Source organism: Neofelis nebulosa, chromosome 6 (assembly GCF_028018385.1).
Source record: "Neofelis nebulosa isolate mNeoNeb1 chromosome 6, mNeoNeb1.pri, whole genome shotgun sequence".
Classification (NCBI taxonomy): domain Eukaryota; kingdom Metazoa; phylum Chordata; class Mammalia; order Carnivora; family Felidae; genus Neofelis; species Neofelis nebulosa.
Window position 1 is genome coordinate 107406588 of NC_080787.1, and position 72089 is coordinate 107478676.

The following is a 72089-nucleotide window of genomic DNA, read 5'->3' on the forward strand; positions in this document are numbered from 1 at the left end:
GGGTGCAACAAACCATGCCTATATAAGACAATGAACTTAATTGATAAATGTATGTATTCAGATGGCTCTACCAACCAGCTGGTCCCTCATCTCTGCCCCTTGCCTCAGGCCTCCCTATTCCCTGAGACACAACAATATTAAAATTAGGGCAATTAAGAACCCTTACAATGGCTTCTCAGTGTTAAAGTGGAAGGAAGAATCATATATCTCTCACTTTAAATTAAGGCTAGAAATGATTAAACTTAGTGGTGAAGGCATGTCAAAAGCCTAGATAGACTGAAAGCTGGGCCACTGCACAAGTTAGACAAGTTGGGAATTCAGAGGAAAAATTCTTTTCCTTTTTAAAAAGTTTATTTATTTATTGAGGGGGGAGAGAGAGAGTAGGGGTGGGGAGCAGAGAGAAGGAGACAGAGAATCCCGGGCAGGTTCTATGCTGTCAGCACACACCCAAATGCAGGGTTTTAACTCACACACCATGAGAGCATGACCTGAGTTGAAATCAAGTCAGTCACTTAACTGAGTGAGCCACCTAGGCACCCCAGGAAAAATTTTTGAAGGAAATCAAAAGTGCTACTCCAGTGAACACATGAATGATAAGAAAGTCAAATAGCCTATTGTTGATATGAAGAAACTTTTGGTGATCTGGAGAGATCAAACCAGCCACAACATTCCCTTCGGCCACAGCCTAATCTACAGCAAGGCTCTAACTCTCTTCAATTCTATGAAGCCTAAAAGAAGTGAGGAAGATACAGAAGAAAAGTTTGAAGCTAGAAGAGGTTGGTTCATGAGATTTGAGGGAAGAAGCCATCTTTATAACATTAGAGGGCAAGATGAAGTATTAAGTGCTGATGTAGAAACTGCAGAAAGTTATCCAAAGATCTAACCAAGATCATTAACGAAGGTGACTACATAAACAGTAGATTTTCAGTGTAGATAGAATAGCCTTATATTGTAAGAAAATGGCATATAAGACTTGCCATTACACTAGAGAGAATTCAACGCCTGGCTTCAGAGCTTCAGAGGACAGGCTGACTTTCTTTTTAAAGGTTAACATAGCTGGTGACTTTAAATTAAAGCCAGTGCTCACTTACCAGTCTGAAAATCCTAAAGTCCTTAAGAATTATACTAAATCTACTCTGCCTGAGTTCTCCAAATGGAACAACAAAGCCTGGATGACACCTGATTACAGCATGGTTCACTGAATATTTTAAGCCCACTGTTATGAACTACTGGTAAGACAAAAAGTTTCCTTCCAAAATATTACTGTTCATTGACAAGGTACCTGGTAGCCCAAGAGGTAAGCTGGAGATGTAAAATAGTAATGTTTTCATTGCTGCTAACCCATGGATCAAGGAATCATTTCAATGCTGAAGTCCTATTACTTAAGAAATACATTTTGAAAAGCTCTAGCTGCCATAGATAGTGGTTCCTTTAATGGATTTGGGCAAAGTAAATGGAAAACCTTCTGGAAAGGGTTCACCATTCTAGATGCCATCAAGAATATTCATGATTCATGGGGAGAGGTCAAAATATCAACATGTACAGGAGTTTGGAAGATGTTGATTCCAACCCTCATGGATGACTGTGAGGGGTTCCGGACTTTGTTGGAGGAAGTAACTGCAGACATGGATGAAATAACAAGAGATCTAGATAGAGTCAGAAGTAGAGTCTGAATATGGGACTGAATTGCTGCACTCTCATGAGAAAACTTGAGCAGATGAGGAGTTGCTTCCTATGGATGAGCAAAGACAGTGGTTTCTTGAGATGGATTCTACTTTGGTGAAGTTGCTGTGAAGATTGTTGAAATGACAGTGAAGGATTTAAACTATCCCATAAACTTAACTGACAAAGCAGTGTCAGGGTTTAAAGAAACTGACTCAAATTTTGAAAAAAAAAATTACTGTAGGTAAAATACTATCAAACAGCATCACATGCTACAGAGAAATCATCTGAGGAAAAGTCAATCAATGTGGCAAACTTCATTGTCATTTTTTTTGACATTAGTCATCAGATATATGCAAATTAAAACCACAAGATATGACTACATCCCCACTTGAATGGATTCAGCTAAAGAGGATGTGAACACAGATATTAAGCAATATGTGGAGAAACAGGAACTCTCCTATATTGTTGGAGAACTACTTAGCAAAACATTCTGACAGTTTCTTGTATCACTAAATACATACATACTCTACAAGTATATGATCCATTCCTAGGTAATTACCCAAGAGAAATAAAAGCATATATGCCCAAAGAAAGTTTCATAACAATATTGACAGCATATTTATTCATAAGTGCTGAAACTGGAAACATCCTATGGGTCTATCAAACACACTGCTGTATATTCATTTAATAGCAAGAAAAAGAAATGAACTACTAATACATGAAATGACACGGATAAATCTAAAAAATATATTCTTTGAAAGTAGCCTCTAAAAGAGAGTTCATAATGTAAATTACACTTCATATGATTCTAAAAGAGGCAAAACCAATATGAAGTGGAGAACATCAGAATACTGACTGTCTTTAGGGAGTGATTGGGAAGTGGTAAGAAGGAACTTTCTGTGTTTGACAGCAATGCTCTGAATCTTAATAAGGATTCTGTTTGCAAATCCTTAAGCCTTTGTCACAACTCAATGTACAGTATACTTAAAATACTTCTGCGTTTCATTTTATGTAAATTTTATCCCCCAAAATAAAAGAACCATAAATAGACATTGGATCCTTTAATTATATGAGTATTTGGTGGAAGGTATTGATACCTACAATTACTAAGCAAAGCATCAAAAATAGATTAGATCAGGGGCGCCTGGGTGGCGCAGTCGGTTAAGCGTCCGACTTCAGCCAGGTCACGATCTCACAGTCTGTGAGTTCGAGCCCCGCGTCAGGCTCTGGGCTGATGGCTCGGAGCCTGGAGCCTGTTTCCGATTCTGTGTCTCCCTCTCTCTCTGCTCCTCCCCGTTCATGCTCTGTCTCTCTCTGTCCCAAAAATAAATAAAAAACGTTGAAAAAAAAAATTAAAAAAAAAATAGATTAGATCAATGGATGGGTAGAGGGCTGGATAGATGAATAGATGTGGTAATGCAAATGTAGTAAAAATTAGTTGAATAATAATAATAATAATAATAATAATTAACAATGTGTGGGGCGCCTGGGTGGCTCAGTTGGTTAAGTGACTGACTTCAGCTCAGGTCATGATCTCGCAGTTTGTGAGTTCAAGCCCCGTGTCATGTCGGGCTCTGTGCTGACAGCTCAGAGCCTGGAGCCTGCTTTGGATTGTGTCTCCCCCTCTCCCTGCCCCCTCCCCTGCTCACACTCTGTGTCTATCTTTCAATAATAAATAAATGTTAAAAAAAAAAAAAAAACCCAATGTGTTAGTGGTGATTGTATGGATTTTCACTGCACATTCTTTCAGTTTTAGGACCTGGGTGGTTTAGGACCTGAACCTGGGTGGTTCAGTCAGTTAAGCTTCTGACTCTTAATTTCAGCTCAGGTCATGAATTCACAGTCGTGGAGTCTGAGCCCCACATCAGGATCCATGCTGACAGTGCAGAGCCTGCTTGGGATTTTCTCTCTCTCCCTCTCTGCCCCTCCATCATGCGCTCATTCTCTCTCAAAAAGAAATAAATAAACATTTTAAAAAATCTTTCAATTTTTTTGTATATTTAAAGCTAATCTTAATAAGATGTAGGGGGAAATACACATCTGGCATGTCTAATATGAATGAACCTGACAAAAATAAACAAATAAAAACTCATTCTCTCATAGTCCCTCTTTTTTCCAGGATTTTGAGGGACTGGTTTACTATGATCTTCACAGCTCACCTCTCATTTGCTCACCAATTCATTACACTTTGTCTCTCTTCCCACATAATTTCAATGAAACTGCTTGCTCTAAAACCCTCCTTGTTTAATGCAAGAGTCACGGATTATACTTAAACTATTTGATATATTTACTAAATAAATCTACTTCCTCTAGGCTCCCATGACATTACACTCATTGGGATTCCCCTAACTTGTTTTATCTCTACTCCTCAGGAAGTTCCTATACATCTTTTGTCTCCAGAGTTTTCATATGCTCTTTTCTCTGTCTGGCACACCCTCCTTTATTCTTATGTCCATCGTTTCCATAGATATTTTTATCGATATTTAAAGTCTTATTATTGTAATAGGCTATTCGCAGCAGAGTTAATCTATCTGCCCTCTGATACCCGGACTTTCCCCCCATCAAAGTGCTTGTCACATAATATTAAATTTTTCCATATTCCTGCCAGTCTTTCTCACTAGCCTGAGGCTACTTCAGGCAGAGATTGTATTTCATTTATTATTTTATCTCTTTCATCAATCATAATTCCTGGAATCTGGAAGGCCCTCAGTAAATATTTTTGAGTGAATGAATAAAAGTTATTACAAAGCAAATAAATTAACTCTTTTAGAATTTGGTATTTGATAAATATTATACATGTCCTGAGATTACTAAAGTCAATCATTTTAACAAAATGGAAAATAAGAGGAGACTATATATGATGTCTTTTGATTTCTCTAATTATCTGGTAATCTTTAGTCCTGTTATATCCATCTCAAGATTGTTGTTGCTCATAGTTACCATGTTCTTAGTTATTGGGTTTTCATGGATTTTAAGTTTAGCTATTTCACCATCCCTAATATTATCATTTCAAGTCTGTGTCAGCTGAGAGATTCTTTTGCCTTTCCCAGACCTAGCTATTTGTATTTTTGTCTATAAAAGAATGTTCTGGAATTTTATAATTTAACCTCCTCAGTCTCCCAACCACAACTGCCTACATACCAGTCAAAGGCAAAATCCCATTAAGAGAAGTGACATACTGAAAGACAGTAGCTTGGAATGAGTCTGGATAGAAAGGTATATATTTTGGGGCACTAATATTTTCTACGTTAGCTGCAATGGACTCTAACATCATGAAGCCCTCAAATAAATCAGACACAGGGCAAAGTGGGTAAAGTAACTGGAGATATTATTACGTTTGGCATTTGTGTTTGTGTGTTTGAGTTTAAAGTGACCTTTGAAGTTAGTCTCCATTACTTCTAAAAGAAAGAGCTAGAGTGTGGGACAGTAAATGCAACAGTTCACAGTGCCTCATAGCTCCGAGCTGCATTCATATGAGTCCAACAATTGTCATAAGATAATATTGAGTCTATCAGAAATGATGGTCAGAAATCAGGGCACCTGGGTGGCTCAGTTGGTTAAGCATCTGACTTGGACTCAGGAGCCCGCTTCTGATTCTGTGTCTACCCTCTTTCTTTGCCCCTCCCACATTTGTGCTCTGCCTCTCTGTCTCTGTCTCTGTCTCTCTCTCACAAATAAATAAACATTAAAAAATTTAAAAGAAAATGATTGTCAGAAATGTTGGGCAGGGACTTCAGTGATTGGTTTATGTCCAGATGTGTCATATATGCCCAAGTCAGGACTTCAGATGGTTCTAGGAGTCACATCTGTAATATAGATAGAATTTAATATGCATATGTAAGTTTTAGGGGAAGGGAATTCACAGCTTTCATTAAGATCTCATAGGAGGCAATGGCTGAAAAAGGCTAAGACCTACTGCGTTTAAACCACTTTGTAAAATATATACCCCTAAGCTTATCGATGGATTCACAATACACCAATGTAGTTAAAGTACTATCAAATATAAACGTTTATAATAATCTCTAACATAATTAATAACTCATAGTCATTCTCTATGAATGCTAAACAAAACAAATACTATGTAGAATTTCCTAGGTTTCCTTTTTCTTTTTATTGTCTTTATTCCACATTATGATAATTAATAACCTAATTGTATCCTGAAATCTAAAACAATGTCCTTGCTCCACCTTTTGCCAAGTAATGTATCTTTGCAATGATTTTCAAAGCTAAAGAAGGGTTTAAGAAAATGAATTTGTTGTTACTTTGGTAAAAATTTCACTGAGGCTTTGACCTCTAATTTAGGGACTCTGTGCCTTCAGGCATCATAAATCTTCCCCACAATGGCCTTCAGAAAGCAGACTTCATTTGCTGCTTTCACAAGCCACATGAAACAAAAGTTTCCTTATCAGTGACAACCATATAGAAACAGAAAACTTTTAACCCTTTGGATGTTCTCTATTCCAATATATAGCAAAATAAAATGGAATATATATGAAAGAAAATGGATTAAAAGTAGGGTTTTATATTTTAGCAATTACAAAAACAAAGTCTCTACAGAAACTGAGAGTCCTAATTATTGAACACAAGCTATTTCTTAGCAATAATCAATGAACCAACTTAAAGGTAAAAGGCTGATGTATAAAAACTATACTGTGAAGTCAAAAAAATATGGGTTGAGAAGCAGTCTAAGTGAATCTGACTGGATCATATTGCTAATTTGTTGTGAAACCAAGCTAATGAAATGTGCAAACTTATAATCAGAAAGCCTTGATTAGAGATCCATCTCTGGAACTTTTCATGTACATGAATTTTGGCAAATAAAATAACATCTCTAATGCTTCATTTAGTTAGTGTGATATAGTATGTCTACTCCACAGCTTCTATTTATGAGATTTAAATTAGAGAATTTATATTATAACACCTTATAAATATAAATATATAAGATCCTTCCAATGTTGCCTCCATTTACTTTAGAAAGAACTCTCTTCCTTCATGCTTATATATATATATATGTAAAATATATATTATACATATAATATAATATATAATATATATTGTATATAATGCATGAATAATGAATATGTATATATGTATATTATATATACATATAATATATATGTATATTATATATATATATGTATCTATATATCTATATCTATATCTATATCTATATATATATATATATATATATATATATATATATATATTTTATTTTTTTAGAGAGACAGAGCACGCACATGACCGGGGGAGGGGCAGAGGGAGAGGGAGAGAGTATCCCAAGCAGGTTCCATGCTCAGAGCAGAGCCCCACACAGGGCTCAATCCCACAACCCTGGGATCATGACCCCAGCTGAAACCAAGAGTCAGACACTCAAACAACTAAGCCACACAGGCATTCCTCATGTTTATATTTTTAAGCTTTTGAATTGTACTTTAACTGTCTCCTCACTATTTTATAAACTCTTTAGTGTTGTTCATATATTTATTGTACCCAACATAATGCTTAGCACACAGAAAAAGCTTAAATAATTTATGTGCCTTAATAACAATATAAACACACCTACTAAACTATTACTCATTAATTTGCCATTAGCAATGGTGGTATTTCTCTAATTAGACATGGTAACAGTGATTTTCAGTTAACTTTATGTTGGGGAAAGTTGCCTTTTGTGGGGAGAGGGAGATACTTTAAAACTTGAATGTACATAAACAGAATTTAAGAAAGTGTGACCTTGCTCCTCTCTGACAACATGTCGCCTAACAAATACTTCAATTCCAAGCTAAAAATAAAGAAATTTCCTCATTGAAAGGGTGAAGATAACCTAAAATTCTACAAATATCTCCTTTCACCTCTTCATTGTGGATAGCATTATGATCATACTCATAGTTGCTACTATTTATTGATTGCATAACAGGTTCTGACACCTGTACTGATCTTTTAAGCATCATATCACTGAATCTTCATAAAAACCCAGGGAGAATTATAATGATTCTTATTGCCAAAAATGAGGAAACAGGACCGAGAGAAGTCAATTTGTTTATTTTAACAGAAAATAATGATAAAGCAAGAATTTGTGTCTAAACATGATGAGCACACATGTTCACAGTTTAATGAGTAATTCAGAATTATTTTTGTAAAGGATTTTCAGTCTGTTAAAACAGAAGTTCTAGAAATATCGAGACAAGTCACCAGATTGGTCTCCCAGCCATACTCAGATTTCTATTTTTTTTAAGGTTTGTTTATTTTTTAGACAGAGAGAGAGAGAAAGAGAGAGAGAGTGCAAGCACAAGTGAGGGAGGGGCAGAGAAAGAGGGAGACAGAGAATCCCAAGCAGGCTTTGCACTGTCAGTGCAGAGCCTGACACAGGGCTTGAACTCACAAACTGGGAGATCATGTAAAAGTAAATACTATACTATAAATTGTACTATGAATTGTAAAAGTACATGCCTGCAGAACCAAGAAGTCTTGCCCAAAGATGTGGAATAAGATAATGTTGCTGTAGTTGGAAGTCTGTCATCACTGTTATCTACACTAACCTGGCCAGTGAGGACCAGATTGAAGACAATTAGATACTATTTATGAAATATCAGTCAAGGAAACTATTATGCAGAAAAGTTTGCACAGACAGAAACTATAAAGCTATAGAATGTCCTGGAGTTGGGGTGGAGTAGAGGACATAAATAAGGATTGGCTTTAAAGAAGAAATACAATGAGTTATTTAAGTAAACATGAACATTGAAAGTGTGTCTATTTCTGTTTGCTTTTCAAGTAGTTTTCTTGGTTCCTAAGACGAATTCCAAGAAAATGGTGGCATCTTGAGGATACATCCGATTCACACTTCCTCACTGCTCAAAGAAACCACCTAGAAAATGTAGTTTGGAGAGTAACATCTTTTAAATTGGAAGGCTGAGACGAGAGCAAGCCAGAAACTCTGAGGGATTTGGCAGTTTAAATGCAGATGAAATCAGACTAAACAGGAGAACAGAATTCTGGCAAGCAGGATTCTCTTACAAGTAAGACCAGGACTTGGAGAAAGAAAGGGCAAACACTAGTCCAAGAAAACCCAAGATGAAGTGAATGAACAAAGTCTTATGAGGACTTAACACCTACAAAAAAATCTCCATTGAGTCCTTTTATTTCCTATGAAGTCAACAGAGTTTAAGAATACCTGTGGATGGATGCCTGGGTGACTCAGTCGGTTAAGTGTCTGACTTCAGCTCAAGTCGTGATCTCACAGTTTGTGGTTTCAAGCCCCACATCAGGCTCTGTGCTGACAGCTCAGATCCTGGAGCATGTTTCAGATTCTGTGTCTCCTTCTGTCTCTGCCCCTCCCCCTCCAACTCAAAAATAAATAAATGTAAAAAAATTAAAAAAAAAAAGAATACCTGTGGCATCACAAAGCAGGGCTCAGGTGACTACAATGATTATGGTTATGATACAAAAGATTATGGCAGAGATAGCTGTCAAAGCAAACACTGTGCCCGGTGACCTTAAACAGGCAGGGAAGACATTTTACTCAAGACTATTGCAATAGGGTAGGGAGGCCAGTCTGAGCTCCTGTTGAAACAAAAAGCAGGAGAGTTTGTAAGAACTGGGTTGGTGGAAATATAAGGCCATCTGTGTTCATTAATTGGCCTTACCCAAAGGAAAAAATAAACTTCCTCCTGTCTTCATGACAGGAGGTATCTGTACAACTTAGAACAAGGCATCCACTGAAGTTAGGGTTCTTATCCTCCCACAGAGGCCAGGAAATAAGAAGTGTTGTCTTGCCTAATGACTACATTCCAAAGCACTGGGCTCCTGGTCTTGGTGAAAGAAATTCCTGGGTTATAAAACTGGAGGGAGACTTTTAAAAAGATTTACATCTCAAAGGAGTAAATAATTTACAATTTTACGTTTTCTAAAATAAATGCTCTACAAAAAGGCTTACAGTCTGGAAGTAGCTTGGCTAACGGTTAGTCAAACTGAGGGAATTAAGTCACAGGTTAAGTCACAGTTTAAAGAATCATTAAAAAAAATAAGATTTATAATATAAAAACAAGAATCCTTCTTTAGTCTAATATGTCAGGTTTTCCTCTTCCACATTTTCCCCAATGTCGTTTTTCAGTACTCAGCCTTAAGATCGTTTTTCATTTTTTTCTCTGTACAATTTCTTAAGTTGTTATCATCACCCTCCATGACTTTAATTACTGTTTAATGCTGACATTTCCAAACTATGATTTTTATACTCTCAAAAGAAATGCATTTTACTGATTCAAATGGGTACATGCACCCTGATGTTTATAGCAGTGCTATGGACAATAGCCAAATTATGGAAAGAGCCCAAATGTGCATCAACTGGTGAATGGATTATATATATGGGTATATAATGAGCTATTACTCAACCATCAAAAAGAATGAATTCTTGCCATTTGCAAGGATCTGGATGGAGCTGGAGTGTATTATGCTAAGTGAAATAAGTCAATCAGAGAGAGACAAATGCCATATGATTTCACTTATATGTGGAATTTAAAAGACAAAACAGATAAATGTAGGAGAAAGAAAAGAAAAACAGAGTGGGAAGCAAACCATAAGAGAGACTCTTTTTTACTTTTTAAAATTTTACTTTATTTATTTTGAGAAAGAGAGAGAGAGAGTACAAGCAAGGGAAGAGCAGAGAGAGAGGGAGAGAGAGAATCCCAAGCAGGCTCTGCATGTCAGCACAGAGGCCAACTCAGGGCTCCATCTCATGAACCATGAGATCATGACCTGAGATGAAATCAAGAGTCAGATGCTTAACTGACTGAGCCACCCAGGTACCCTGAGAAACACTTAACCATAGAGAACACACTAGCTGGGAGGCAGGCAGGGGGATGAGATAATGGGTGATGATGGGTATTAAGGAGGGCATTTGTTGTGATGACCAGTGGGTCCTGTATGTAACTGATGAATTCTTAAACTCTAATCCTGAAACTATTATGACACTATATGTTAGCTAACTGTAATTTAAATAAAAAACTTTAAACATAAAAAATGCATTTGATTCAAACTTCTATATTTAGTGTCCTTTTTGTCTATTAAAAAAATAAAGAGATATAAAGGGTACTCAAGAATGTAAACAAATGAACAAATAAAAACAAGAATTAAAATAACAAAGGAACCAAGGGTTGCATTAGAAAACTACTCTAAATATAATTGTAGGAGAATATTAAGATGCCATTGTTTCTTAAAAGAGATTTATTATAGAAATTAATTTAAAAAAGTAAACTAGATATAAATTTCCATATTATTCTAATAAAACTGGGTAGAAAGAAAATAATTAGAGAAGATAAAGGAAATATTATGTGCCTAAATTATACTCAGTAGAATTGGTTTTGTAATTAGAGAAGATTTTTAGAGAAAAGAATATATGTATTTTCTTCATTCATATACAAAGACTAGCATGCTGTATATATTTTTATTTATATTTCTTTTTCCTAACAATATATTCTGAATATCTTTCTATATGACTCTGTAAAGAGACATAAAACGATAAAATAAAAAGACATTAAATGATAAAATGGAAGTGCTGATAACTGCATTGACATCTAATTCATTAAAGAGGTAATCAAGAGTTCAATAAAACATGACATGAATTATAAAAATGGGTAATAGCTAGAGCTATATTAGAATGTTTTTAAATAATAGAACATATATAATTATTTGCAGTTGAATTTAAATGTCTCCATTAAATATATGCTGTTTTAGGAAAACATAAATGATCAAATTGACTGAAGGAGAAATAGAAACCTGAACAGTACAATAAAATCTGAAGAATTTCCTTCAAGTATAAATTGATAAAACTCTTTCAAAGACAACATTGCAATAGCCTTTAAAATTTTTAATTTGTATATGCATTGGTCTACTACTAGCAACCTTTCTTATATATTTGCAGAGGCATTCAAATATATATTTCAATGATATATCATTGCAACATTTTAAATTAAAAAATACTTCAAAAGTGTGTGAATACTTGCCTTAAAAATCATTACAAATATTAGAATATAAGCTCCATGTGAGTGTGAATCTTTGGTTTTCTGTCATTTTTCATTATGGCTTTATCAATAGGAGCTGTGTTTGCACATAGCTGGCCCACAACAATATTAAATGCACAAATAAGATGAATACTATTCTAGTCATTAGGAATAATAAAATAGATGTTTCAGCATGTTTTAGGTGAGAAGCATGTATTTATTTTTTCCCATAATTATTATTTTTTTTTAATTTATGTTTATTCCTAGAGAGAGAGAGAGAGCATGAGCAGGGGAGGGGCAGAGAAAGGGAGACACAGAATCTGAAGAAGATTCCAGGCTCTGAGCTGTTAGCACAGAGCCCAAGATCATGACCTGAGCTGAAGTCGGACACTTAACCAACTGAGTCATCCAGTTGCCCTGCCACAATTATTGTTTTTTTTTTTTTAATGTTTATTAACTTTTGAGACAGAGAGAGAGAGAGAGAGAGAGAGAGAGAAAGTTGGGGAGGGGCAGAGAGCGAGGGAGACACAGAATCCTAAGCAGGTTCCAGGCTCCAAGCTATTAGCCCAGTGCCCAACACAGGTCTTGAACTCACCGAGGGCAAGATCATGACCTGAGCCAAAGTCGGATGCTTAACTGACTGAGCCACATAGACACCCTCACAATTATTGTTTTAAAGGTCATTCTAATACACCAGAGGCAAAAGCTATAAACTAAAACAGTCATCGGGGCACCTGGGTGGCTCAGTCAGTTAAGTTCCAACTCTTGATTTCGGCTCAGGTCATGATCTCACGGATCAAGCCCCCCATTGGGTTCTATGCTGACAGCACAGAGCCTGTTTGGGATTCTGTCTCTCCTCTCTCTCTCTCTGTCCCTTCCTCGCTTATGCATGCACACACGTGTTCTCCTTCCCTCGCTCTCTATCAAAATAAATAAACACGAAAAAGAAAAAGAGATCTAAATGGCAAACAAAATAAATAAATAAATAAATAAATAGGAAACGATCTTGTGTAAAAACCTTCCTATTTATTAATAATCAAATAAATGCTATTCAATAAATTGACATTATAGATTTGTGAATTAAGGGATCAGAGGGAATATGTGAATTCTGGCTCTATCACTTACTACTTAGGCACGTTTATTAACTTATTTATTCCTTCTCTGTATTTTGTTGTAAAGTAAGGCAATGCTACTTATCTCAGAGTGATGTTAATTAAAGATCAAATGTCAAAAGCAATAATATACCAAAGTTCTACTTTTACTTCAATAAGTAGTGTAGGCCTTCGAATATCTAAATAATGTAGCAACCAGTGGAATGAAATTTCTTGGCTTTGAAGACCTCAAGCAGTATCAGTGATCTTTGATTGGTTTTTACCTTATTTAATTAGTATAACAACATAGGTAATGAAGCAAGACTTCCCTTGCATTATTTGCTAATAGCATATGTAAGCATTTTATAGATTTCATTATGTGTTTTTGTTAAAATTCTAAAGTTGGCTAAAGTTAAATCCTACACTTACTATTATAAATAAAATACTATAGTAAATAATGATTTTTGTAATATGTATAAACTTCATCAAAAAAATAAAGTTAAGAATCTTAGAAAAAATGCTTTTAGTCCAATGTCAAAAAAAGAACATTAAAAATTCTTTACAAATGTATATAATATTGCAAGATAGCACAATAGAAAATTAGATTTTATTATAATATTAAACATTTATAATAGGCACATTAACATTCTTACTCCTAAAAAGTTAACCTTTATGAATTCTGTTTCATTTTTATTTCTCAAATTTCATTTAGATTATGAGTCTTCCAACAAGTCTTGTATAAGGATTCTTTACATCTTTTGCAGATAAATTAAAAACAGGTTACCAACTCTGCCATGTTAAAATTTCGTTAAATCTCTAATGTCACATGCAACAATAACTAATTGTCTATATCCAGACACAATAGAGAAAAGAGAAGAAAATCCTGTAAAAGAAAATACTCCTATTTTGTGCTAATGAAATGTTAAAACAGGAGACTTTACAAATGGCTCCAAGACATCTCCTTACAGTTTGGCATTATAGTAACTAAGAATTTATTTTTTATTGTTTTAATGTGTGGATTCCAAGAGATGGCGTTGGTCATTCCACGGTGGGTAAACTGTCTATAACTTTTCTGGGTCACATCAGATTTAGGCTTTTTGGCTTACTGCTCACTACTCAGTGCACTTTTATTCACAAGCTTAAAGTGTCATGTCTGCAAAAATTGATAATGTAGATTCCTTTTTCATATGTCTGGTTGAAGGCTTTGTAGCAGTAAAGTATGATACAATTATGGAAAATGTGCATGCTTAGAGCATACGAAAGGAAAAGTAAGTAAATGAGTGAGAACAACCTGATTATTTATAAAATAATCAGAGCACATGCATGTATATATACAAATGGATACATTCATTTATTCAAGATAAGTTTTCATGATAAATTGTATTTATTTGTAAGAGTTCAATATTTTAAGAAATTTGGGGTGTTTCCTTTTTCTTAAAACTAGTTTTCTTACTGTTTAAGATGAACAAAATGTAATTATCAATTGCTACACAGTAAATTAAGCAAATAATTATTTTAAGATTTAAAAATAATCTGATCCTTGCTCTATCTCCTTCAGGGAATTTTTTTTTTATAATGTTTATTTATCTTTTGACAGACAGGGCACCAGTGGGGGAGGAGCAGAGAGAAAGGGAGACACAGAATATGAAGCAGGCTCCAGGCTCTGAGCTGTCAGCACAGAGCCTGATGTGGAGCTTGAACCCATGAACTAAGAGAGCATGACTTGAGCTAAAGTTGTTGGATGCTTAACCGACTGAGCCACCCAGGCACCCCCGGGGAATCATTAAAATTCAAACTGAAATTGTGGTACCTTTTTAGATAGAAGCATATTAAGATATGACTCTGAGATTTAGGAAACAAATCAAAGTGTCCCTGCATTAAAAGTTTCTGTATTATACCATTTTGTTTAATTATTTGAAATAAAAAGAATTCAGTGTAGCAGTCAAGTTCATGGGGTGTATAGTCAGATTACTCCAATATAAAATATTATATGACCTTGAGCACGTTACTCTTTGTGCTTCAGTTTTCTGACATATTAATTGAAAATAATAATAATATCTCTCATTTTAGGTGTTTACACATGTTAAATAAGTAAATATATCCATGGAGCATCTGGGTGGCTCAGTCAGTTGACCATGCAACTCATGATTTTGGCTCAGGTTATGATCTCATGGTTCCTGGGATCAAGCCCATATCAATTCTCTCTCACTGTCTCTCTCTCAATAAATAAATAAAACATTTCAAAAAATGAGTACACATCTCTAAAGCACTAAGAACAGTGGCACAATGAAATGCTATAGGCCACTATCTACCTCGAAGTGCCATGTTGCATTAATTTTTACTTTTTACATGAAAACAAGAGGGAAAAGGGTGGGGGTTTTTTTAGCGTACCTAATTGGAATATGAATTTAATGAGGTTTGATTATCATTTACATCAACAATCCCTTCAAAAAGTAATCAAAATTTAATACTAAGCGACTCAATTCATGATAGAAAAAAAGTTAAATTGTAATTAAGAAAAAGTACTTCTTATTAATGGAATGGAATACAGCTGTTTGCTTTCATGGAAAATAATTATTTTCCCCTTATTGCTTTTAGTGAGTGAGTGTATTTCTTAACACACCAAAGATTTGTTTGGTTTTTATTAGGAAAATAAACCATTTTCACAATTTTACCTCATTTATAAGCTTATCATTCATAATTTTGCCATTTTTTCGGTCTGATTTGTGATAAGAGTTATATAAGCAGGGAAGTTTTGCTGCTATTATCACTAATACAAAAGTTAGACTCCACATCGGGCTCTGTGCTGACAGCTCAGAGCCTGGAGCCTGCTTTGGATTCTGTGTCTCCCTCTCTCTGACCGTCCCCCATTCATGCTCTGTCTCTCTCTGACTCAAAAACATATAAACATTAAAAAAATTTTTTTAAAAATAAGGGGTGCCTGGGTGGCTCAGTCGGTTGAGCCTCGGACTTTGGCTCAGGTCATTACCTCACGGTCTGTGAGTTCAAGCCCCACGTTGGGCTCTGTGCTGGCAGCTTAAAGCCTGGAGCCTGCTTAGGATTCTGTGTCTCCCTCTCTCTCTGACCCTCCCCCGTTCATGCTCTGTCTCTCTCTGTCTCAAAAATAAATAAACATTACAAAAAAATTTTACAAAGAAAACAAAAACAAAAGTTAAGTTACATAAACATTAAGAACCATACACTAAGTAATAGTTAACTTCAAGTAAAAATAAGACTAGAATTTTGATTCTCTGACTGGCATTTCTAGAAATGATTTTATAATATGACTTTCTCATTGCTTTCAGGCCTATAGAGTAGTATTAATAAACACATTTTTTATTATATGATAAAAATTACTAGGGATCTCCATACCACCAGCTCTATAGGTAATTACTAGAGCTTTCAAGAAGTCAAACCCACCATTCATTTTGAATATTGTATAACTACATAAAATGGATATAAACCCCATCTGTTAATCAGGATGAGGACAGTGCTTCTAAGAGAAAAATAACCATTCTTTTAGAAAGTAGCTTAATATTTAACCTGTGATACTTTGGTTTTTTCTATCTTTTGAAAGGACTGTGAAGATTATAAAAGACTTTACAACTCTTATTTTTAGTCTATATTGCACACAACCTTTCTTTAAAAAACTATTAAGGTAGTTTTCATAATATTTAAGGATTATGAAAATGCTTCCAGATATTGATAGGTAAGACAGCAGATTTATACCAATGAAACATTGTTAGGCATATACAATTGTAAGCTTTATAAAAGATACAAATATGGTTAAACATATGGAAATCATACAAAAATAACTACTATCTGAACATACACAAATTATACCTATAACCATATTTTAACAGTAGCGATTTTTTTCCTGGTGATCCATGGTTAAATTATATAGTTCAGCTATAGACATTAAATTTCTGTGCGTAAGTCCATCCTTACATGTTGAAAAATTACTCAAATTCAATTATCTGGACAATAAGTGTTGGATTGTTTAAGCCAGTATAAAAAATTAACAAGTAAAGCTTTTGTAAGTTTCAAGACAGTTGAAAATATTATGGTTTTAATAATATAAGAATATAATTTATGCTAAATGGGTGCTAAGATTATGATTGGGATTCTAAAATAATGGGATGCATATCCCTATATTGTCTTTAGCTATGGCAACAGAGATAGAGAATCAAAGGTAAAACACAGCATGTTGCTTCCTAGAATTGTAATTTTATTCCAAGAGTTAGAGGAACAAATACATTATTTTATATAAAAATAAACATGAATATATTACTCAGTAAAATTCAAAAATTAGCATTAAATTTTAGAATAAAAATTTTTTGCAACTTTATTGTATAACTGGCCAGTTCTGGCCATATTTCTGATTTTCAGGAGACTATTTTTGCTCTTTTTTTTTTTTAACTTTAGAGTGAGAGAGAGAGAGAGTAAGCATGGGATAGGGGCAGAAGGAAAGACAGAATCTTAAGCAGGCTCCAGGCTCAGTTTGAAGCCCAATGTAAGGCTCCATCTAATGACCGTGGGATCATGACCTCAGCCAAAATCAAGAGTCTAACATTCAACCAAACTGAGCCACCCAGGCGTCTCTGTTGCTTAATATTAAACTATCTGGTGAAACCATTTAAGAAGTATTAGATTAATTACTTCTGTCTCAGTTCTTGACAGAATACTTGCATGTTTTTATCAGGCCATCATTCTTTCTGGATGATTTTATGACTAAACTTTTATTAGTGTACTTCTTTAATAAATACACATATGCTGTCATTAACCAGATTAGGAAGTCAGTAATGAAAAAGACCCACTTCTTGTCCCCAAGGTGGCTCATAATCAAGAAATCAAATCTACAAAAATTATCAGCTACAATGCTACAACATGGATGAAGCTTGAGGACGTTATACTAAGTAAAATAAGCTAGTCACGCACACACACACACACACACACACACACACACACAAATACTGTATGATTCTACTTACATGACACAAATAAAGTCAAAATCATAAAGACAGAAAGTAGAATGGTGGCTGCCAAAAGCTGGGGGAGGGGAAAATAGGGAGTTAGGGTTTAAGGAATAGAGAATTTCAGTTTTATAAGATGAAAAGAATGATGGAGATGGATGGTGGTGATGGTTCCACAACAATATGAATGCATTTAATACCACTAACCTGTGCACTTAAGCACGGCTCATATGGTAAATGTTGTGTTTTGTATTTAACAACACACACACACAAATTAAGCTATTATCTACTTTAAAATTGTATCTTCTTTTAACGGCTTAGCTTATAAATTCGAGTGAAAACACATCTAAAGAAGATAAATTATTTAACAGATTGTATTAAATGATTCACTTATAAATATTCATAATACAATTTGCACAATATTTGGGATTTTCTGTCACATGGTATAGTAGATGGAGATTTTGCGCTGCGAAAAGTGCAAATTTTAATCACAGAATTTTAATCACCACTCTGAGCGCTCTGAGATTCTACTATTAACTTCTATGTTCTTAATTATAAGAAAACTTTTTAAAGGATTTCTTCAATACCTGAAAAATAAATGAATATTGTGGCATTAGTTAGAATGAGATACATGAAAGTTTGCTGCCCTCTGTTATAGGTTTTCTCTTAGTAGATAAGTGTTCTTAGAGTCTGTAAGTTTTATTTCACCATATACATCCTCTTGAGCCTAGAATTTGATATTCTCTGAAAGTGTATTTTTCTTATTCAAGAATTTCTGGCATTTTCTAAAAAAAAAAAAAAAAAAAAAAAAAGAATTTCTAGCATTTTCTGATCAGGATTTTAGTGACTTTCTACCAGAAATTTAATTAACTCAATGTATTTTCTCCAGTGTGTCATCAATACTACAACTAAATAAGTAGAGATTTACCAGGCAATTATCTTTTCTGTTCTTAAAAAAATAGCTTCCATGTAAATAAGTGTTCTGGGTTTCTGCTAATTCCACATAAATATAAAAATTCTCTACCTTGAGAATAATTAGTTGAATTAAATTATATAACCATGGCCAAATATGTTATTGTTTAAATTGCAAAACAATTCTCTTTGATTCACAATCAGACTTAATAGATTTTTTAAAGTAAATCTTAAGTGTAATCACATATCTTAAAAATAGCAACTTTTACAGATGAAAGAGTGGAGACTTTCACTTCTGGAGAGATGGATTAGTCATACTGCTGCTTATTCCTCCAGCTAAATACAACAAAAATTCCTGCACATGACTACAGAACACGCACAAGACTCTGAATGGGAGATAAAATAAGTCCCACAAGCTAGGAAACTCAGAATTCAAATAACAACATGGTGGTGATTCCCCTGGGATTCTTTTTTTCTTTTTTTGCCTCATGGCCTAGAGCTAAAGAAGCTGAAAATCAAAAAACATCAATGGGCACAGACAAAAACAAACAAACAAACAAACAAACACTCCAACAAAAAGTCTGCTTTTTCTAACCATAGAACCAAGAATAGGCAGTATAATAAGAGAGAAAAATTTTAATCACCACTCTACTCCAGCCAAACACGAGAAAAACTGCTCCACCCACCCATCCATGCCAAATGAGCTGGGAGCCTAGACTTCCATGCTACCAAGTTATAAGGAGGCAAGCCTATCCTCACACTATGATGGTGTCAGAGATGGAACCACAACTTTTAATCCCAGAAGGCAATAAAGAAGCCTCACTCAAAGCACAGTGACAGTGGAGACCACATGAGCAGTCAGGACTTCTACCTTTACCTGGAAGTAACAAGATGCTCTTCTTCATTAAAAAGATGTTAAAACAGGCCTGGTGGAGAGTCATAGTTTTTACCACCAGCAACAAAAATGAGGCTACTTCTTGCCTTTTGGCCCCCATGGCATCAGATAAGACCACCTGGGGAGAAATTATTAGCTATTTCTTTTTCTATTAGCCAAGGAAGTATTAGTGGAGTTCTAAGGGAAAGCCAAAAATTGCACCTCCACCCAATGGTAACAAGAAGCCCCCCACTCCCTTCAGGTGTCAACAGAAATTGATGGGGGAATCTGGATCTTCCACTCCTGCCTGGCAGTGACTAGAAAGTCCTTTTCTTTCTGTGCTGGAGTGGTGTTGGAGGAAGTGAGCTCAAATGCAAGGTACAAATAACATCCAGAGCCTTAGAGCATAATACTTAAAATGTCTAGCTTTCAATAGAAAATCGCATTGTGTCAAAAACCCGGAAAATCTCAAACTGAATGAAAAAAGAAGCAATGAATAGATGCCAATGAGGAGAAGACAGAGATGCTCAAACAAATATAGAATGAAAGTATGAGTAGATAAATAAAGGGATGGATAAATAAATGACTGCCAAGATAATTTAACCTTCTGACAGTGTAAAAGCCAATCATACGGGCACTATGTAGTCTTCTAGCTAAAGAGAATATGAAGAATTTCCTGCCGTATCTACTTGCCCTAAAATTTTAAGCTTGTGTGCCACTGAACCCCTTGTATCCAGGGGAAATGACTGTTAGGAAAGTAAACTTGGTTTCTCTTTTTATCAGAAGCTATTTTCAGGATGGAAAACTAGGCAGCGTTTTATAGACTCAGAGTTAATAACATCTTCTTTTGGTTCTCAAGTGCAAAATTGTCCTTCAGATAAATTGATTAGGTTTTTGGATGGAACAGAAAATATAACTAGCTCTGAAATATGGGATGCTAAACATAGGAAACAATGGCATCACTTGAGGATTCAATAGGAAATTTTCCAGATATTAGAAAGTTCTAAAATATAGACCTATAGAGTTTTCTCAAATGCCAACTGCTGACTGCTGGCAGTGTCTGAATCCATGCTGCTGATTGCTTCATTACTGAGATCTCACATTGCTGAGTTTCCTCTTTACTAGATCCTGAGACCACCCTCTTTTTAGAGTGGTGGTTCTCAAACCCAGCCAAAGAATCACTTGGAGATTTGTTAAAAGACAGATCCTGTTCTGATATGCCCCGATTCGAGAGACCCCCGAAAACAAACCACCAGAGTCCAGAGTCAAAGCCAAGCGGCAAGGGTCGTTTATTGCAGGTTCGAACCCGGTCCTCCGCGCACTCGTTGTCAGTGATGCTAAGAGGCCCCGAGCGAGGATCTTACAGCTTCTTTTATAGACAGGCACAAACAAGTTAGGGATTTTTTTTTTGCAGTTACAGAGCTGTTATTGGTTGACATTTAAATTTGAACACTCAGCAGAACTTGATTGGTTCCTGCCTTTTTTTCAAACCACTCAGCAGAACTTGATTGGTTCCCACCTTTAGGTCAGACCACAACCGGGCACGCCCTGGCTGGTTCCTGAACCGCGGCGGGGGGGGGGGGGGGGGGGGGGGGGGGGGGGGATTCTTTTCTTTGCAGTTGTGAGTACACCTGGTAATTTTTCTCTTAGTCTCTCAGTGCCTTACCTCCGGAATTTCTGATTCAGTAAGCTTGGGGTGGGGCCCAAGTTCTGCATTTCTAAGTTTCCCCATGATGTTGATGTTGCCGGTCCAGGAACCACACTTTTATTAGCTCTGCTTTACAGTAGCATTTCCTAAGTATGAAACCATATTTATTCAAGATTGAGCAAATATTCTACACCATATCTCATAAAACCTATTAAAAGAAGGATTTATGAAAATTCTGTTAGACATAACTTTGTCTATTATTAGGAGAAGCTCTATCTTTTTAAAATGTGCCACAGCTATAAAAACCAGGGAATTGAAAATCACCAGACTCAAATACCCTTGGTTTCAAATTGCCCACAGAAGCAGCATTTCTTGACGTTTTTGGTGTGATTGTCGCTGGTCTATAGACTATGTTGTATTGTTCTTAGTAATATGTATTTATTACTAAGTATATATATGTGTGTGTATATATATATATATATATATATATATACATATATGTATATATGTAATTTGATTATATTATTTTTCATTTTTGTTTCTTACAAAACAAGAAGTTCTATGAAATCAAATTTTGATCATTTTATGGCAGTAAGTCTGCCGGTTCATTCCCCCACCCCCACCAGTTATTTCAAGTTACTATTATTAGAGCCTAAAAGTTCTGGTGGATGTGTCATCCATACATTATGAATTACAATACACTTCATTATCATACAATCATATGATAAAATACTCAAAAGCATTTTACCCAATACTACTCAGTAATATACTCTTTGATAAAGGTGGGTTAATCCAATACACTTATTAGAATATATTTTCAAGATGAGCAACTTGAAAATTCATCAGATTGGTTCTCACAGAAATTCTACTCCTGAAACGAATACTATGTGGTATGTTAATGAACTTGGCTTTAAATAAAATTTTTAAAAAAGACATTTTATTTTTATTCACTAAGAACACTTTCTTTAAAAAGTATAATCCATAAGTGTGTAATGCAGTTAGGTAGCCTTCATTTGGACACAGGCATTTGTCTTTGCCTGCAAGGTATATTTTATTTTGTTTTGTCCAACAAGAATTCCTGTGTAGTCGCTCACTTGTAAACCCAGATATGGCAACGTTCCAAAAGCTTTTAAAGTGTCTTTCTAAAATATTGGCAGGAGCCAATTGGCAGGATTTTGGTGGTTTTATTTTGATTTCTTGTTGCATTTTTCCATCACTCTTTTGTTTCCTTTTTTCTCTTTGGAGAATACAAGACTTTGCAAACAATTCTGGGGCTTGCCTGGAGTGCTGCGACAGGGAATTACATCCTGTTTTAAAGGGAATTGTTTATGATGAGGTATTTACACTGGATGCAGATCAGGAGGGGAGAGCCAGACCCACAATTAGTAGGAGAGACATTTATCTCCCAGTGCACGGTCCTCCCCATGGGCAGAGCCAGGAAGCCAGGCAAAAGTGGATGTAAATAGCCTTGTGCAAATCAGCAAAGGTGGAGTCTGGGTTGGTTTGAGGCCCACTGATTGTTGCCAGAACAGTTGGCCCAGGATAAGCTAGAAAAAGCACATCTGTGCATAGCTGTCTTCTTTCTTTCATTTAAGTAGTTTGCCTCAAAACCTCTACACATATTTTCTTTCTATATGTGAACAAGCCCTATCATTTTACATAGTTTGAAATCATTTAAGAGTATAGGCAATCCCATGGGGCACCTGGATGGCTCAGTCCATTAAGTACTAGACTCTTGATCTGTTTAAGATTTAATCTCTCCCTCTCCCTTTCCCCTTCTGAGCTCATGCTCTTTCTCTCTCTCTCTTTCTCTCTCTCTCTCTCTCTCTCTCTCTCTCTCTCTCTCTCTCACGCACACACACACACACACACACACACACGCACAAATATGGACCGTTCTTGATTTATGATAGTGCAACTTTTAACTTTTTGACTCTACAATGGCAGGAAGCAATATGTATTTAGTAGAGACTATACTTCAGATTTTGAATTTTGCTTTTTTCCTGGGCTAACAATTTGGGGAACAGTCCTCTCTGGTGATGCTGGACAACAGTAGTGAGCCACAGCTCCCCATCAGCCAGGAGATCATGGGGGCCAACAACGGATATACTTACAAGCATTCTGTAGCCATACAACCATCCTGTTTTTCACTTTCAGTACAGTATTCAATAAATTACATCAGATAGTCAACACTTGATAATAAAACAGACTGTGTTAAATGATTTTGTCCAACTGTGGGTGAGTGTCAAGAGTACGTTTAAGATCAGCTAGGCTAAACTATGATATTTGGTAGCTTAGATGTATTGAATACATTTTTGATTTATGGTATTTTCAATTTACAATGGGTTTACCAGACTGTAACCCAATAGTAAGATCTGTATAACAATTTTCCATATACACAGTATATTTTTCAAGTTAGCAGAACAAGATCATCTGGCAAAAGGTGTTTAGCCTATGGTTTCTCATTGTCATCCCAAATTATGTATAAAAGACAGTTTACCTGTTTGATAGAAATTGCCTATCATTACAATTATATGTTGATGATATTTTTGTAGCATGAAATTGCAACGGTTGGCTCTGGAAAACAATTACAGAGCCTGGAGTGGGGGAGAGTAGAGAAGACGTAAGGAACCAAGAATGAAGGAGGAAGATAAATGAGAAGCTGATTTCTCTGGTGAATCAAAAAGCACCCGGGCAATGCAGATAGAGAAGGCTGCATACAGAAAAATGTAAAGTGTCAGAGCAACAGTTGCACTACACAAAGTTAAACAGGCAAGGGAGATTTTATTCAAGTTATTACAATAAGGGAGGGAGACCAAAACTAAATTAGAACTGAACTCCAGTGGAACAAAGAATGAGAGTATTTTGAAAGTCTGGGATAAACTAGTGGAAAAGTGTGGGATGACACCAGGGGGAGATTAATCAATGGGGTATGATGAGCACATGGACATATTCCTGAGTTTGCAGGATTAGGCCATTTTGTGATTAGGCCATCTGTGTTTGCTAACTGGTGTCCATTGACGTTAGGCTCCTACCCTCCTGGGACATAGGGATGCTATCTTCCTTGATGATGATATGTTGAAGGGGTGGTTTTCAGGTCCTTGAGAAAGGCATTTCTGGACTACAAAACTGGCAATAGGTTTTTTAAAAGATTCACATATATCCCAAAGGGGGGGGGAAGGGGAGAAAGGATTTGCAAGCATGAGTTTTCTAAAGAAAATGTCATAAGAAAAGGGAAGTCAAGGAAGGGCCTAGAGTCAGGAAGAGATTTGTCCAAAGTTTCAAGTGCTTACGGGCCCTCTAGCCTGTGGCAGTTGCCACCATTCTCTGTCTCAGTCTCACTTTAGCCAGATTCACACATACAAATCAGATCCCTGGGTCCTTTAATCATTTAAATTAAGGTTTCCTGCTCTGGCAGTTAGAGTGGGAAACTATCCCTAATTCTCTCATGAAGAATACATTCAATATAATAACTCTTGCAAAAATGCCTCAAGCTGTGCCTGGCACAATTTGTGGTCTTCAGTGAATACTAATAATTGTTCTTTGTTACCTTCCTTTTTTTTTTTTTCTAGTAAGGATGGGACACAGGTTGGAAAGTGCTGTGGATATAGGACAGTGAGTGACGTGGATATTGTAAGGGAATGTGCTAATGGCTCTGATTATTCTCCTTTTAGGGTTTTGCTCCCCCAAGGTATATGTGGACAGGTATTTTTCTTGAAATGGTAAATGTAGAGTCCTCAATATACACAACTATGTTTCCAACCATGATCATCCACAACATATTCAAACAAGTACCACAGCAAGAATAGACACCCGCCAAAGATTTCTAACTAGAGAAATCAATAAATGTAGTTGCCATCAGAGTTTCTGGCTTGGCAGAAAAAAACCCACCTGAGTTATGTGTCTTCATCCTTCAACTGACATTAGAATAAACTAATTGTTATAGAGTGAGATATCATCTCACATGCACACTCACACACATCATCACACATCCATAAGGAGATACATATATCCATTAATATCCATTTTAATTTTATTCCTTTGATTTATTTTCAAATAGAATATGGCAATTCTATTTTCCTAAAAGAGTCACAGCAATATTTCTAGTCCCACATGCTTTTTCAAGAACTTGTCATTCCCTATCATGTGTTGGAATCTATCTCTCCTTCCCTTGAAACTGTGCAGGTCTTTGTGACTTTGTGATAAAGAGAATGGGGCCAATAACACTGTATGTTAACTGTATTGGAGTTAAAATAAAAAAGCTTAATTTAAAAAAAGAGGGAGAGAGAGAGAGAACAGAGCCCAAGAGATGCTGTATAACTCTGAGTACAAGTCTGAAAGGCTATATGGCAAATGCCTGGATTTCTCTATCTGTCCCTGTCTCTTTTTTCTCTCTTTTGCGTGTGCTCATACCTTTGGATAATTTCACCCCCTAACATTGGAGTCTTGCAGTTAAGACCTCAGTCCTCTGGAGCAGAAAAAGAAGCCATCCTTGTACCCAGTCCAAGTTCTCGACATGCAAAGTCCATGATTATAATAAATGGTAATTTTATACCACTAAGTTTGGGAGTTATCTGTTTTACAGTTAAGTAATCATAGCAGAGACAATGGGAGTTGTGACTTGTATATGTTTCAATTATTTGTATGCTTTAACCTCTGAAAAAAAGGTGGTTTGTTTTTTTTATGTTGGCAAATGTAATACTCTGAAAAGAAAGGCAACAGTCTAAATGGCCACAGATGGTGACTCTATGGTTGAACTCATGGCAGCCTAAGGACCTAAGAGACCATAAAAATCACTTAGCCTAAAACCTTCTTGTTCACATGTTCTGGTAAAATTGCCTTGATGTGTGTTGACCTAGGCTCCAAGTAATGTCAGACATGAGAAATGTTCTCTGGTTGATTTTCAAAAATAGCTTGCTGTGCAGTTGACACAAAGTTCAAACAAAACTTTATTCTATAGTGAGAGGTTTATTTGGGGTTTTTATATTTATTTTTAATTTAATTTTTAAATGTTTCTTTATATTTGAGAGACAGAGAGAAAATCTGAGACAGGCTCCAGGCTCCGAGCGGTCAGCACAGACCCCGACGAGGGGCTCGAACTCACAGGCTGTGAGATCATGACCTGAGCTGAAGTCGGACGCTTAACTGACTGAGCCACCCAGGTGCCCCTGATTTTATTTTAAATTCCAGTAGAGTCAACACACACTTTTATATTAGTTTCAGGTGCACAATATAGTGATTCAACACTTACATTCGACACCCAGCGCTCATCATGACAAGTGCCCTCCTTAGTCTCCATCACCTATTTCGCCCACCTCCAACCCACCTCCCCTCTGATACCTATCAGTTTGTTCTCTATAGTTAAGAGTCTGTTTCTTGGTCTCTCTCTCTCTCTCTCTCTCTCTCTCTCTCTCTGCCTCTCTCTCTCACTCTCTCTCCATCTGAAAGGGTTTATTTGAGCCTGAGAAAATTTTCAGCCAAATTCCATATCCTGAAGCATTGTCTCTCAGTGCCTTGCAGAGTTGATAAGTGGATTACGAGAACATAGGCTATTTTTCTAAAAAATGTGTGTCCTTGTTATGGCATTCACTCAGCTTGCCTAGCCCCCTTGCACATCCTAATCTTTTTCATTATTTAAAGTCTAAACTTTCATAAGGTCAATAAGTGGGCATAAATGACAGATATCATTCTACATGTGTCAGTGTCTATATCCTGGGCTCATATTGTCTGAGAACACCTTCTATTACTCAGTTTTTCAGTGACTGGAAAGAGAGCATGAATACATGGCAATGTCTTTGTCCTTGAATTTAATAAGGAAATTTTACTGCATAACCATTGCTGGTCTAATGAGGTCACTTTATAAATTCCTCTTTCTAGATCTCACTCTTAAATAGACCCAAATATCTTATTAAATTGTTATTAAATAAAAAACTTTCTTCAGAATCCTTTTAATCATTTTATTTTGATGAAAAATTTATCCTTGATAAAGCATTCTTCATTAACTTACTAGCATAAAAAGTATCTTATTACTTCCTTCTATTTAAATCAGAATAAAAAGTAAAGTGTTTCAGGGTTGCGAAACTAGAAAAGTAATGATGCCATTGTAATAAATAGGAAATTTGGAAGCTTGATATCTGTATGGAGTCATGCTGGAAAACTTCCATCTAAACAAAAAACGTCCAGGATAGAGCCATAGAGTTTTGAGATTTGTCTGTACAGACATAATAGCTACAATCATTAAAATGAGATAGCTCTCTGAGTGAGTGTAAAGAAATAAGAATACCACTTATGTATTAATTCATGATATATTTCCAATTGTCTTCAATTCATTTAAAATATTACTTTTGTCTGTTTATACACATCAACCTGCTACTAATATTTAAAGCAGCCCGGGGGCACCTGGATGGCTTAGTCGGTTAAGCATCCAACTTCAGCTCAAGTCATGATCTCACAGTTGGGGGATTCAAGCCCCATGTCGGGCTCTGTGCTGACAGCTCAGAGCCTGGAGCCTGCTTTCTATTCTATGTGTGTGTGTCTCTCTCTGCCCCTGCCTTGCTCACACTCTGTCTGTCTCTCTCTCAAAAATAAAAACAAACATTAAAGCAGCCTGAAGTTTCAGACATGGTAGAAATTTAATATTCTTTACAAAATATTTGTTACAAGACAAAATCCACTGAGAAGCTAAGAAAACTTTCAAAGCACCCTCAGTCTTTCTCACTATTTTGAACTTCTGCTAAAAATGCCCAAAGGAAAAAAGAACACATATTCTGTGCAAGGCACTATCCCAGGCAATGGTGATACAATAAAGAATGAAACAGATTAAAAACCCTGCTCTCATGAAACTTATATTTTATTAGTGATGGAGATGAATACAGACAATATAGTCAACAAACAAGCTACTTATACAGCATCGGATACTGCTGTGTGCTTTGAAGCAATGTGAACAAAGTGAATTGTGAAGGAGGATAAGGGAATGCTGGGCTGGAAGTTAAGAGTTATAATTTAAATAAGGGGCACAATGCAAGTTGCACCGAGACATGGCAACTGCAAGCCATGAAGGATATGTGACATTCCTAGGGGAGAGCATGCCAGCAGAAATAAAAAAAAAAAAGGGCAAGGCCCTGGCACGGTGGATGAGTGGCATGTTGGAAGAACAACAAGGATGGTAACATAGGTAGAGGGAAGTGAGCCAGGGATAGGTAGCAAGAGAAGTCAGAGGGAGATGGGAAAGGGGTAATTCCATAGACCTTCAAGGACTTTGTAAGGACATTGATTTTTTTCATTTTTATAAGATGGAAGCCTTTAGAAGAATATTAGCAGAGGAGGGACATGAACTACCTTACATTCTAAAATGGTATTTCTGGCTGCTGTGTTAAGACTAAATTCATGGGGGTAAAAGTGGAGACAGAGAGGCTATTGTAATAATCCAGGCATGATTAACGGTAATTAGGGCAGGGTTATTTGTCAAGAGGAGGTGAAAGAATAACTAAAGGGATTTCATGATAGGTGTTAAGAGAAGGATTGATAGAGAACTCAATGAATGGAAAGGAATATTAAGGTTTTCAAGGATGTATTTCATACAAAACTAGAACCACGGCACCTGGGTGGCTCAGTCCATTAAGTGTTGGACTTCAGCTCAGGTCATGATCTTGCAGTCCGTGAGTTTGAGCCCCGCATCAGGCTCTGTGCTGACAGCTCAGAGCACGGAGCCTGCTTTGGATTCTGTGTCTCCCTCTCTCTCTCCCCTTCCCCACTTGTGCTCTGTCTCTCTCTCTCTCTGAAAAATCAATAAATGTTAAAAAAAATTAAAAAAAAAAAAAAACTAGAACCAGTGGCCCATAGTATAAATTGTGGTCCTTTCATAAACGTGGGTTAGAATACTGCCTATGTCTGAACTAGATCATGAGTATATTGAGTTTATAACGAATGCTCTATAAATATTTATGTATTTGAATTTGATTTTGAAGTTACAGCATTAACATGTGGATCCACCAGTCTTGTTGGCCAATTGTTCATTTCCATACTGCCCTATAATTATTAAAGCTTTATTTAATATTTTTAAAACACATGTAAGTAGAACTTCTCATGAAAATGCTATTTGACATAAACTCTCAGTAACAATTAGAATTTATAGAAGTATAAATACACTGAATCCACCATAAACTGGATATGGTTAGTATGAAATACTATGGATGAAGATTTCTTTTTTGTTCCACTCTATCATGAAATACTTTCGGGTAAAACTGTTAGAAAAAAAGTATTTGGAGTTGGGTCAGTAATACGGATCATTAGTATTTATCAAACACTTTAGTAAAATATGTTCAGAAAATACGTTGGGCATGTCTACCCTGAAGAGCTATAATTTTAAATATAGAGAGAGGGAGAGGGTGAAGGAGAGAAAGAGACTGAGAGGAAGGGAGGGAGGGGAGAAGAGAGAGAAAAAGAGAGAGTGATTTTTCCAGACTGACCATGTCCTAATGTCCCTGGGCCAAGATGATTTTTGGATTACCCACTGCTTTGGATACTTTCTGTCATTCATAATCTCCATTGATGTCAGTAATGATATGATTTTAGGAATATACCCGTCTAAAACTTGAACAATACCTTGAGGTACATGCAACTCAGGAATTAGCAAACTTTCCATGTCTATTTACCTGCATACGATAAGACTGTGGCAAATGAAGGGAGCGTAGTGCACATAAAGAAAGGGATCTGGACCATATGGAAGATTCTCCAATCAAGAAGATCTCCCTCATGTTGCTCACTATAGAAATACACTGTGAACCACCAGGTATCTCTTTTTAAATGCAAATAACCCCTGAGAAGACTAAGTACTGGCTTTGGGATCAAATATATCTGTTGTTGAATCCTGGCTCTCCCATTTACTACTCATGTGACCTTGGGAAAGTAGCTATTATTTATCTATTGATTTTTTACAGAGACTTGCTTCCTTTGGTATAGTAGAAAATACCTGCTGTTGTTGATTAACTGCAGATAACCTCTCCCTCTATGTATTCTTCTTGAAACACTGACACTCATTCCTCCTCTCTCCCCCTCCCACCCTCTCCTCTCGCCACCACCTACCCCCTTCACACACAGTGGTAGGCTTTCCTGGGAGATTTATATAACTTTATTCACTTATTTCCAGATAGAAATGTTTCTTTCATTCCTTTATCTATTCATTCAATCAGCTAAAATTTATTGAGCATGCCAGTAAGTATTATGTACCCTTAGGTATACAAAACAGTGGTGCCTGTCTTCACAGAGCTTACCTTTTAGTAGGGGATGTAGATGATAAACACATATATAATAAAGCATCTCTGTCTATAGAATTTTGAAAGATGATAAATGCTTTGAAAAAATGAAGTGGAATACAGTATTTGAAGGGTATTAATCATAAGTTAATTGGTTATAAGAAGTCTCCTTGAGAATGTGACATTTGAATAGACGTGTATAAAGAAAAGGAACTTAAGGAACAGTCAAGAGGCCAGTGTAGCTAGGAAAGGAGAAAGATGGAGATAGGAACAGGCTGAGTTAGACCTGGCAGGGCCAGGTTGATGAGGGCATGACCAGTCACACACAGGGCCTTGAGCTTGGGGCTGAATGTTACATGGCCACCTTCTTGGAATTATTAATAATTTGTCTTTAAATTTGTTTTTTGTAGATGTGTGCTTATGGGACAATGCCATACTTTCCAGACCTTGGAGGCTCAGTACATGAGCGATCCCACCTTCCAGTGCTTTGTTGACTAACCCTCCTGTTGCCCACACCCCCACCCTGAAGGCCTGATGGGATCTGGGTGAGGACTGGAAGGGGCCTAGGTTAGTGCCTTAAAACACAGCATGGTGGTGGCCCTCTGGTTCAGGACTAGCAGTACTATGTGCATTCTGTGGTTGAGTCAGTGGGGGAAGCCTCACCCATCCCAGATCCAGGTGTCTGTGGCATCTTGTTAGAGTTTGCAATGCCCTTGGCAGTTGTTCATCAACTGTATGTTGGGGCAATGGGCCTGTGGGAAGTGGATATACTTAGTTGGACTTCCTTCTCCCAGCAAGGGCACAGCCTCTGAGTCTTGCAGTTTGTGGGGAGGAAGGAAAGGAAGTCCAGGGGCCAGTGAGTGCCCCACCTTATTCAGTAGTGAAGCAACGCCCCTGGGCATCAGGGAGGGCCCTTCCTTTCCCAAGGGAGAGCCTGACAGGTTAAGAGAGACCATGAAAGGAAGAAAAACAACCCTATATTTTAGTACTTTTAATGGGACTTAGAAAAGCAGAAAAAGGGAACCTGCATTTTTATTTTGATCTGAGCCCTGCAAAACAAGTAGCCAGTCCTACAGATAGATAACGGAAAGAAGGCAGATTCTTTAGGAATGTATAAGCTCTTCATTTCAAGGACAGCCCCTGAAGATTTTTGAAAAGAGTATGGACATGGCATAATCTGCTTTATGTTTGTAAAAATCTCTGCTGTTGTTTTGAGAGAGCCTAAAAATGGGTTAGAACATCATTTCCAACCCAAGGGAGAGATGATGGAAGCACAGACCAGGTGAGACTGGAGGTGACGAGAAGTTGCGACAATCAGAGTAAGATTTGAAGGTGGGGTTGAGATAATTTACTGATGGATTGTGCAGGTCTCTGGGCTACACAGGTATATACAATTTCCCAGACTCAGTGAGCTGTACACTTATGATCTGTGTATTTTACTATATGCAAATTACACCCCAATAGAAGTAAAAATAAAAACAAAAGTATTGTGCAGACCAATTTTCATGGTATGCCCTCTTGCCCCACCGCCGTGTGAAGAAAACAAGGAAGGGCTTTCTTCTTTAGACAAATATCCTTCTACATATGAAATAATAATTTCTGGGAGGTTACACAAGATACATTAGCAATATTAACCTGTTCAAGATCTAGGTCAGGAAATAAGCAGAGAAAGATAATCATTCTCTAAAGACTTTTTATAATTTCTGGATTTTTTTAACCATATAAAATATTACCTAATAAACTGCTAAATAAATATATTTTACATTATGCATTTGGGACACATTTTAAAAGTTTCCACCATCCAGTGTCAAGGAAATAAAATATTCCCAAGCACTTTCAATACCAATAAAAGAATCTGTGGTTTGGGCTAGCATGAGGTATTAGCAATAGTTTTCTTGGTGTGCTGAATCCATGAAATTCATAATTTCTAGTCATGACAAGAACAAAGCATATTTCTACATGTCACTGTTGAAAAAGGACACAAAGGGGCTTTAATCAAGTATCATAAGGCAGGGGAATCAGAAAGTTGCATTCTGTCTTTGGCAAAATCCAAACAGGGCAGATAAAGGAGTAATTTTCTAAAACTAATAGAAAATGGGCACAAAGAAGTATAATAGAGAACAATCACCACCCATGGAAGAAAATATCTGACCTGAGTTAACAACAACAAGCGGCGTGTTCTAGGGCAGAGAACAATAGCACTATCTGCTTTGCCTGGATTCACCATTTCTCTCTTCACTCAGCCAACTGTGCTCATCTCCCTGTCGTCCTGCCCCACTCCTGCTTGCTGTGCCTAACTGCACCACCACACCAGAGAAACATTTTTAAACTATAAAGCCAATCATTTCATTCTCTTACTTAAATCCCTTCCAGTGTGTTAACAGGATCAACAATGGTCTGCACCATGCCTGTATCCATCTCCAACTGTCGTTACCTTCTTTTTCATCTCCTCAGCACATTGGCCCTATTCATCTCTTTCTTGCCTCGGGATCTTTGCATGTGCTCTTCCCTCGGTATCTAGTGCTCTCTTTCCTACAATGCTTTGCCTGGCCAACTCCCAATCACTCTTCAGGCCTCAATAAGTGGTATTTCCTCAGAGAGGTCTTCCATAACTTTTTGATCTAAGGTAGTACTCTTTGTTAAACCTTAACCCCTTGTTAAATATACATGAGACAGATTAACAGGAGAAAATCAAATTTAATGGCATATATAGGGAGAATCCACATAGACATGGAGATCCCAAAGACAGTCAGGCAAAATGAGTATATATATGTCATCATAAACTAAGGAGAAGGGAGTAGGGGTCTGGGACTTCAAAGGGAAGGAATGTAATTTGCAGGGTAATAGAAGAACAAATGTTTGGTAAGTAAATAGATATTTTTCCTGCCATAGAGACAGGTCACTCAGACAAACTTTATCTCTGGTATTAACCCTTATTCTGGAAAGGACCATCAGTTTAGATTCTTCTATGTAGTTAATAGAACAGCAGAACAGCAGTTTCTCTTGAACCGGCAGGGTCCCCGTTGCCTTCAGCTGAAAATAATCATACCAAAGTGATCCATCTTGAGGTGGCCTGTCCCTGTTCCCTAGAATATCATCTACCCAATGCTCTCTCTTTATAGCCAAAAAATATGAAGATGTCTATGAAGGCAAAAGACTTGTCCAAGATACTCAGGACCATGAAGAAGGGTACTGATGGGCCTAGAACCCAGACCACATTAATCCCACTCCAAGCCCCTGTCCAACCTACCAGAAAATACAAGGATATTGAAGGGAACAACTGAAATTTTGGAATAAGAAATAGAAGACAATAAAAATGAAGAGATTGGGATTATATAGTGTATATTCCTTGTTTATGTGGGTGATTTTTCACCATGACAGATGAAGTGGACATATTTAAGACCCATTAATATTAATGGGCCCCTAATATTAATGTTTTAATGGCCCATATTTATTTATTTTATTTTATTTTATTTTATTTTATCTTATTTTATTTTATTTTATTTTTTTATAGTTCATTTATTTATTTATTTATTTATTTTAATTTTTTTTTCAACGTTTTTTATTTATTTTTGGGACAGAGAGAGACAGAGCATGAACGGGGGAGGGGCAGAGAGAGAGGGAGACACAGAATCGGAAACAGGCTCCAGACTCCGAGCCATCAGCCCAGAGCCTGACGCGGGGCTGGAACTCACGGACCACGAGATCGTGACCTGGCTGAAGTCGGACGCTTAACCGACTGCGCCACCCAGGCGCCCCTAGTTCATTTATTTTGAGAAACAGAGCATGGCAGTGTGAGAGGGGAAAAGGCAGAGAGAGAGGGAGAGAGAGAATCCCAAACAGGCTCTATACTGTCAGTCCAGAGCCCATCATAGGGCTTGATCTCACAAATGGTGAGATCATGACCTGAGCTGAAATTAAGAGTGAACACTTGACTGACTGAGTGACCTAGGAGACCCAACCCATATTTATTTTAAATAATGTAAAGTGATAGTAAAGTATTTTAAGAATTTTGGGGAAATTTTCAAAATGTTGACAATTATACAATAATACCTCATATTTGCATGATGCTTAGCTCACTTAGATCACAATATTTGCAATCCTATTAATAATATTTCAATGTTCTGAATGTAACATATTCTTTATTGGGTTTTTTGGGCAGAATTCTTCCAATTTGCTGCATCGACCTTACTGCTCTTTCTGAAGGGATTGTGAGAGTACAATAAGCATAATAAGAATATGCCAAGATACTATATAAACATTATATGAAATACACTAATCTCTAATTTCCTTGAACATCTGGATTAATAACAACATATCATGCCCTATTTGCAAAAGAGGATCCTGCCTCCATAAGTTGGTAAAATTCATATTGATCTAAAAATTCCTTTATAATAACAATATTATATATATGTCATATATATATATATATATATATATATATATATATATATATGTATGTATATATATGTATATATGTGTGTGTGTGTGTGTGTGTATGTATACCCAAGTAGAATAAAAACAATTTTTCAATGTATAATTTCTATACCTTTAAGACTTCCAAATTCCATAACTTAGTATACAACATTTTAAAAAATTCCTGTTGTGCTTTGGTATCCAAAGTTTCTAAATGACTGCATCTTCATAACCTAAAATAATAATTCAATCTGGAAGTGTCCAAGCAATACATTCTTTGATATTATTTCTTTAAGAGCTACTAAACAACCTTCAGAGTTTCATGGGTTAGTAATATTTTTTCCTTATTTCTATTCATACAAAAACTTGAGGAAAAAAATCTTCATTTACATTTACTATAAATCATACTCCTTGTTCATCTGGGAGGCATGCAATATAACAGAACATATGTTCAGAATTTCACAGGAATAAGGAAATTGTAAAAATGGCAATCAAACTGTAAAAATGTAGCTAAAAAAACCCTTTTCTGAATTATAGTTTCACAGAGAGACTGGTTATTTGGGTGATGGTAAGGAAGCCATTTTATTTTGTATTTAAAAAAAATACTTTTTTGTTCTAAGTACTTGTTCTAAGTAACTGTTTTCCTTTTCCTCTACATAACTAAAAAAATCAAGAAATGAGTTTCTTTTTGTAGTGAATATATTTCCAAATTTTTGTGATAAAAAGTATGTTGGATGTATATACATATTCATTGTCTCAGGTAAACAAGCAGTAGGTTGACTTAGATAAAGAAATGTTGGACAAGGAAAGCTACAGTCTAATTAACATCCTGAACTCAAGAGACAACTTTGCTTGGCCCACACCCACCAGGCAGAGATTTTCTGGGCCCTATCGGACCACTGTAGAGTATGGTTCCTCTCATTTATTTGAAACACATAATCAAAGGCACATGGCTTTCCAACCACCGCAACATGATGTTGTCCTTCTTGGCTTGAGCTTTTTTCCCATACACTTTCACAATAAGTTGAAATGTTTATTAAGTGAAGTCAAACTTCGCATATTTATTGTCCTCCATCTGGCCCCATAAACTAACAAAGCTGTCACATTAAATCACTGATTTTTTTTTTTTTTTTTTTTTTGTCCTTAAAACTTCCCATTCTTTCCCATTCCCTTACATCCTTTCCATGCAAGATCATTGAAGATACTCATTGTTTTCCAGTTAGAGCATGGACAAGGCAACCTCTTAAATGGTGTACCAGTCTTCAGACTCACCAGCATCCATCCATTCTCTCTGAGAGTTACATTCCCATAATGTGAATTAAGGCCAAATCTCTCCTGCTTGAAATTCTTCACTTTCTCCCTTCTTTGTAAATAAAAATTTGACTCTTTTGTGTGGCATTCAAGTTTTTTCAGAAATCCCACCTCCCAGATTATTTCTCCTGCATTCTTGTCACTTCTGAACTTTCTCCAATTCTAAAGCCCAGCAAATCTAATTAGAAGTCCTCTAAAGTGTCGCTCTTTCATTTTTTTCCCTTTTGGCTTCCCCTGCTTGCCTTCTTTTTAGCTTGGCTACCTCAATCTAAATGAAATCATCTTGCTTCTCTGAACCTCAATTTGAGCTGACATCCTCAAAGTCCCAAAGGACTCTGTGATTTACTCATATCTGGTTACTCTTTAGGTATTAAATTGTCTATTTTAGGGACAAAGCATGAGCTGCTCCAAAATGCACCCCTTTGGAAGGCAGATTATTTTAAGCTGAAAATAATCAAGGCCCCAAAACTGAAGAAGAAACTTTGATCCCTTCCCCTCAAAACTGCATTAAAAATTTTAGATAGAGGACCTGCTTCAGAAAGAGCCATCACCGTAGTTAACTACATTATAATATGAACCAGGTATAGTAGACAGGGAGGAACCTAGCAAGGGCTGTTTGATCAAAGAGTTCTCTATGTCCCATTGTTTCTGAATGGCCTAATTAACATTTCTTTACCAAACATTTACAAGTATTCATCTTCTTGTGAATTGTATTCCTTCCCTTTGAAGTCCCTTCTAATCTCATGCTTGGGTTACAACACTGAAGCCCACTAAGTTTTTGTTTCACTGAATTTAAGACTAAAACTCTTGACTTTCAAGTCCTGCAAAAAGCTCTTATGCCCAAACTAAATGACCTTATTTATTATAGGTTATATCTTAGTGTCATCTCCAATTTCTTTGTCTTCCATGGCCTTAATTTAAAAAAAAAAAATTAAAAAAAGGCATGCTGAAGTTATCTTGAGATTTTGAAATAAACGTACAGCTGTAAAAATTATAGTTCAAAATAGATAAAGATTAGAAACAATAGAAGAGTCATCATTGCTTGTCATCTCCTTAGTATAACTCAGGGTGTGTGTGTGTGTGTGTGTGTGTGTGTTAAATGAGGCCCAGGTAGCCCTGCCACAGGCTGTCTGGAGGGTGCAGTGGCTGTTTCTCGTCTGGCTCCAGTGAGAAGCAAGGCCATAGATGCCCTGTGCACCTTCTCATTTAGGTTCTTCCAGGATTCTGGTGAGGTCCCAGATTCTTAGGGGTGAGAAGTGCCATTCGTGTCACAGAAGAGCTGAGTAATGGGCTGACAGCAAGGAACCAGACTTGTTCTTCAGCCTGGCTGGTGTGTTAGCACTGTCCCAGTTGGCCTGAGGCCAAAGGCTACACTTATCTGCTAGTCCAAACCGCCCTCCTTAAAGTCCATTTAACTCAGTGGGTTCTTAAAGCGTGGTCCCCAAACCAGCAGAATCAATTGCGAATTTTTAGAAATGCAAATTTTGGGTGCTATCCCAGATTAGTGAATCAGAACTTTGGTTCCAGCAATTTGTGTCTTACAAATCCCTTTGGATGAATCCACTTGCTAAAATTTAAGAACTGTTGATATAACTTTAATACTCCTAAAATTAGGTCTGAGACTAAATAAAGCAAGAACTAGCATAGAACTATTTTACTGAAGAGTCATCATTGCTTGTAGAAATTTTCCTCTTACTCCAGTTCCTTGCAGTTTTCCAATCCCCATGCTTTTGATGTGCAAAACAGACATTTTGAAGCTTTAATGTAGGTTTTTGTTCTTCTAAAGCTTGTGATGCATTTCTGTCCATGTTTCTTAGAAATAATGGAGATTTTGACTAAACTAACCTGTGATATGAGACTGTAATTTGGGTACTTAAACTCTTTAATTTTGACATTAAAGTGGGTGAGTGAAGACTTTGTAAACCCTGGACAATGCAAATTTCTCAAAAGGCTAATCCAGGCTCCTTAGAGGGTTGTTCTTAGTCAACAAGCCCTAAGGATTGGAATCACTTGAGACAATTGGTGAGAATATTGATTTCTTTACTTCACAAGAAATCTACTGAATCAAAATTTGAAGGTGAAGCTACCAAATCTTTATTGTGAACACACTCTTGTTCTAATTCTCATGCCCACTGAAGTTGGAGATTGTTTGACCAGAGGGGGATAATTGGGAATTTAGAGAGTTGTGGCCAACCTACAAAGCAACATTCTCAGAATAGTTTGGTGCAAAAACTGACAAATTAATTTGTATAATTGTCTCACACAGAAAATATTTGCACTTTCATGTGACTTAAATATCTTTTTCTTTTCTTATCCCAAGATTTCACCTTCAAAGAAATGGTATGCAGTGTCTCATTAGAGTCAGTCAAGTGTTAAAAAAAGTGAAAAGCATGACTCAAAATTACAAAGATGTAGGAGTTCAAACAACTGCTACCTAGATTCTTCTATTCACAGGTACATCATGTGCATACACGGATACATTAAAAGACCTCAAAATATAACTGTTTCTGACATGCTCAGGGACAAGTTCTTTATAGATTTGTACCTGTGAAAGTTGAGGTTAGGTGCTCAGAGCCTTACTTAATGATATGCAAGAATTTAATTAAGGAATAGAAAGGAAATAACAAAAAAATGTGTGTTGTTTGGAGATTTTGAAAACTATAATTTCTTGATATTTAACCTAATTATATTCAGTGCTAGAGCAAAAAATAAATAATTATTTGTGAAGAGCTATATAAATATAAGCGTTTTTCTTTTATATTGCTAACAAATTCTTGGCCAGCCAGCCCATTCAAAGCACGTTAGTCTAAATACCTTGGTTTTATAAATGTCTCAACATAAAAATTTTAAAAATAAAATATTTTTGATATAATATTTCCAAAATCCATTAACAAATATTCTATCACATTTAACAGATAATTCTGAATGTAGATATGTACACACATATTTTCTTTTGCTTATTGACTTAACAATCACCATGAATACAATGGTGTTATGCAGAGAGGAACAGTGTGGTCCATTCAGGATCTTCTGAAGAAGAAAGGACTATCTGTCTCTAAAACCACATGGTTCTACCTTGCTGAGATTCCTGTTCTACTGCTCAACTGTGGTATAACTCAATATGTAGAAACGCAGTAATTGTAGTCTTGAGTGTTTTACTAATAAAACTGCTGATAATCTTGGTATTAAATCTACAATTTCTCTTCTTTCTTTCTATGGGTGTGTACGCATAATTGTATTTGTGTGACTCTGTGTGTGTGTGTGTGTGTGTGTGTGTGTGTGTGAGAAGAGTAGGAGTAGGACTAGTGGTAGTTGTAGTTATTTCTCCTGCATTCTGAATTGCTATTTCTCCTGGCAGGAACCTTGTCTTGCAGAAATTCTCCACTCTAAAAAGCCTTATTAGAATTACATGTAAGGTAGAACAATGGTTGTCTCATAGTCCTGACTTTGACATGTTTGAAGACATAAAGAATATCAATAACTGACATTTATGCAGAGCTTTCTATGTGCCTGGCATAGCTTTATAGTCTTTGTGGATGGTATTCTATTTAAACCATACACAAGTATCCTACAATCTTATAAACCCTTTTATACAGATGAAAAAATTGAAGGTTTTTTTTTTTTTTTTATTTTTTTTATTTATTTTTGGGACAGAGAGAGACAGAGCATGAACGGGGGAGGGGCAGAGAGAGAGGGAGACACAGAATCGGAAACAGGCTCCAGGCTCCGAGCCATCAGCCCAGAGCCTGACGCGGGGCTCGAACTCACGGACCGCGAGATCGTGACCTGGCTGAAGTCGGACGCTTAACCGACTGCGCCACCCAGGCGCCCCAAAAAATTGAAGTTTTAAGAGCTAATTAACATAGATTTGGATTGTGAGCCTGGGCTGTCTGATGCAGGCATTGGGTTTCTCCCCTCTAAGCTTTACTACTTCTCTTTCAGCAGAAGCCTGGAGTTTGGCCTCTGATAATTTCACATGTAAAGGATTCTGATAATCATCAAGTTTTGACAACAAGTAAAAGGATTTTAAGTAAGGTCTTGAAAGGGTTTCCTTGACTCAAAAACATGCACTTTAGTGCATTTTAAAAAGTAGACATTTGTTTTGTTTTGTTTTGTTTTGTTTTGTTTTGTTTTGTTTTCCTGCTTGTGCCCAAAGAGATTTAGTTATGAAACAGCAACCTGTAGTCTAGAAACTTGTTCAAAAGTCTGAGAAACTGGAAAATTAGAGAAAGTGAAGAGGCCATAAAGAATATCTGGTTATGCTTTCTGCAAGAACAGTCTCCCAAATAGCATTCACATAATTGTATTCTGTCAGAAAACACATGATAGAATTAAATAGAACCTCCAAACCGATGAGCTGATTGGAAGAAATTAACATATATTATGTACTTACAATGTATCAGGAAATGTATGTTATATTGCTCTGATGAACATTATTTAAATCTCTCATCACTAAAGTTTACTCATTTATAAACTGATAACATTTTCCACCTTTAAAAACTGTTGTCAAGAGTAAATCTACCATAAGGTCCCACTGTACTCTACATGAGTTATTTGTCAGTAGTACACTTGAGTATAGATTTTAAAAACATCTTCTCTATTCATAATCTTTTCATGGGCTATTGATACTCATACCACATTGTTCAAAAGAAAGAAAAGGTATAAAATGATTTGAAACTGGGCTGACTTCAAAATAAATTTATTTTGGCATGTTTTATGCATTCTATATCAAATCAAGATAAAGCAAGATCTAGGCATAACAGACTCTTCATTCTGATTCTCTCCATTTCAGCATTTGGTCAGGTAACTGTTAACATCATAAAAAGCAATTGTAATTCAAAAGCAGCTAGTGACAATCCATTGTACATCTTCCATCAACTTACAGTGGGCCATTTATCATGATGATTAGCAGTTTCAGGTACTTTCAGGAACTATAATACTTGTCTGAGCCTTCATTCAGAATTTGAGCTCATTTCTACCATCTAATACCACTAAATGTCACTGAATAAAAAGAAACATTATGTACAGCTATTGCATGAAAAGCAAGAAAAATGATAAATGTTTCTATAGCTACAGGTTTGAAAGAAACATGACATGCTGAGATATAAACCAGAATAAAAGTGGTGCACAAGTACATTGGGCACCCTGGATTCTTTTCTCTAAAAGCAAATAGATTAAAACACAAATACCTAATAGGTACGATGAAGTTTTGGGGTGATGGTGGGGTGGTCTGGAGCCAACGGCTAAGAAAGAATTCTTAAAGACACCTTTGGTGCAAAAAGGTGATTTTATTAAAACACGGGGACAGGACCAGTGGGCAAGAAGAGCTGCAGTGATGTCATCATGGGTAATTGATTATATACCCTCACGTTGGGAGGGGGTTAGAGATAGAGTAAGTCTCTAAGGAATTTTGGAAGCAAGGTTTCCAAGACCTTGAGGGGTTAGCTGTTGCTAGGGAAATGCCATTTATTACAGTTTAGTAAAACCTCAGTCGTGAGACCCTTCAGATGCATATCGGGGGCCATAAGCTTGAAGTATGATTGCCAGTATGTATCTTGGGGGAGCTGAGATAAAGGAAGTTCCCAAAGGAATTTTTATATGTTAAAGTAGACTTACAAGATCCTTGACATCAGGATAATGTCAAGCTAAGATTCTCTTTTGCCCACAGCAAAGTGTCATCATCCAGGCATCTGAGCTCCTAGAGGGAAGTCATTCTACCGATTTCAAGGACTTGTCAATGGGTTAGGCAGTAAAGGAATTTAATTTTTCATTTGCCTTAGTTTCCCACATTACCATGGCAAGAACTTAAACCCTTTCCTTTGTTCTTGGGTAGCCAGGAGTATCAAGGAATATCACACATATTCCACCTGGATCGGCATGGGGTGGGGAGGGTGCTGTTAGCCTGTATTTTGCCCTCAGCTTGACTCACGCTCCCTCATTCGGTAGTCAGGACACCATTTTCTTAACAAATGGATTCAAGAAAGTGTACAGGAGATAGGCATCAAGGGGTAAAAGATTGTGTGTGTGTGTGCATACACGCACATACACACACTATCAAAATCATGTTTGCACAAATAAAATTATCAGAAAATAACTACCAAAGGAATAACTACAAGAAATAACTACAAATAACTACAAGAAAATAGACCACCCCAAAGGGGAGAATTTAGAGTTTTGCCCACTTTATCTTGATTGTTGCTGTTTTGAGGGGACTGACTGGCAGTACGGGGCCACAATTAACATGAGTATCCTCTCCTGAGCACCAGCTACCAGATCACCTTTGCTCTCTACTTGGCAGAGTCTGTTTTTTTAGATTCCAGCACTCACCTGCCAAGAGCTCATCAAAGAGGACAGTGTGCCACTATGGGATGGTTTTGCTAACAGGATGCCATGTAGTACCTCATATAGCCCCATAATGCATAAGGATAGTGGCCATGTCAGCTGTTTGGACTATTAGGATGCACTGAAGGCAGGCTTAGAGAGAGTTTAACTTAATTTGCCTCTCTCTGGTAGTGTAACTATTGCAAGAAATGTTGGTTTTTTTCTTAGAAATCTTTTACTGTTCTTTTCCATTTAGATATAATTAAGGATACTTCATGATTAATTTATGCATCTTTTTTATTTTTTTAACTATTCAACATGGTTTGCCTATTTCAAGGTCAGTGAGCGCTGGTGGAATTTGCAAAACAAGGCATGTTTCTACTATCCTACCATTTAGGTTTTTATTTTTTCTCACCAATCCCAACTTCTGAAGAAAATCTACATAAGAAAATAATAAAGCAATAAACAAGTGCCTTGAAAAATGCAATTGCTACTTTGAAGTGATAGAAGATATAATACAGCTATAAAACAAGTACAGGGAATTAAGAAACAAGAACAAGTATTTAGGAAAAAGAAGCAATAAGAGTGCATTTGTTGTGATGAGCGCCAGATGATGTATGGAAATGTCAAGTTAGCATATTAGCTTGAAACTACTATAACACTATATATTAACTAACTGGAATTGAGAAAAAACTTAAAAGAAAGGCAAAAAATTTTTAAAAAATAAAATGAAAAATGTAGATATAAAAATATAACTGCTAACATAAATTTTCAATAGAGGCCTCTGTCTGTAAATATTTTAGGCTTTATGTTTAGATAAGTTATTGTGATTCAGAACAACAGAAATACTGGATAATACTTGTAAAATATTTTTAAAAACATGGCTGATCAATTAGATAGTAAAAAACACAATTCAAAACCAAAATTCAGACAACCCAGATACATGGGCATCAGCAAACCGCGGAGTTAGAATTTGATTTGGTAATCAGTGTTTACCTAGAGCTTGGGTTTTAGCTAAACACTCAAATCTGGGTAACAGGAGGTTTTAACAAGATTAAAGAAAATCAGCGACATATGGAATAAAAACAGAAGCTTCAAACTACTTTGATTTTTTGGCAACTTGGGGGAGAAATGTCTTAAAGGGAAGGGTTTTTTATGCTAACTTGTTTCAGCCATGTCACTAGGTAGAAAGGGAAAAAAACCTGTTAAAAATTTAATTACAAAATTCAATTACAAATTTAATTACAAAGTGAGAATTGAAAACAAACAAACAAAGAAACAAAAATAAAACATTGTCTGGAGTTTCTCATGCTCATATATATGGGAAAGAAAATGGAACTTTTCTCTGGGGTTATGCCCTTAAACACATGGCTCAAATATATGCTATGGAAATGAGTACACACACAAATATTCACACACAGACATGAACACACACACACAAGAGGAAAAAAGCCACATTAAGAAAAAAAAGCCTTAAGAAGCAATAAAATCCTAAATTTTATTTGGACTAAAACAGACTAAAAACAGCAAAGTCATCTGGTAAACAACAAGTCTTATAAGCAGCAATATACGATATACATGTTATGTTTAAGGTTGGAAAAAATATTAAATGTATGTTGAAAGATAAAGACTGACTTTTAGAATTTAAATAGAACTTCTTGGGGCACCTGGGTGGTTCAGTTGGGTGGGCGTCCAACTTTGGCCCTGATCATGATCTCACTGTTTGTGGGTCCGAGACCCGTGTTGGGCTCTGTGCTGACAGTTCAGATCCTGGAACCTGATTCAGATTCTGTGTCTCCCTTCTCCCTCTGTCCCTCCCCTGCTAATACTCTGTCTTTCTCCCTCTCAAAAATAAATAAACATTAAAAAATTTAAAATAATTCAAATAGATCTTCTAGATATATAAAATGTGATCATGAACAATTCAATAAGCATACTTAAAGAGCAGAACTGTAAGAAAGATGTATTTGAGGAAATACTCAGAATGCAGAGCAGATAGATAGTGTAATGAAAGTGATATTACAAGCCATGAAGCACACAGGAGAAAAGCTATTATATCCAAGATCAGAATGTCAGAAGAAGACACTAGGACATGGAGAAGAGACAATATTTGAAAAAGACACTTTATAAGATTGATAAAAGACAACAAGCCGAATGGATATCAATACAACAAATAAAAAGAGATTCGTGCCTAGATACATATCAGAATGATTTTGAAATCTGCCAGAATGTACAGGCAACTGCAAGTGGACTATAATGAAACTAACAGCTGACTTCTCAGCAGTAGCAAAGGAAACCAGAGAGAGAAGACTAAAATTCTGAAAGTACCAACAACAAATAAGTGTTGACAAAACTGTGTGCCCCCCAAAATATTTTTGAAGAGAAACTGCTGATAGAAACTTTACAGGTAAGTAAAATTAATACTTTACCCAAACCAACTTCTATTAAAGGGACTTGTAAGGTATATGCATCCATATATCAAAATGAGGGAAAATCTCCACACATGGAAAATCTGAGATCCAATAATGTAATGGTGAGCAAAATAAAGATGAAAATATTTGTTAGATCTAAAAAGTCCTTATAAAAGAATAACAATTTTTTATGATATTTAAAATAAGCCATAATATCAAACAGTAATAATGTTGCTAAATGTTGATCTAAGACAAAATATTCTAAAGTCCTTGCATTGTATGTGGATGTGAGTAGATTGGTTAGGATGTTGTTGATTCACTGATTGTAGTCTTAAGTATTCATTTTACAGTTTCAAGGGTAAACACTAACTAACTGAACACACATGAATGTGTAATTTCTATACCAATAAATGGAGGACAAATGAGAACAGAAAACGAATGTGTGAATTCAAAATATAAAAGTAAAGTCAGGGAAAAAAGTGAAAAAAGGATGGAAAAAGTGAGATATGTCCCAAAGTACAATATAAGATAGTCATGGGGCACCTGGGTGGCTCAGTTAGTTAAGATTCCAACTCTTGATTTCAGCTCAGGTCATGACCGCACAGTTCATGAGCTTGAGCCCCACATTGGGCTCCGTGCTGTTAGCACCAAGCCTGCTTGGGATTCTCTCTCTCTCTTTTTCTCTGCCCTTCACCTGCTCACGCTTTCCCTCTCTTGCAAAATAAATAAATAAACATTAAGAAAATGTTTTTAAAATAATCATAACAAGGGTAAATAAACTAAGCTTACTAGTTAAAGACAGATATTGTCCAAAAGGACTTTTAATCCAGCTGTAGTTGTTTTCAAGGGTCATTCATGAACAATAAAGGCATAAAGGGCTGAAAGGAGAAAGAGGGGAAAAATATACAGTCAAAAACTGACTGAAATAAAGCCAGTTATAAAACTTAATAACAAATAAATATGGCTTTAAGATAAAAGCAACACCAAAAAAAAAAATAGTATTAGTACCTAAAGAGAAAAAGTTTAACTTAATTTACTAAGAAGGTAAACACATTTAAACTTCTAATCATCTAATGTCACCAACTATATTTTATAAAACTGATAGATATATGGAGATAAGTTTATAAATCCTACATCATATGGAAGCTCTCAAAATATCCTTTCAATTTTATAGGTGAGGTAAGCCCAAACCAGTTTAAATATAGAGGAATTGACAACACAACTAATAACTCAATATTATTTATTTATTTATATGTGTATTTATTAAACTTCTTCTATGTGTCAGGTATTATTTTAGTTGGTGCTTCTTAATCATATTTACAACATATTCTAGAACTAGAGTAATGTTAACATATTGAAAAGAGGTGACATCATAAGCAGAGATGAGTACAATAAGTACAATTGATAATAATACACAATTGGAAATTATAGTAGTTCCAAATAATGTAAATATTGAAAAAACAAAAAAAGTAGCATACAATGCAAAATTTCAAATACTTAGAATCTAGAGCTGTATGATAATAAAATGACATAGCAAAGGTAAAAGTTGGTTCTTTGAGATGACTAGTAAAATAGGCAAACTTCTACTGGGAGATGAATCGAGGAGAAAACAAAAGAACATTAAATTATACCAAGAATGAAATAGGTAGGTATTTATACATGAAGAGTAAATAAGATAAGATATATTACATATAACTTTCAGAGAGCCTGAAGCATCTTCAAACAATAAAGAAGTTGAATCAGTATTTTAAAATTTTCTGAGAAAAAAATCAACATAAATAGTTATGAGCTAGAAGTTATCAAATTTAAAGGCAGAACTACTTTTCAGTCCTGTACAAACCCTTCCTGACAGAAAAAGGAGGGGAAATATGCCCAACTTATTCCAGGAAACCAGCATAAACTTAAAGTGAACAAACAAAAACATACAAAGGCAGCATAATAAGGGGAAATTATAGGCTAACTTCATTAACGAAAAATAAAAGCAAAAGTACTAAATACAATATTCATGAAGTAAATGCACAAGTGCATTTGAAACAATCAATCATTACCAGACTACTTATCACTTTATCATATTAAAGGAATAATGTGATTATAATACTTGCAGAAACATTTTAAAAAATTAAAAATCTATTTATTATAAAAAATTGGCACACTTGGACAAGAAGGCTATTTTCTGATGATGGTAAAGTTTAGATACTGAAGAAATACAGCAAAAGTCATTCTTAATGCTAAAATATGAAATGTATTTGCTTTAAGTTAGTAACAAAATGAAAATACCCACTTTTTTTAAAATAGGGTTTTTTTAAAAAAAAAAATTTTAAATGTTGATTTATTTTTGAGAGAGAGACAGAGTGCAAGCAGAGGAGGGGCAGAGAGAGAGGGAGACACAGAATCCGAAGCAGGCTCCAGGCTCCGAGCTGTCAGCGCAGATCCCGATGTGGGGCTCAAACCCAGGAACTGTGAGATCATGACCTGAGCCGAAGTCAGATGCTTAACCTACTGAACCACCCAGGCACCCCGAAGGTGCCCACTTTTATTGTTTCTGTTTAATATTTACAAGTCCTAGACTAAACTGCAAGACAAAAAAATATCAATTGATTGATTGATTCAGGAATAAGGAACATGAAAGAAAGGCAAAATTTGTCTTTGCATGTGATATGGTATTCAAAAAAAATATAAAAATATCTATAGATTTTTAAATATAATTAGAAAAATTTTGTATGACTATTTATAGGAGTAAGTCTGCTTAGAAAACTCTGTAAAGAACAATTAGAGTTTAAATTTCTAAAACATACCATCTATTCCATTTCTTTAAGACACAAAAAAAGGAGAATTTAATCTGTGCTGTTAGAAGTCAGAAAGGTGATTTTATTTGGGGAAGTTTATTACTAGAAAGAATATGAGAAGGAGTTTTCAGGTGATGTTAGAGTTCTGTTTCTTAATCTGGGGCTAATATAGACATGTACAGTTTGTAAAAATTCATTCATCTCTACAGTCAAGATACTTACATTTTAATGGAAGATTATACCTTAAACAAACGTAAACAAGTAACTCAGGAATTATTTTAAAAATAAATTAAATTATTTAAAATGTAAACGAATTAAAAAATTTATTGAAATAATTTGAGAAATAAACAAGAGATATACCACATTTTTGGATGAGATTTTTAATATAGAAAAATATCACCATGGTGACCTATGTATTAAGCACATATTGAACAAACTTGGAATTCTTCAAGTTGAAAGTAAGTTACTTGGAAAAGCAGATAGCCACATACATAGCAAGGTGCTCCTAAAGAATCAGCATACTTTTATAAAATGTAAAATAAATGGGGCTCACATATGCCAAGTCAATTTCATATAGATTAAGAAAATACTTGACTGAGACAAGCTCACTTCAAACTTAGAAAAAATGCAAGGGCATCCAGATGGTCCCAGATTTATGATGATTCAACCTACAATTTTCTAACCTCGTAAAGATGTGAAAGCTATATGCATTCATTAGAAGTCATACTTTGAATTTTGAATTTAGATCTTTTCCTGGGCTAGTAATACGCGGAACCACCCTCTCTTACGATGCAGGGCACTAGCAGTGAGTCAAAGATCACAGTCAGCCACACCACCACCAGGTTAAACAACCAATGCACTCACAAGCATTCTACACCCATACAACCATTCTGATTTTCACTTTCAGTACAGTATTCCAATAAATTACAGGTCATAGTCAACACTTTATTTTTTTTATTTTTATTTTTTTATATTTATTTATTTTTGAGAGAGAGAGAGAGAGAGAGAGAGAGAGAGAGAGAAAGAGAGAGAGAGAAAGGGGAGGGGCAGAGAAAGAGGGAGTCACAGAATCTGAAGCAGGCATGACCTGAGCTGAAGTCGAACACTTAACCGACTGAGCCACCCAGACACCCCCATAGTCAACACTTTATAATAAAATAGGCTTTGTGACATTGTGTATCCAGACAATAAAACAATTCCCATAAAAAAATAGGAAGGACAACAAGCAACCCCACGGAATGTTGGGCAAAGACTAGAAAGATGTGTTCCAGAAGATTAAAAGACAAAAGTGCTATATACTTCTGAAAAGTGCAATTGCTTTGATAATGAGGTAGCTCAAAATAAAATACAAAATACTGTATCTCACAGGTACACACACACACACACACACAAGCACAACTTAAGTAATTGATATAGCTAAATGTCCTTTAATATATTAGAATAAACAATAAATACTAGTGTTTTTTAATCAAAATAAAGAGTGAATAAAGAAGCAATCCCAGGAGAATGCATATATTATTTTTATATTTATCTGAAGTACAAAAATAAATACAACTATATATGTGTGGAAGGTATAATTATTTGTGAATAATCAAGAGGAGTCCAAAGATACTATCAGTGTATTCTTTATGTGGAATTTTAAATGTATCAAGAATTCAGTTTATAAGTTTTAAAATTGTAAATACTTGTAGATATTCTGTAGTGCAATATACTACAAAATAAAAACACACAACTAATGTGAGTAGAGAGTATATTGATATAGCTGGAGAACAGATTAGTGAGCTGAAAAATTGAATTAAGAAAATCTTCCAGAAGATAGCGCAAAAACATAATAAAACCAAACATATGAAAGGAATTTTAAGGGTCATATAACATTGATACAGAAACCCCAATACCCATTTACTTAGAGTTTCAGAAAGAAAAAATAAACAGACTAGAAATATGTAGTGTTTTAAATAAATATTTAATAAATTATCCTAGAAATACATAAAGAACAGGTCATACAGATAGAATGTCTGATGTCAGACAGAGTATACTAGAATAAAAACCCAGATGTAGGCACATAACATATCTTTTGTGAACATGAGGGTTAAAGATAAAATTCTCAAGGCTAGCAAGGAGAAAGGACATATTACTTTCAATAAATGAAGCTGCCAAATTACTTACAATTAATTGCAATTGCATTATTTGCAAGAAAACAGCAGTACAGTTTCTCACAAGTAGTAGGGTAGCATAAATTTGAATCTAAAGCTTTATGAAAAATACATATTATCCAAATGTTAGTGTTGAAATCAAGACATCTCTGGATATATGGAAAATGAAAATTTCTCACAGACAATGTTTTAAAGCACAAATAGAAGTTGTTCTCCAGAGAAAAAAAGGAAATTAATCCATAAAGAAGTACTGGGAAGCAATAAGCTATAAAAACATACTTGTGTATTAAATATATAAGTAAAAACTAATATTGCAAAAAGACATTTAAGTTATATGCCATTTTGTAGTGCAGGCTGGCCTTACAAATCTAATAATGGACATTATTATTATCAAGGGAATATTGATTATATTAATAGAGACTTTCTTAGACAATGACTTAACTAATAGTGGGCAATCATAAATGCAATTCAAGAAAAATCTCAGATGTGTATAGGAGGAGGGTTCTATGGCTTTCTTTTCTTTCTTTCTTTCTTTCTTTCTTTCTTTCTTTCTTTCTTTCTTTCTTTCTTTCTTTCTTTCTTTCCTTCTTTCTTTCTCTCTCTCTTCTTTCTTTCTTTCTTTCTTTCTTTCTTTCTTTCTTTCTTTCTTTCTTCATTCATTCACTATTTACTTATTTGGTTGGCTTTGGTGTGTTTGTATTTTCAACCAAAGTGTATTTCAATAGCTTCATTTTTGTCTTTTTTATATTTGGTACTGTTTGAGGAGACTATTTTCTTTAATTAGTTAACACAGGCTATGATACATACCCAGATTTCTTGTTAATCTAAACAACAGTGTCATGGAAGGACCCATTCTAAAGAATTATATTTCATCAAACCTTGCAAATTTGGCAAGCAAATCAACCAACAAAAATATGGAGAATATAGCAGATATGATATTTTATTGGATCTAGAAATACTAGGCCAGATGAATACCAAAAAAGGCAAAATGTCTATCATGATATTTCAGAATATTTATAATTGGAGCTCACAAATTGCTATTGCCACATACTTTACTACAGTAGACTACAACCTCTTGGAGGGGAGGAATACTATAATTTTTTTTATTCCTAATTCCAGGACCATCACAGCACCCAATCTTTGAAATTAAAATGTTAATAAAATGGTAGAAGTTTGCTTGTTTGTTTGTTTTGGTCTTTCTGGTTTTTTTTTTAACACCAGTGATAGCATTATGAGGAAAAATCCTAGTAATTAGTGAAGGTGCTTCGTCTGTAACACTTCAGCCTTGCCCTGCTAGTGCACACCAGCCTTACTTCCAATTCCTATATCTCTTTTCCTGAGAGATTCCATTAGTGGCCAGAGCCAGTTGTGCCTGAATATGGGAACCAGAAGTAATGGTGGAATAAATGCTGCCAGGAGCAGTGTCCAACCAAGAAGACTCAGGAATAACTCTGATGTGTTCTCACCACTGCATCTCTGAGTTTCCCAGTGGAAAAACTTGCTTGAGAATTCTTTGTTGGTTGACTTTTATCATTTTCGGTGGACCTTCCCACTCCCCTACTTGTGCTTCTGGAGATGACCTCACAAATAAACAATCTGCGTCTAATCCTTGTCTCAGGTTCTGTGCTCTTAACTTCAATTCACACAACTAAAGAACATTCCCTTTATGTGATTTTGTTTATTTCTTGTCAATTCCCTCCCCAACCTATTGTGGAAATTTTCTTGCAGTGAAAATGCTTAATGCTGCTTGATGAAGACCAGACCTTAATTCAACCAATGGAGTATTCCCTTCTTCCTGTTATATTAAGTGTTGTTTTCAGGATTGCTACAATACATGAGTTCCCTCACAGATGCTTCAGAAGGAGCTACATATGGGTTTTCTTTTCTTTATGGTTGTCATCAACTCCATCTCTGCTGACCCTCCATCAATCTTTCCTACCTATCAACTTGGTCATAGTCCCTATGTACCTCCTCTCCATCTTAAAAATGGTTGAGATGAACTATTTTTAAGAAAGAAAACTGGGCTCAATGAATAGTACTGTCAGATATCTTTATTTCTATATATTTGCATTCGAGAAAACACAGAATGACTGACTCATAGTGTTTTATTTACTAATTTGTCCTTTCACAAGGTTAGTGGACAATTCCATGAAATAGACTTCAAAAATTAGGGAGGAGTAAGGGGAGATGGAGTAGTTTTTGCTCCTCATATTTGACAATAGTGTAATGTCTTGGTAGATTTTTCAATTACCATCACCAACAAGGGGTGCAGGGAGAAGAACAGGGATAGTACAATCAAATATAATTTGTAAATATGGCAGACACTGCTAGTCCTCAGATCCATTATTTCTTTTAATAACAAACCCCCTGAATTTCAGAGGAGAACATGCCATTCAGAGTCAAGACTGGATTTCTCACTCAACATGCCTTCAGCCAGGTATGACCAGGTAGCTCAGTTCTGACTGATAGAATGGGAACAGAAGAGATCTGTTGCCTCAATCTTTCTCTTCTTACCTTTCTGGAAATGGGTATGTGGACATAAGGGTGGGAACAGGAGCATCCGGAACTGTAAACTAAAAGATCCCTTTTAGTATTTCAGCAAGATAGAGGGAATTTTTGCATCCAACATGAATAAGTCACTATAGTAGCCCTGAGTCACATACACATACCCCGGGGAAAATGTACTTTTACCTTGATTAAGCCACTGTTGTTTAGGTTCACTTTGCTATAGCAACTTAACTTGCAACCTAATTATTATAGCATCCTTACAAGACTAATGTGGATTTCTCAACATTTGACACTACTTCTAGAAAGCAAATTCAAAATAAATTAAATTATGGATAAATTAAAATATATAGTATTAAACATTTTGTTTGCTGAAACTATATTTTATTTTATCTAAATAATATATGTATTATTTATAAAATAATATGCTTGAATTGACTTCTACAACTAAGTGAAAATTATATGCATCTTATAATGATATCAAAGGTAGAGTCTACTGCTATCTTTAAGTAATGACATAAAATAAAAGCGGAAAACAAATCAACAAATGACTACTTTCAATCTAGAAATGTAAATATATTCTAGCTATCATTTTCCAAGTATTCTTCTTTGCTACAAGTGTGCTTTAGATCAATTCTGCTCCATTAAATATATATATTCATAAATAACTCTATGACAAATAGCCTTTTAATCATAATCTTATTATAGAAAAATTGTTATGAATATATATTTTCATATATATATGAAATATATGAAATATGAATATTTCATATATATATGAAAATATATATATTCATAAATAACTCTATGACGAATAGTCTTTTACTCATAATCTTATTATAGAAAATTTGTTATGTATGTTAGTGAAAGTGGAAGGGAAACCTATCTCAAATCATTTAACATATAAGGCATAAATATCCAATTGCTTGTCTAAATTTAATGCTTTGCAAAAAATGTATTAAATCTCATTCAGTTAATATCCAATCATTATATCAAAAGTACACATCAGAAAAAAAAAAAAAAAAAGGTACACATCAGTTTTTTCTAAACTTTATCAAAATTATTAAATTGTTTTGCTCTAATTTTTGTTTTATATATTCCTACAGAATACATAGAAAAAGTTTTGACCAACTCATATCAGCATTTGTTAATCTAAATTCCTGGTTACATACATCTGCTGATCACACCCAGGCTTTAGGAATAAACATGTAATTGATAGGAATAATAAGAAATCTCACTGCTTGTTTGTAATATATTATAATATATACATAATAAATACATAATATATTAGTTTCAGAGCAATTAACCAAAAGAGAGAGAGAAATGGCACTTCAAACTCCCTTCCAAATAATTTTTGTCAATTCAATTTATTTTAGAATAGGTAGTGCATCTGGCACAAAATGCAAAAGGTACAAAGTATCTTATAAACATCTTCATTCTCCCCTTCACCAGCCATCCACTTCTGTCTAGAGGCTACTGTTGTTACTACTTTCATGTGTTCTTAAGTCCGTTTATATTCTTGTTTTCATAGTAATAGTACAGATCTTATCATACCTAGCCTTTGTACCTTGTTTTAGTTTTTATTTTTTGAGTCAGAATATCTTGGGGGATATGTATCTATTAGTGCTCACGGAACAACTGCATAGTATTCAATTATATGTACGCACCAAGAATTATTTTTAATCAATTTCCAATATTTATGGGTACTTAAGATGTTTTTAAACTGTTATAAAAATATTGCAATTAATAGTACCTATTATATATGTCTGTTTTCATATCCTATCTGTAATATTAATATCTAGAATTAGAATGGTTGAGTCAAAAGATATATCCATGTTTAACTTGAATAAATAATGTAACACTTTTATTCATAGATATTTCAGTAATTTACTTTCCCACTAGCATTAGATAAAAATTCCTTACCCACTACCTTTCTCTTACAATCAGTACATTGTCAAACATTCTCACCTTTGCCAGCCTGATAGTCAAAAATTGGGTTCTCCATGTAGTTAGTTACACTTCTCTTACTATGAATATTATTCTTAACATGCTAAGAGCCATTTTTACTTATTTTTCTTTTTTTATACACCTTATCCAAGCTTTGGGTCTAGTACTATCTGATTTCTAAGAAGTCTTTCTACATTAAGGGAATTCTCTCTCTTTCTGTAATATGAGTTACAAGTAATTTACCTATCAGTCATTTGTGCTTTGATTTTTGTTAACAGTATTTTCTCTTACATTTTACCAATTTTAAAAATTTCATGCAGTAATATTTATGAGAGTATTTTTATAACTCTTTGATTTTATGTCCCATCTAAAAGTCCTTTTGAACTTTGAGATTATATAAGATACTGTATTTATTTTCATAGAATATTTTTAGCTTTAAATTATAGAAATATTAGAAATGTATTATCTTACTAACAATGAAATAGGAAATTATTAGGGGCAGTTATTAATATTTTTAATTCCCTTTAAAGACATAAGCTAGAATTATATTTCCCTGCTTCTTTAAATACAGATGTAGTCATATGACTTGCTTTGTCAAGAAAAAAAAAAGTGCAAAGTGTCATGTGTCCCTTCCAGGTTGAAACTTAAGCTAATGTACGATTCATTTTTTTTCCACTAAGATTGTTTTTATTTATCCACAGATAGCAGCTGTTTGCATAGCTTGGATCCTAAAAGTGAGAGTGAGTATACCACAAGGCAGAGAGCTCCATTCAAACCACAGTGAAACTTGTGGCATGAATAGGTGCTTTTTACTGAAACTTTATAGTTTTCCTCTTCCAAGCACATGTAAAGTTATATTTTCTTATTATCCACCTTGCAAGCAAGTGCATATGCACCTTACTTTGGCTAAAGACATGAAAATCAAAGTCATGTGTTTGTCACTTTGTTTAGAATCTTAAAGAACTTTTTTCTGCAGTTTTCCAGCAGAAGCTTCAAGAAGGAACCCCATTCAGCTGAGTGCCTGAATATGATTCAGAGCAGTGTCCCCATCTTACCTAAAATGCACATGTAGCGTAAAAAAGAAATCTTCCTTTTGATTTTTTTTTTAAGTCATTGATATATGGGGATTGCTGAACACTGCAGCATATCTTAACTCTTCCTAACTTGTTTTCTTATTGATGGCAGAAGGGTTCAATACTACTTACTGAATAATCTACTTTTTCCTCTTTTGTTTATTACATACTACATCCCTGAAAATATCTGGTCTTGTTTCTGAGTTTTCTGTTCTATTGCATTAATCTGTATGTTCTTCATTGAGAACTACATTATTTTAAATTATTGTAGCTCTGTGTTGGGGCGCCTGGGTGGCGCAGTCGGTTAAGCGTCCGACTTCAGCCAGGTCACGATCTCGCGGTCTGTGAGTTCGAGCCCCGCGTCAGGCTCTGGGCTGATGGCTCGGAGCCTGGAGCCTGTTTCCAATTCTGTGTGTCTCCCTCTCTCTCTGCCCCTTCCCCGTTCATGCTCTGTCTCTCTCTGTCCCAAAAATAAATAAAAAACGTTGAAAAAAAAAAATTATTGTAGCTCTGTGAATTTTAATATCTAAAATAAAAGCCTACCATCATTACTCTTTGTTTTCAAAATTTGCCTGGTTTTTCTTGCTTTTTTTCCACATGAAGTTTACAGTTTGTTTTAATTAAAAACAAAAGCCTTATGTGTATTTTTGTTGGACTGTACATTAATTGATGAGTTTATTACCATTCTGATATTATCATTTCTGTTTTGTGATTTCTAATAGTTAAGTGCAAAGTTTAAACTATTATATAGATTGTTCCAGGTATTTTTTTTATTATTTCAGAGAGAGAAGGAGAGAGTGGGGGGGAGGGGCAGAGGGAGAGAGAGAGAATCTTAAGCAAACTCCACACTCAGCATGGAGCCCAACTCAACATGGAGCTCAGTCCCACGACGTGAGCTGAAATCAAGGGTTGGGTGCTCAACCAACTGAGCCACCTCTATTTCAGTTATATTAAAGATGATTCATATATACACAGGGTATATATAACAACTCTTTCCAAAAGAATAAATGATTAAGATGGTCACTATGATTTAATCATTACAGGTTTTTTTATTAAAAATCATGCCATTTTCCATACAGCATGCATAAAATTCTCATTCTATGGGAGTCCCAACATACAACAGAATATAATGAATCAAGAGGGAAAAACTTATCCTTAGACACATTTACAAAAAGACACTCACTTCTTAGTTTAATGGTCAAGAGAGAAGACTGCAGAGCTAGACTACCTGGATTCTAATCTAGATATTGTTACTTACTACCTTGTAACTTTGGGCGAGTTATTGAATTTACCTGTGTCTCAATCTCTTCATATATAGATAGTACTACTTCTGGGGGACAAAAAAAGATCTACATAACTCACAACAATGTATAGCCTTATAAAAACTTAGTCCATCAGAATTAAAGAAAAATAAAAACAAAATCTTTTAGAAAGGAAAAAAGAAACACAGATCACATAGAAATGATTAAGCATCAGGGGCGTCAGAGTGGCCAGTCAGTTAAGCATCCAGCCTTTGGTTTTCGCTCAGATCATGATCTCACAGTTCGTGGGATCGAGCCCCATGTTGGAGCCTTCTTAGGATTCTCTCTCACCCTCTCTCTGCCCCTTCCCCACTCACATGCACTTGTTCTTTCTCTCAAAATAAATAAATCAACATTAAAAAAATGATTAGGCATCAAGCAGCTTTGAGCTTTTCAATACCAACACTGGAAACTGGATGCAAATGAAATAATGCCTTAAAAATTCTGAGGAAAATAATTTTCCAACTGGAATTCTACATTGGACTAAGCATTAACTACATAGGAGAGAAAAACAAAGACATTATCAGGTGCAAGGAGTCAAGAATTTTACACCTATGTACTTTCTTCCAGGAAGATATGGGAAGATTTAGTTCATCAAAATGAGGCTATAAAATAAGACAGAGGAAGGAATGAAATTTAGTGAAGAAGGGATTTACTTTGGAAAAGAACCAAAGAAAATCTCTAGAAAGGTGAAAAAAAAACCCAAAGGAAGTCATTCTTCTGCTTGCCTATCAGACAATTCAGATTGGTGCAAAATATCAGGGGCCATAGGAAGGATATACTTTGGGGAGAAAGTGGACCAGATAGGTCATCTGGTGTGTTTGGTTCCATTGAGAAAGCCTTTCAGTTCTGTCAGACCGTTTGTGGATTAGCAATAGTTACAACAAAACATCAACAACTGAAAAATCAAGGCCATTAGGACTCCCAGAGAGAAGAAGTTGTACAAGAAAAGAAACAATATAGGAATATAAGATGTGACTGAGTTAAAAGTTGATTTGCAGTAGAAATGAATATAGATTTAAAAATTATGAAATCAATACATTGAAAAGATAGAAAAGAGCTATTTGTGTGTGCATATGTGTGTGTAAATACTTATATTCTTTAAGTAGGAAGTCAATAAAGCATGTCAAAATAGAAAAAGCAACAAATGTCCAAATATACATTTATTTTGAAAAATAACAGTAACTTCAGGGTAAAAATAGCTGAAATTGAGCTGAAATCTCTTGCTTCATAGAAGATATTAGGGAAAAGAAGACGAGATAAGAGACTACTCTTTTGTTCTTAAAAACCTTTGTATTTGACCTTCAATAATGTATATGTGTTATTTTAATAAAAATTCCAATTGAAATGACCAAACTAAAACCAAAATGGTTTTCAAAAGAGAGAAAAATATGTAAATTTGACACTAATTGTGCAGTTTCAAAGGTATTTTATTAGTTAGAGAAGTGACTATATTTACAGGTAAAATAAAAAGTCCTATCAGAAAAAGTAACTTATAGAAAGAAAACCTATGTCATAAAATAAGTATATGAATAAGCCATCTTAAAGAGTCACAGAATATACACAGTGATACTGTAAGGGCCAAACAGGAAACAAAGCACAGAAAAACAACTGAAATTTATTAATTTAAAATTTGTATATTGGTCCCATATAAATGTGTATATATTACCTTTTGTTTTACTTCACACCAGGAACAAGGATATAATTTTGCTTTAAAATAGCTGAAAGAGATTGTGTTTGTGAAATACAAGTAAAATTTGAAATCCTAAGACTTTTGAAATGTAAATTCAGCTTCAGCAATAAAACAACTGCCATTCTGTTTGACATTTAAGAAGAGAACAGTTTATTTCTAATGGTTTTCTATTACTATGACATTATTCACTGCCCTAAATGAATTCTATGTGAAAGTAAATACAATGCTGCTTATCCCTTAAAAATCAGGACATTTTTAGATATTACTTTGTCCACAATTCTCTTTTCAAGCCCATAATTTATTAAACTGATGCATGCAGCCTTCATAAGCGGTCATTATCCTATTAGCACTGTGTTTTCTGAACAGGAAAAAATAATCCTTTATGCTTCTGTTTGCATTTTTGTTCCTTAAACTAATTACTGATTTGGGATGCTACAGTCCTAAGGATAAAAAGTTAAATGTGCAAATTATCGTATCAAATCCTATCTATTCATATAAACACAATTGTTGAGACTAACCATTTATGAATAATGACGATTTAAGAACATATATAAGCATACATTTAAGCTAACTTTTATTTTTATAGCTACAAATAGATGTATATACAGATCTAGTTTATTTTAATATTGTACTAAGCACATTACTCCTGAGCATATTTATTTACACGTTGGATTTTTGTTTCTTATTTAAGTAAGATAATTCTTGCTCCTTTTACATTATGGCAAATAAAATGGAATGAACTCTGATATGCAAGAAAAATAAAGACAAGAACATGTATAATAGCCGTGGTGAAACTGCTTCACCCCTGTGCCTTGGAAGATTTGGAGAACAACAAATGAGGCAACTGAATTATCTAGATAGAATCTTAAAAAGTAAACTTGAGTTCATGACCAGAAAAAAAAAGATAAACCTAACAACTCTTACTAATTTCACCATGCAGGACATGGAAAATTGCCTCAGAGTGTCTGTATGCAATGAGCATAATATAGGCACAAAGATTGACTTTTGGAATATACTAGTCAACTCAAGCAATAAAATCCAAACAATCAACTGTGAGATTACCTGTTATTACCTGAAAGATTTTATGGGATGCGTTTGAACAGAATATGTCTATTTCCCTGAGTAAGCAAAACAACCAGGAAAGAGTAAATTGCTTAATTACATCACTATTCCAAACATAATAGTTCTCTTCATGTCTCCTTTCTCTCACATAACTACATTGCTGAATTCCAACTAAGTTTGTTTTTAAGTATTCTCTTAACTGAGGAATACTTTTAGTTTCTTTTTAAAATGAAGGGGGAGAAAAAAATGTGAAATCAAATTTTAGAAAAACGATTCCATTTCTTTATTGCTCATCTCACATCAGCAGTTGACCGCCAACCATTAATGACATGGACCATGGCTATAAAAATCCCAAAGAATATTAGGTGTCCTGTGAGAAGAAAGCTTTAATTTGGAAATCTACTTCATTCATTAAAACCTGTAGTTGTTCAGATGTTCCCATTGGTATCTGGTGTCTGATCCTTTATGGATACAGAATGAATGAAGGACTCCTCACATGTGCAAAATATGAGGAGCCACACAAGCCACAGGGGATGGGAGTTGCTGTCTCACCATTATAGAGAAGCAAGCCTAGAAAGAATAAGTGAATTTACACGGTTACACTATAGCAGTCTTCACCTGACTCAGGAAATGCTTAAAACCACCGGTTGAGTCCAGGGATAATAATTCCTATTAGGCCTTAAGTGCATTTAGAGCAGTTGTTCTTGACCTTGGATGCACATTGGAATCATATGCACCATAGTGAGGCCAATCAGAATCTCTGGGGGTTAAGCCCTAGGACCTGTTTTGTTTTTTAACTCCTTAGATTAAAATCTTATATATCCAGATTGAGAATGCTGATTAAGAAAATATGTTATGTTAGAAATATTTTACCAACAATAAAATAACTTACCTTTGCAAGATTTGCCTTCAAAAAGCAGAGACAAGATTGAATTTTTAGAAGGTCTGCCTCAATTGCACTATGAGGTATTTACTCAAAAGACAGAAAAATGCTGATTCAAAGCAGCACATGCACCCCATTCTTTATAGCAGCATTATTAACAATAGCAAAATTATGGAAAGAACCCAAATGTCCATGCACTGATGAATGGATAAAGAAGATGTGGTACACACACACACACACACACACACATACACACACACACACAGGAATATTACTCAGGCATTAAAAAGAATGAAATCTTGCCATTTGCAGTGATGTGGATGGACCTAAAGTGTATTATGCTAAACAAAATAAGTCATTCAAAGAAAGACAGATACCATATGATTTCACTCATATGTGGACTTTAAGAAAACAGATGATCATAGAGGAAGGGGGGGACAAACCATAAGAGGCTCTTAACTATAGAATGAACTGAGGGTTGATGGAGGGGTGGTGGGCAGGGGATGGGCTAAATGGGTGATGGGTATTAAAGAGGGCACCTGTTGTGTTGAGCACTGGATTTTGTATGTAAATAACTCAATCACTAAATTCAACTTCCAAAACCAATATTACACTATATGTTAACTAACTAGAATTTAAATAAAAATTTAAAGTAACAACAAAACAAAAACAAACAAAAACAAGCTATGCCTAATCTACCTATCACTCTGGAAGGCTAGCTTTTTCTACGGTAACAAATAATTCAATTCAAAACAACAACGTTTATTTCTTGCCCAGGCTACAATGTCTCTTGTTGGTTGGCAAGGCACTGTGTTCACTGAGTCACACAGTGACCCAGGTGGACAGAAGATTCATTGAGACAAGCTTCCCAAATCACAGAAGTCAAGAGAAGTTGCGGCTACATAGTGGCTCTTAAATTACATCCAGAGAGTGGATGTAACTACATATCACTTCTCCTTACATTTCCTCTTTGTAAGCAAGTTACATGGCTGAAGCTAGTTTCAAGCTAGAACTGAAGTCCTACCATGTTTTTAGAACAAGAGAGCTGGCATTTATGAACGGTCCTGACCACTACTATGCTTGTCTAACTAGTTCTACACCCTCCAGGGGGAAGTTACCAGATATTTGGAGCACAGTTGCCAGAGAAAATAGCATTCCACACATACTTGCTAACCACTAACATGCACTGGGCATGAAGATAAAAATGTCTGGGAGCTGAGGGGATATCAAACAGTAGGTGTGGTATATGTAAAAGCCCCTGAGAGATGTATATTGAAGAGCAGCCTGAGCTCCAGGAAAAAAAAAAAAAAATCAAGATGGAGAAGCAGTCAAGGCCCCGAGGCTTTGTAAGTACCTTTAGAGACTTCTATTTCACCATGATTACCATAGCTCTCATAACCTCAGGAGACACCAGGTGCCAGACACTTTTCTTAGGTATTTTAGGTGTTAAGTTATTTGATTCTCACAACGACCCTATGAGGTACATGCTAGTGTTATTTCCTCTTTTAAGATAATGAGACTGACGCATTGAGAGATAGCTTCTCAAGGTAGTGACCTCATAAGAGGCAGAGGTAGACCCAGAGCCCAAGTCCTCTGGGTCATGAGTCCTTACATTTAACCATTCACAGTGTGCTTAAGAATGGTAGGATTTGGGGGGGGGGGGGCACCTGGGTGGCTCAGTCGGTTAAGCGTCCGACTTCGGCTCAGGTCATGATCTCACAGTTCGTGGGTTCGAGCCCCACGTCGGGCCCTGTGCTGACAGCTCAGAGCCTGGAGCTTCCAATTCTGTGTCTCCCTCTTTCTCTGCCCCTCCCGCACTCACACTCTGTCTCTATCTCTCAAAAGTGAATAGACGTTAAAAAAGAAAATTTGAGAGTGGCAGGATTTTAATTCTGTAACTGGTCAAAGAGTTACCCAATTCAAGATTTCCATGTCATAGGTATTAGGCAATAGCTAAGCTGGAACTTAAAGAATCCAAAGTCCACTGATTACTGTGGGATTTTTCCATCTCTGCTTCAATCCCTTTATTGATGAAATATTGTTACTTTTGTGAAGCTGTTGGAAAACAATGTTTTCCCACAATTAATCTAGTGTTAATGAGGTGATGAGAGTCACAGGGCAGTTCCTTCAAGGCTTCCAGGTAAACCCCACACAAGGGCACCTGGTTGAACATGTGAGTTGAGGCAAAGGCCAATCAATGTTCTGTTTGCCAAGACCTGTGACCTGGGTTATTAAAGACAGAGAAAGGGATGTACTTTTCTAATTTTGACAAAACAGGGTTTCTTAACCTCAGTATGTGACATTTTGGACCAGATTGTTTTTTTGTTATGGAGGGCTAGCCTACATATTAGAAACATCCCTAGTCTCATTCCAGTATTTGTTGGTAACACTTCTCCACCCCTAGTTATAACAAGCAAAATGTCTCCAAATATTTCCAAATAGCCCTTAAGTGTACATGTGTGTTAGGGTGTGGGGAGGCAAAATTGTCTCAGGTGGAAAGCCACTGCTAATTGAGCAGGATCCACTCACCACGCCTATGCCCCTGAGACTCTCTTTCCCTGCAGAGCTGGTATTTTTTTTCTTAATCCTACTAGATTTCTGTAAGAGCTGGCAGAAAAATTATCTTCCTTTAAATTTCTGTTAGCTGCTTCTCAATCAGACCAGTGGCAGCATTAGTAATATTTATTACCTAAAACAAAAAATAGGCAACCAGGCGTGCCTGGGTGGCTCAGTCTGTTTACTGTAAGACTCTTGATTTCAGCTCAGGTCGTGATCTCAGGGTTGTGGGATTAAGCCCTGTGTCAGGCTCCTCACTGATTGTGGAGCCTGCTTGAGATTCTCTCTCTCTCTCTCTCTCTCTCTCTCTCTCTCTCTCTCTCTCTCTCCCCCCATACCCACTCATGCTCTCTCTCTCTCTAATATATATACACACACACACATATATATACTCATATATATATATATATATATTATATATTTGTGACATATGTATTTGATAGAATATGAATTGAAAAAGGCAAGGGTTGGACAATATATATAATCTGATCTCACAAAAGACAAGGGGCGCCTGGGTGGCGCAGTCGGTTAAGCGTCCGACTTCAGCCAGGTCACGATCTCGCGGTCTGTGAGTTCGAGCCCCGCGTCAGGCTCTGGGCTGATGGCTCGGAGTCTGGAGCCTGTTTCCAATTCTGTGTGTCTCCCTCTCTCTCTGCCCCTTCCCCGTTCATGCTCTGTCTCTCTCTGTCCCAAAAACAAATAAAAAAAAAAAAAAAAACGTTGAGAAAAAAAAAAAATTTAAAATATACATTATTTATGTGTTTATGGAAGTGTACAGGAAAATATATGAAAGAGAATGAGATTAGGAAAGAATGAAATGAGATGTCTGTGTGTATGTGTGTGTGTGTGTGTGTGTGTGTGTGTGTGTGAAATACTTTGTATTTCAAAGTAATACGATCACAATTTCATTAAACATGGTAAACAACATCTATGTGAACTAGAAGGCAAACAGTTATACAGGTGATTTAGAAAAGCCCTATTTAGCTTGATGAAATAATTACTATTTTAAAGTTTGACAAAATATAAAAGCCTTACATTTTCCATCCTATGAAGGAAATAGGTGTTCAATCATTGCAACTAACCAAGGGATAGTTTCTAGAGTTAATAGTTTTCTAAAATATCTCTTTTTTAAATGTTTATTTATTTTTGAGAGAGAGAGATAGAGATAGAGTGTGAGCAGGGGAGGGGCAGAGAGAAAGGGAGACATAGAATCCAAAGCAGGCTCCAGGTTTGAGCTGTCAGCACGGAGCCTGATGTGGGGCTCGAACCTGTGAACTGTGAGATCATGACATGAGCCAAAGTCAGACACTTAACTGACTGAACCACCCAGGCGCCCCATTTTTTAAAAATATCTTTTTTTAATGTTTATTTATTTTTCAGAGAGAGAGACAGAGACAGGGTGTGAGCGGGAGAAGAGCAGAGAGAGAGAGGGAGACAAAGAAAAGAGTTATAGTTTTCAAAGATGGCTCATTGCCGTGGTACTTTAGTTTTCTTGTTAATAAACATGAATTTTGCTCACTAAAATTATAGAACATATGGGTATTTTTATTTTACTTTATTTCAGTTCCAGATAATTTTTTTAAATGTCATTCTGATAAATGTAAGAGGTCAGTTTCTAAGTGAAAGTATGATAGAAGTGACCAGCATGGTGTATACAGTCTTTAATACTAGACAAAACTAAATTGAGCTTTAAAAATATGATTAAAAAATATATGCTAAACAAAGTGTATACATTTTATCTCTTAATGGATTATTATTGCCCAGGAGGAGAGCATTAATAAACAATACAGTTGTATTCTATTACCAAGTATTATTTTGCAGGATTTTAACAATATGATAATTAGTATCATGGTTCTTGGACAAATGAGTGTTTTTTAAATAATAGAGTAAGTAGTTTCAATAATAAGGCTCAATCAAGGTTAAATTTTGGAAAGTAGGGGAGAGCTTCTTTTCTTCTGCATGTTTTATTTTATCCTTGGAAAAAAAACCAGCCAATCATTTTCTATTCCAACATGTTTACAATGGATGGACACAAAATGATTGTAATCATCTGGTATTTCCCTTTACTTGGTAGTTAGTTGAGTCCTCTGGCTTCTCCCTATTTATGAAGAGCTGTGGAAATGTTGCTCTCTGAGACTGCATCCTCTATACTGTTTTCTCTCTTCTTGGTTCTATCTTGTTAGCTTTGTTAGCCTTGAAAAGGTAATGCAACTATGGCTATGCATATGTTTGTCTTTCTGTATAACTCAAACATACAGTTGGGAAAACAGAGTTCACACATTCTGTTTCTACTTCAATTAACAGCTATATTATAAACTGACAGAAAACTAATGAAAAATAAAGGGGTTATGAAAATAATAGCTCAAGTGAATGGGTTGCAATTAAAAGCTTATCAATGCCCACTTTTGTTATCATTTTGTGGTGCTCTGAAACCTCTAGAATGTAATTAATATTTCATACAATTTGCAACCACTAAATGAAATTTTGCGTTTACATCAATGGGCAAAAATTAATTAACAGTCATCAACAGACTGCGTAGGAATGTCTTGTTTACACAAAGATTATTGTCCAACTCAAGTTTAGAAAAGTAATTACCTGCTACACACTAGGGAGAACTTTACATTGTTATAGAGACCTCCACATGGATGACTTTTTGAGTGAATTATTGTTAAACAAACTGTTGGAGAGTTGAAAACCCTTGTCCTACATGTAATAGCAATTAGGAGAGTTAATGGAAATTCAGCTCAGAATACTGGAGAGGAATACAATGTGATGATACTACCACTGCAGTGAAGAATGGGTAGAAATTTCCCTGCAATAGCCCAGCATGGTGTTATCACTCTTTTCTCATTAAATTGTATCTCTTCTTTAAATATGATCAAAGAACAATTATTATGTATTGCCTCTAAGCCTTTTAGTTACTCAATATTAAGTAATCTAATTTTTTTCAAACAAATATTGCCTCCTTAGGGTGAAACTATTTTTATGATTAGGAAATATAACCCAAAGCAAATTTGCAGACTGCTAAATTTTGTACCCTATTTTCCTAAGAACATTTCAAAGAGCCAAGCTAAATCTTTTCTAGAACATGACAGTGAGAAAATAGATGGGTAGATGGATAGACAGACATTGACAGACAGACAGCAGATAGATGACTTTTAACTAGAATGCTGGTTAAGTAAATGATAGACATTTTCCACTTTCTTCAAGACAGCATCTTACACCTAAGAAGCAGAATTGAAGATGCAATCATAGGAAAAAAAAATCATAGGTTCTAATTGCACTGTTTCATAATTTCTTCTCCTGCCATACCTAGAGAAATAAAAGTCACTAAGCCCTATATCGTTGACATATGCATGAAAAAGAACACACTGCACTGTACTAAATCCTTCAGTTCTGTTAATCTTTTTAATCTGGTTCTTAAACATTTGGCAACTGAATCTCTCTGTTTGAATTTATGAACTTAATCTCCTATGGCTAATGTCTCCAGTAGGAACTTTAAAACTGAAAACAATATCTATATTTTCTTAAACATTGATCTTTTAGTAGCTGGGTGTAAATCTGATTCCCTTGTGAATTTGCAGTATTCCATTCTAAGGACTTACAACATCTCAAAAGTATACTTATGCTTTTTTGAACATCATTATAGGATTCTCTAAGACTTTACCTTTGAACTTGCAAGATATTGTGTTCCATGTGTATCATACAAATGACTCTCAGAGTTGTAGTCAGAGTTAGTAAAGTCTGTCCCCTGAGACTTGGCATATGTGGACGTAGTTGTACAGCGTTCATAACATCATGCAGGCTCTGTCTAGACTTTCTGTGGCAGACACAGTAGAAAATAATTCTGACCTTGAGTCCAACCAATCAGCCACAGCTAATTTACATGACAGTGTAATTATAAGCATCCATGAGGATTAGTTGTTTCAATTATAACACTACGTAGATATGCCAAGTCTGACTAGTTTGATTAAAAGATACAGAGAAAAACACTGGAAAAGTTCTGCCTCCAAACAGAAGATGTTGCTTCAGTCACTTAACCACCACTTAGCTTTTTGCTTTGTACTGAATCTTCACACCTATTTTTTAATTTTGTCACAAATTATAGAATCAAAACTATTAAAACCAAGTGACACTGGAGCTAGCACTTGTCTTGATCTACAAAACCTGTCACTGTGTCACTGGAGATCTTAAATGCATCTAATTCATTGCATTCTCTAAAAACTCATGCAGATTTTAACCAGCAACTCTCTTGCCTTCAAGATATTGGTAAGTGGATTTTTACAATCCATTGCTATTATTTTTGTTTTATTTTAATAGTGAGTAAATCAAGTCCATAAGTGTCCCTCTCCCTCTCCCTCTTTCACTCTCCCTTTCTCTTTCTCTCTCTCTCTTCCTCCCTCCCCGCCCCCACTCTTTCTCTCCTTCTATCTTTCTCAGTATAGGACATTTACTGACTATGAATAATTAATGTGGCTAAATCCTATTCTCTGTATAGATCTAAATATAACATACATTAAAGCTTTGTTTTCATTTCTTAATCACCCTAGAAAAGTTCTCATTTAGCCGACAGTTTAGAGGTTTCACTGTCCCAGCATCACCTCAAATTGAGTATTTATTGAGCATTTAGTATGTGCTGAATATTTTTAAGCCCTCTTGATAGTATACAAGAAGGATTTTAATGAAGTTTTCCTTGAGGAACTTAAAATTTAGAGAAGAAGCTTGCATAATTATGTTTGTGACAATCGGCGTATAATGTGGCCATGTTTGAAAGTAATGAATAAATCACTTTAAAGTTTTTTGTAATTTCCTGTAGGCCACTATAGAAACATTCTGTCTTCTAGAAAATTTGTTCTAGCTTTAATCTGATTTCTTTTTATATTATGTTGTTAGGTACCAACAGAATCATCTGTGCAGAGGCATCCATACTGGCTAGAATGGGGGAGAGCACAAGGAGACTGAAAGGTGCCCCAACTCATTCTAGGTACTATAGCCATGGGTCTGTGAGGATCATATCTTCTTTTCTTTGGTTCTTGTAAATAGAAGTTCTATATTTTTGATGTTTCTGAGAAGTTTCTCTTTTAACTACTCCTATTTTTTATTGGTTCTTATTCTTCGATATGGAAACTTAAAAACTTTACTATGGATACATGTCCCTGAGAAGTTTGCTCAAAATAGTGACTGACAGCCTCTCTCCACAAACATTCAACTGTGATTCAAAGGAGCAGGAACCTGTTTTAAACAAGTATTTTTTGTGTGATTCTTTCAGATCATTTTAAACAAGTATTTTTTTGTGATTCTTTCAGATCATTTTAAACAAGGATTTTTTTATGATTCTTTCAGATCATGCTGTGAGACACACAGCTTTCAAAACTCTGATACTGGATTTTTAATACGATGTTTCCAAGTAGAGGAGCCATCTGTGACTGACTGCATTTGTGCCCATGGCTTTAATATGCCCGACCTGTAATTCCTTTATCTGTTTGTGTAACCACAGTGTTCATACCATCAGAACAGAAACCGAAATGGCACTTAGGCTGAAAAGATGTCAGATGCCCTATACCCAATGATCTGAGAGATCAGCAGGGATAACCCTGTGAGGATGCCTTCAATGGCAGGAGGTGAGACACACAGGGGACAGTAGGGCAGAGCCGACTGACTAGACAACACGGTGAACGAAGTGGTCCTCACAAGCAGGGGTAGGACCCTGTCAGAACAGAAACATTCCTTTAGCAGTGTGGAGATTTTGTATCTTATCCTTTCTTTTCCTTCCAATGATGTATTTCTTTATTGTTAATCTGTATCCACTAACTCTTCTTACAAAGGGTATGCTTCATCGGAGCGGAGCTTCCGTTTCTTATTTACTGCTGTATTCTCCAACGCTTAGAAATGCACTTAGCATATAGTATTTAATTGAAAAAAGACGTTGAATAAATTAATAATAATAAGTAGGAAAGGCTTTGAATACTGACCCAAATGACAGATATTTAGTGTTCTAATGGACCTTCTCATTTCTTACTACAACTATATATTCAAAAGTTGAATCACCTCTCACCTATGTCTTTTCTTACTGATGTTTCTCTATAGACACAAACGTATTGCTTTCGGATGATGTCTATCCCATTTGGGAATTTCTGACTACTAAACAGTTCTTTGTTCTAGTGAGTAGAACTTTATCTTCTTGCACATTGTATACTCTGACCCCTGTTCTGCCTCTTAAATCAACACTTACACAACTGGCATATCTTCTTTATGGCATCTGTTCACAGATCTTGGAAGCTGGCTATTAAGTTCTACCACCCCTTGTCCTCAGAATTAAATCTCCCCAACTATTTTAATCATTTTTATAAAATATAGTTAGGTTTTTTAAATCATCTTTGTAAGTTGCCTTTTGAATTATTCATTCATCAATATTTGTCTAAAATTTAGGCAGAATATTTGAATCAGAGATGCAGGTATACTCTGATCAAGATGGGACTCTCACCACACCAGACATCCTACTCATATTAATGCAATTTGCAAATGCACTTGGTTTATTTGCTTACTTTGTCCATCAAACTTACAGTATAGAATCACACTGAGCTAATTGCTAATTAAAAGCTTTTTGTTCCCTTTTGTATGCTATAATTGTTTCTTACCACTTGTGAGTGAATATAATTATACATATATTTAAAATATGTAAATCTTTGCCTGTAAGAGCTACAAATTTTTTTTTAAGAAAAAAAAATGCTTTAGGGACACCTGGGTGGCTCAGTTGGTTATGCTTCCAACTCTTGGTTTTGACTCAGGTTATGATCTTGTGGTTCCTGAGTTCGAGCCCCACGTCAGACTCTGTGCTGGTGGTGTGGAGCCTCCTTGGGATTCTCTCTGTCTCCCTCTCTCTCTACTCCTCCTCTTCTCTCTCTCTCTCTCTCTCTCTCTCTCTCTCTCTCTCACACACACACACACACACAAAATAAATAAACTTAAAAAAAAGAAAAACAATGTTTTAAAATGTTACCTGAAGGCTATGCAGCCCATCTATTTCTTCAGATACTCTAAAGAATACCCCTAGATTAATTCTGACCATAAGAAACTGTATTTTTGGGCTTGTTATCCTGAGTTCAATTTTAGTGCAATGCCATTGTCCAGTATAGGAAATGCTGTGTATAACCTATGAACAGATTTATTTCAAGGCATTATTGAGGATATCATTTATTACTTTGCATAGACCTTTTTGTAGGTGCTTCTTGAGTTACTTTGGAGAGAAGTGCTTGATATTTAGAATAGTTATTCTTTTTTTTTTTTTTTTAATTTTTTTTTCAACGTTTTTTATTTATTTTTGGGACAGAGAGAGACAGAGCATGAACGGGGAAGGGGCAGAGAGAGAGGGAGACACAGAATCGGAAACAGGCTCCAGGCTCCGAGCCATCAGCCCAGAGCCTGACGCGGGGCTCGAACTCAGGGACCGCGAGATCGTGACCTGGCTGAAGTCGGACGCTTAACCGACTGCGCCACCCAGGCGCCCTAGAATAGTTATTCTTAATAATTATCTTCATTTTTCCTTATAACTGGTTTCTGCAGTGGTGGAACTGATTATTTTTCTATTTCCCCATTGGTTGTTAGAAAACTTATAATCAAATTGATAGCCCAGTTTTAACATATCAAAGGAGTTTCATTACATTCACTTGTAATGCTGACTTGATTCCTGGTTCCATTTCTTGTCCTTATCTTCCTCTCCCCCACCCCCACCCCCACCAATTCTTTCCTATTATTAGAACAAACTGCCTCTGCCGCCCTGTGTCCCACAATTTCCACCCATCTCTGATTTCACCTGAAGCTTCAGTGGACATGTCCTAGGAAATACAGAATCATCCAGTGCCACACATCTTTCTTCTTGCTGCCCTAAGATCTCCTCCAAGTCTAGGAAAGCAGAGATTGATTTGAAGGTAGATATGGTTGAGCTAAGTCAGTTGAGTCAAAGTGAATTTCAGGATTTTGATATGAAGACTAGGATGAAGATATTCCTTCTTCTCTTCTGGATATAGATTAGAGCTCCTGGCCATTCATTTTGATCTCAAGGTGAGTCAGGATCAGGATGAAGCCAATAATACAAAAGCATAATAGAATAATGAAAAAAAAATTGTTCTTGGAGACATGACTGAGATAGCATATCTCTCTTCATGTAAAGCTATATTTATCTCCAGCTTTACATTTTCTATGTAATTTAATCCAGATGGAGCTGGATTTTCCAATAATTTCACCAAGAGTTATCTTGATATGTCCCTTTTTATCTAAGTTTTTTTTCATTGTACAATGGGTATAGAAATAGAGCAAATATAAAATTATATAAAATTATGAGAATTCTCTAAGGTAATTAATATAATTAATGTAACACAGTATTTAGCATAGAGTAAGTCATTACTAAATATTAACTATATCAATTAAAATAGTCCCATTACTTGAAACACCATAAAGATTTATAATTTTCAAATAAACTCTGTCCAGAACTCTTTCCTGAATTGTTGTTATACATAATCAACTACTTGATATTCTTACCAACTGTACCTTTAATTATCCCACCCTCTAACTTTATCCCATCCTTATATTTTGCCATCTCAGTAAATTGCAATATAACTAATGTGATAATTAATGACAAAACTTAGGATTATCATTGTTTTCTCCATTTACTTTCTTACTCATGTCCAAATTTTCAGCAAGTTCTCATGTCTCTACAGCGAAAGTTTGCTTTAATATTCACTTTTATTCCTCTTTCTAGACACTTCCTAGTCCAAGTTGCCATAAGTTTTTGCCAAGACTATGGTGATACCTACCCACCTACCCTTTCCAAGCAGCCAAAGGAATCTCTTAAGAGTTTGACCTCATGCTACTCACCTGCTTAAAAAGCCATCAGTAGTTTCCTGTAACTGATTTGGAATGCAAATTCCTTACCAGGACAAAAGGCCTTCGTTATTGGATCCAACTTCATTTATCACCACTGTCTGTCTAGCTCACTAAGGCCTAGCTATACTACCCTCTGAGAGTTCTAGAATAATTAATTTTATTTTCTAATAAATCTACATGAAATGTGCTTTTCCAGGCTCTATGAATGCATGACTCATTATTGTATAGATCTTATCAATGTTACCTGGTCTGTTTCCTCTTCCTGTTTTATCTTTATAGGGCAGCGCAAACATTTCTTTATAGAACTTGTCCTAATTAACATAATTTTATTTATTTTTAAATTATCAGTATTTCTACTAGAAAAGTAAGGTTCATGAAG